At 34.5% G+C, this 72,089-nt stretch overlaps 3 protein-coding genes and 1 non-coding gene across 4 annotated transcripts; 2 read left to right on the top strand and 2 right to left on the bottom strand.

Moving 5' to 3' along the window:
• The first annotated feature begins 323 nt into the window (after positions 1 to 323).
• LOC129925063 (uncharacterized) lies at positions 324 to 20,697 on the top strand. Its single transcript, XM_056023402.1, has 4 exons — positions 324 to 749; positions 6,532 to 9,937; positions 19,921 to 19,989; positions 20,615 to 20,697. The coding sequence occupies exons 1-4, from the start codon at positions 324 to 326 to the stop codon at positions 20,695 to 20,697; spliced, it is 3,984 nt and encodes a 1,327-aa protein (XP_055879377.1).
• A 6,586-nt stretch (positions 20,698 to 27,283) lies between these two features.
• LOC129925062 (saccharopine dehydrogenase-like oxidoreductase) lies at positions 27,284 to 37,529 on the top strand. The gene is made up of 14 exons (XM_056023401.1): positions 27,284 to 27,419; positions 27,683 to 27,714; positions 28,037 to 28,217; positions 28,469 to 28,575; positions 29,496 to 29,576; positions 31,512 to 31,644; positions 31,962 to 32,011; positions 32,590 to 32,720; positions 32,870 to 32,990; positions 33,630 to 33,749; positions 34,906 to 34,962; positions 35,242 to 35,356; positions 35,569 to 35,650; positions 37,406 to 37,529. Exons 1-14 carry the CDS (start codon positions 27,284 to 27,286, stop codon positions 37,527 to 37,529), a joined length of 1,470 nt encoding a protein of 489 aa, XP_055879376.1.
• Positions 37,530 to 40,822: 3,293 nt separating this feature from the next.
• LOC129925061 (zinc transporter 6-like) lies at positions 40,823 to 50,246 on the bottom strand. Its single transcript, XM_056023400.1, is given in 13 exon segments — positions 40,823 to 43,666; positions 45,180 to 45,296; positions 45,601 to 45,703; positions 45,804 to 45,923; positions 46,758 to 46,901; positions 46,994 to 47,029; positions 47,830 to 47,910; positions 48,169 to 48,234; positions 48,400 to 48,442; positions 48,961 to 49,045; positions 49,224 to 49,313; positions 49,934 to 49,965; positions 50,213 to 50,246. Coding segments are annotated over 13 exon segments (1,233 nt in total). The 3' UTR covers positions 40,823 to 43,384.
• Positions 50,247 to 58,353: 8,107 nt separating this feature from the next.
• Positions 58,354 to 58,472, bottom strand: LOC129925467 (5S ribosomal RNA). The gene has a single exon (XR_008777233.1). It is a non-coding gene; the product is annotated as a 5S ribosomal RNA (ribosomal RNA).
• Between the last annotated feature and the right edge of the window lie 13,617 nt (positions 58,473 to 72,089).

Genomic DNA, 72,089 nt, shown 5'->3' with positions numbered 1-72,089 from the left:
CGCGGACTTATCCTGGCGTAAGGCAGAAACGCGTGTGGTCTCAGGAATTGAATAAGCTGGTCCTGAGACGTAAGCGAGCCCGGAGGCTTGCTGAACGAAAGGGTACCCCTGAAATCCGGCGGGAGTACAATCGGCTCTGTAGAGCCACGAGTGAACTGGCCCGACGCGTCCGGTCGGACCATTGGAAAGCTGCCTGCGCCGGGATGGATCTTCGAGACTCCTCAAAAGCCTAGCGTCTTCTGCGAAACCTAGAGGCCAAAGACACAGCGCGAACCGCTGTCCCTCTATTGTCACCCAGAGGGCCGGTCTCCACGGTAACCAAAATGGCCGGCTTGTTGAATCGACATTTTGCTAAAATCAGCAAGCCCGAAAAGAAGTCTGCCATGTCCAAAGCCCTCAACAAAGAGCGTAAAAGACTCGAGAGGGAGCCAGATGAGCCAGAAAGCCAAGCAACGTGCAACGCGCCCTTCTGTCGTGCTGAGCTGGACAGAGCGATAGCTAAGTGCAAAAACCGAAAAGCTCCGGGGCCAGACAAGGTTACCCCTGAGATGGTAATACACCTTGGGGGCATTGCAAGAGATAAACTCTTGGATTTTATGAATCGAACCTGGGCAGAGTCCAGACTGCCCAGGGCCTGGAAGAGTGCTGTCATTGTGCCAGTCCTTAAGAAGGGAAAAGACGTGACTAACGTGGAGTCCTACAGACCCATTTCACTGACCTCAACCCTCGGCAAAGTTGCTGAGCGTATGGTTAACGAGCGGCTAGTTTGGTGTATTGAGAGAGCCGGTATCCTGGCGCCAGAGCAGGCCGGCTTTAGGGCAGGCTTTAGCCCGATCGACCAGGTCACAACATTCGCACAGGAGGTGGCCGACGGGTTCCAGAGGTCCGAGATCACATATGCAGTGTTCATAGACCTAAAACAGGCATACGACCGTGTGTGGAAGCAAGGCCTCTATCTTAAGCTAAGATCCATGGGTGTGCGGGGCAAGATATACAATTGGATACAATCCTTTCTGTCTGGGAGGAGCACACGTACAAAATACCAGCACTCCCTTAGCAAGCCAAAACAACAACTCAATGGCCTGCCTCAGGGCTCCGCCTTGTCCTGTACACTTTTCATAGCCTTTCTTAATGATTTGCCCAGCTCACTACGGTCCGAAAAACTGCTATATGCTGATGATATTGTCCTCTGGTCAACCGGGAAGAAAGCCGACCAAATTCAGGCGGCACTTCAAGCAGACCTCCATACCATCTCCTCGTATTGCGACAAATGGCAGATTCAGATAAACGTTGCCAAAACGACCTGGTCCATGTTCAGCCTAGGGATCGACATTCTTAAGGCTCCATTCGAGCTTCAACTCGGTGGGCTGCGACTCCAGCGTGAAAATACGCCAAAATATCTAGGGGTGACCCTGGATAGAAAACTGTCAATGCTCCAGCACGTCCAGGATGTTGAACGAAAAGCCTCGGAGAAGTTAGCGTTATTAAGAAAGCTGGCCAGAACAAAGTGGTGTGCCAAAGCTGACATGCTACGCACATTGTACTTGGGGGCAGTAAGATCACAAATTGAGTACAGCTATACAGTTCAAGTATACGCTAGTAAAACTGCCCTAGAATCACTCGACCGAGTACAAGCACAGGCTCTACGGTTCATTTGTGGCACCTTTAGGACAAGCCCAACAAACGCTGCTGAAATCTTAACTAACGTGGCACCCTTACATCTTAGGAGGGAGAGGGCAGTACTAACGGTCTACGAGCGCAATAAAAGGAGCGACTCTAGGCTACCCAACTCAATCTTAGTGCGACAGTGGAGAGAGAGGAACCTCATCAAAATGCGATCGTTCCTACATATTGCGGTCAATTTGTCTAAATCAGCTGGGCTCTCCACTGACAGAATCCCCATTAGGAGAATAAGTACGTGCCCTCCGTGGAGGAGATAGCCGGCCCCACAAATAAACCTGTCCCTGATAGGGCAAGAGGGAGCCACCAAGAGGCGACTAACACCTGCCATTCTTCAAAACTTGGCATCCATAACCATAAAATCCTACCCATCAGATGCCATTTTCTGCTATACCGATGGGTCGGTAATGAGGGACCCCGATAGATCGGAGTATGGGGCCCTTATCGTCTATCCCGACCGGACTGAACCAGATAGGCTCTCTGGTCCATGCGGCTACGCCGCATGTTCCATGGATGCCGAACTCACAGGGATAACTAGGGCGTTCGAGGCCATTAGGGCCCGAATGCTCCAACGCGAGACTAGCGCCACCACGGTGGTGTTGGTCACCGACTCTCGCTCCAGTCTCCAAGTTATGGGTGGCGGCGGGGGAGGATCGCCCGTAATAGAAGAGGCAATCGGCGCCGCAGATAACATCCGCCGAGCTATTGGAGCTGTCGTTTTTATGCAGTGGGCGCCTTCACATTGCGGCGTGAGGGGCAATGAAACGGCAGACGCCCTCGCAAGAGAGGGTGCTATGTCAGCCACACACCTCGAAGCACCAAGCACGTACTTACAAGCAACGGCACAAATCCGAGCACTCATTCATGAGAAGTGGTTAAAGTCCTGGGAGGAATCCGACAGAGCACGTGGTGTCTGGCAGCGCATGCGTCACCCAGATCGCGACGATCTATGGTGGCGACTGAGGAGGTCAGAGCAGTCTATAGTTGCGCAGTGCAGGACGGAACACTGTCCTATTGGGACATACTTTGCCCGGTTCCGCACTAGCTTTGACTCCCGATGCCGTCACTGTGGAGAGAGCGTCGAAACAGTGTCGCCTGCCTTGTACGAGTGTCCCCAGCTCCGCGAGCTAAGGGGGGACTTGCCTGTGCAGTCACTCGACTTGTATGATAGCTATGAGGCACTACGCCGGACGGCTAAGTTTCTTGCCAGAGCACTACGGGAGGACTAGTCCTTCCTGCTCTGTTTTTTTTCAATAGGAGTTCATCTCAGGCCCGCGGGCTGTAGTTTAGACAAACTCGACCGGAAACCATTAAATCTTTGTTTCAAATTAAAGTCAAATCTAGAGCAGTTCAAACTCTTCGCAATTCTAAATGTCTTCCGTTGTCGAGAAGAGCTAATAGGAGCTTTTTTAGCGGTCCCCGTAAGGGGAAAAAGCCGCTATTAGGTTTGTGCAAAATGTCCGTCTGTCCGTCTGTCACACTCAGATCTCGAAAACTAAAAGAGATCAAAATATTATTTCATCATTAAATGCGGCTTGAAAAGTTTAGGTGCAACGGCTACTTTTGGTTTTCTAAAAGCAAACCGTTTAATTTATAAAATTAATTATGCACGCGATTTTTTCATAAAAATACACCAATTCTAAAACAATTACGTAAATGTAAGGGAGGCGATGTTACAATATGCTAACAAAGATGAATAGCATTTTGTGTATTTTCAGTATCACCAAGTCAAATATATTTATAAAATGTACAGAAAATGTTTACAACAAATATAAATAATACTTAAAGATGTTTTTTTCTGGTCAACTAGCTGCTAAAATTAAAAGAAAACATTTCTGTTTGTTTTTAAAGGCTAATAATGCACTTTGTATGTAAATATCATGCACATTTTTTTAAAATGGACTTTCTATGCAGCGACTTTCGTGAAGTAGCGTAACGTCACAACATGCTATGATGCTACACCAATTCCTTAAACTTTTTAAAAAAATCAGATTTTATGTATTTTTTGTTTAGTGCCCCTCATCCAAATAAAAGAAGCTTATTTTTGTGCGTTTTGTCTGTTGGTCGGTCTGTCCGTCACGATTAGATAAGCAAATAACACTAGAGGCTATTGTAAATCTGATTTAACCTTTAATTTTTTCATTCAGGAATATTGCAATAGTTTTAAGTATCTTTAATAGATTATTCTGGATGTTTTGTGAAAAACAAATCAATGCCAGCGAATAATTTTTTGCTCTTCTAACTTATATCAGATTTTATTTCCATGCTTAAACGTTGCAATAAACACATGATCTTTAATACATTGTTCCGGTTTTTTAATATAAATAGCATATAAATGCTAAATAAAAATATCTATACTGATTTATATTTCATTAACTATAAAGTTGTTCCGGATATGTTTTATAAAAAATAAATTATCTCAAATGATTGTTTGAAATCGCATAATTGACTAATACTACACTATAGTTTATTTATCAATATCAATTGTTCCGAATTTTTCATTTAAAACAAATTTATGTCAAATAATTTATTTATTTTTTCAAAAATATCGACAATAGGTTATTCAGGATTTTAAAATAAGAAAGTAATTTACTAGAAACCATTATTGAAAATCAATTTTTAGACTTATTTTACAGTTAATTTTCTTGCCGAAACATAATAAAAGTTGTTTAATCGATAAATAATGTTCCGGATTTTGTTTCGAAAAAGAAATCGACCTCAGTACCTTAATTTTCATACAAATCGTCGTCAAAAATGATCCGAATTTTATATAAAAAATCTAATAGCGCTAATAAATGTTTGAAATCCTTCTTCTAATAAATAAAACAAATAATTTTCTCATTCGCGAAAATTGGTTGTTCCGGATTTTTTATGAAAAAAAGTTTAACTCTATTTATGTAAAATCGCAATTCTCTCTTACACTACATTTAACTTTCTATCTAAAACGTCAGAAAATCTAATTATCGTTAATATTATGCTCCGATTTTTAAGGAAAACCACTTCCTAACACCAAAGTATGGTTTTAAAAAATCTCCATAAGGCTATGGTACATCTAATTTTCATAACAGACCATCCCAGAAATTTAATTAACGGCATTTGATTAATCTGGAATTCTTATTTTCTCTCACTATAAATATATAAACATCCGGAATAATCTATAATAGAAACTTAAAACTAATGCGATGTTTCGGAAGGGAAATTAAATTTTAATCAGATTTTCAATAGCTTTTAGACTTTTTTTTTCTTGCTATTAACATAACGGACAGACAAACTGACAGACAAAACAACAAAAAAAAAAAAACGCCTTTATCCTTTTATGTATATACATATTTTAAGTCTAACTAGCCCATCAAATGAAATGCTAAAAGAACAAACTCGGTGCAACAATGCCTATGATCTCTCGACAAGCTGCTCGTATAGATGACATTTTTTAGTCTAACTAGGACCCGTGACGTAAAGGATTTTTTTCCTTTCACGTCATATGGAGTTATTATTTAAATGCAATGCTAAAAGAAATCACTCGGTGCACCAATGTTTATGAACCCTCAACAAGCTGCTCGTATAGATGACATTTTTTAGTCTAACTAGGCCGGATTTTTTTTCCTTTGACGTCATATGGAATACATTCTTTAAATGCTAAAACAACTCGGTATAGTAATGTTTATTAAACCTCGTAATGTGACTCGCATTTTAAAAAGACGTAATAGTTAGATTTAGATCTAATCTACATTTTGTACACTAGATCTAGATTTTTTTTTACACTAGATCTACATTTTGTTTCTTACACTAGAGCTAGATTTTTAAAACTAGATTTAGATTTAAGTTCTAATTAAAATCATTATAGAATCTAGATCTAGAATTTCTTGGTCTAGTTTAGAATGTTTGTTGTTTTACATGTCTCGGATGTTCCTTCGGAGTTGTAGTCCAAACCTCCCGTAGGACGACGGGGGATGTGAACGGGCAGGGTTTGAACCTGGGACCATCGATGAATCCAAACGACAGTTCAACGCGCAAACCGCACTACCAGATTGCCATGATTTAGACTACATCAAGATCTATTTAATTTCTAGGCTTAAAGTGTAGATTTTTTTCTAATGTCTAGATTGTCAATATGTCAATATTGCAATGTTATAATATACTAAAACTAATCTACTATTTAAATATTTCATTTTGCAATTAGTCTATTAATTGATTATGTAGTGTTTTTTTTTTATATAAATCTTATCTAAATTACATCTACATTATCCCAAATATATATTTTAGATCTAGATCTAGTAGATATAGATATTGAGAGTGCTAAATTAGTAGTTTAAATTAGGTAGATCTATCCTCATTCTAGTTCCATTTAAATGAAAATGCTCAATACCAAAAGATTATCTAAAATCGGTGTAGTGTAACTGAGTTGATTTTCTGCGTGCGTCCAGCGTGTCTGAAGGTCATGGCCATTGTGTGTGTTTCATGTCCAGTGTGTGTGTGTGTATAGACTGCATCAGTGGTATGCTAGACGTGCTGGTTTCATTCACTGTTTACTGTAGTCTAATTTTGTCGAATAAAGCCATGTTATTGGTATTCTAGTCGTTATCATTTCATTACAATTTATTCGACAAAATTATGTATCTGGATTAGTGTTGGATTCCTTAATCTACAATGGATAAATTACTCAGACCGAAAGAGTTGGACATTGATCCTAATGCTCCTCTGGCCTCAGAAAAATGGACTCACTGGTATGACACATTTCAAAATTTTCTTTCGTCCATCAAGGATATAAACGAAGACTTTAAACTAAAGTTGTTGAAGAATCACGTATCTGCTACGGTTTATATGCTCATCAGTGATGTATCGTCCTATTAGATGGCCATAGACACACTCAAGACTACTTATATTAAGGTAAAGAATGACATTTTTGCTAGACATTTGGTTGCTACATGTAAACAGCAGCCGGGCCAAACGGTAGAGTCCTTTATGCTAAAGTTGCGAAGCCTGGCCCGGGACTGTGACTTTAAAGAAGTAACTGCTGAACAGCACAGAGACATTTGCATTAGAGACGCATTCATAACTGGTCTGGCATCCAACACTATTAGACAGCGGTTACTGGAAAAGACATCTCTTACTCTACAAAGCGCTTTTGACGAAGCTAGAGTGTTAGAAACAGCCACAACGCATGCTCAGGCTTACAATTCAACGAACGAAATCTCCTGTGGGGCAATGAAAACACCAACTAGCTCCCATCTAGAAACATACATTTCTAACGAAGACCAGGAATTAAATGCCATTAAGTCGCTATGCTACTTTTGTGGTAGGAGGAGACACTCTAGGACTGAATGCCCTGCTCGAAATGCATTATGTCATCAGTGCGGTAAAAAGGGACACTTCCAAACTGTTTGTAAATCAAGTAAAACAACAGCCAACAAAGCTGACAGCAAAATATCACTGACCAGTGTGATAACTCCATGTACCTTGTCATCAACGCATTTCTCTGGGCTTTCACAGTCTACGGCCCAAGTGAACGTCAACGGGTTGCTGTTGCAAGCTCTCATAGACACTGGCAGCTGTGAAAGTTACATATCAGAAGCCATCGTCAAGAGAAATAAATGGCCAGTACGTCCGTCTACAAACAGAATATTCATGGCCACTACACATCTTTCTGAAAAGACATTGGGACATACATTAGCCGATGTCCAGTACAAGGGAGAACACTACAAAAAGGTCAAACTTTCTCTACTTGCTGGATTGTGCTCGGATGTAATCCTTGGTGTAGACTTTATAAGTCTTCATAAGAAATTGACCATACCGTACGGAGGAAAACGCAATCCTCTACACATCTGTGGTCTTAAAGCAGCACGAGTCGAAACACCGAGCCTATTCAGTAATCTAACTTCTGACTGCAGACCGGTGGCTACTAAGTCCCGAAAGCACTCAATAGGTGATAACAAATTTATTGAGTCCGAAGTTAGAAAACTCCTCTCGGACAAAATCATTGAACCTTCAAAGTCTCCCTGGAGAGCACAGGTGCTTGTGACAACAAACGAGAGACATAAAAGAAGGATGGTCATTGATTACAGTCAAACAATAAATCGCTTCACCTTACTGGATGCATACCCAATGCCTCGAGTCGATGAACTGGTAGAACGGATATCCAACTATTCCGTTTTTAGTACTCTAGACCTCAAAAGTGCCTACCATCAAATACCAATCAAGACCGAGGAAAGGCCGTTTACTGCATTTGAGGCATGTGGCAAACTCTACCAGTTCTGTCGCATCCCTTTCGGTGTTACCAACGGAGTTGCATGCTTTCAGAGAACAATAAATCAAATTATTGAGAATGAAAAGTTGCAGGACACCTTTGCATACGTGGACAATGTAACGGTATGTGGTCATGATCAAGAGTCGCACGATGAGAATATGCAAAGATTTCTAGATGCTTCTAGAAAGTATGGGATCACATTTAATGAAGACAAAAGTACGATAGCCACTGACAAAGTTTGCCTATTGGGATACGAAATTTCTAAAGGCCTTCTCAAGCCAGACCCTGAAAGATTCCAGGCTTTAAGAAACCTTTCTCCCCCTCATGATATGCGCTCACAAAAACGGATCGTGGGCATGTTGGCGTACTACTCACAGTGGATCCCAAATTTTTCTAACAAAATAAATGTTTTGGCAAATAACACGTCGTTCCCTCTTTCAGAAACAGTAAAGACAGCCCTTAACGAATTAAAACAGGAGCTGGAGAAAGCTGCCATCTTCACCATCGACTATACTCGACCTCTGACGGTTGAAACAGACGCTTCGGATGTTGCAATAGCTGCCACCCCCAACCAGGATGGCCGCCCCGTGGCGTTCTTTTCAAGAACACTCTCTAAAAGTGAAAGGCGGCACTCAGCTATAGAAAAAGAAGCTTATGCCATTGTAGAATCTTTAAGGAAATGGCACCACTACTTAGTAGGAAATCGCTTTACCCTTGTCACGGATCAACGCTCTGTGGCCTTCATGTATGACAAACAGAGCAAAGGGAAAATAAAGAATGAGAAAATTCAAAGGTGGAGACTGGAACTGAGCTGTTTCCACTACGATGTCTTGTATAGACCAGGCAAACACAATGTAGCGGCTGATACGTTTTCTAGAAACGGGTGTGTGTCAGCTATGAGTCGAAATGAATTGAAACTGCTCCATGACTCTCTGTGTCATCCGGGAGTAACAAGACTATGGCATTTAGTGCGAGCGAAAAACTTACCTTTCTCTTGTGAAGATGTTAGGCTGGTTGTCAACCAGTGCAGAATCTGTGCCGAAGTGAAACCAAGATATTTCAGTAATTCTAATGGAACTTTAATTAAGGCGATGCAGCCTTTCCAGAGACTAAGTATGGACTTCAAAGGACCGCTCCCTTCTACATCTCGGAACACATACCTTCTAACCATAGTTGACGAATTTTCAAGATTCCCGTTTGCCTACGCCTGTTCTGATATGTCAGCTTCAACAGTAATCAGATGTCTAGAGAATTTATTTGGACTATTCGGAATGCCTGACTATGTACACTCTGATAGAGGTATCTCATTCATGTCAAGAGAGATGCAGGAATTTTTACACGAGAGAGGGGTGGCCACAAGCAGGACGACCCCTTATAATCCCAGAGTGAACTCTCAAGTAGAAAGGCTAAACGGGTCATTATGGAAAGCTATAACTCTGGCCTTAAAAACTCAAGGACTCCCGGTTTCCAAATGGGAGCAGGCGTTAAACCAAGCCCTGCACTCTCTTCGTTCTCTGCTGTGTACCGCTACAAACGAGACATCTCACGAGAGAATATTCAAGTTCTATCGCAGGTCCACCTTCGGCAAATCACTCCCGACATGGTTAGCTCAACCAGGAAAAGTGTTGTTAAAAAAGGGAGTCCGTGCATCAAAATATGACGATGGTACAATAGCTGTGGACTTAATTACATGCAACCCACAGTATGCCATTGTAAGACTTCCTGATGGAAGAGAAGAAACAGTGTCATTGCGACATTTGGCCCCAGCTCCAAGAGAGGGACAATCAGTGGTGTATCAAAATATGGAAAATGAAGACTTTGAGCAGGAGACAAACCCTATAACACAGATGCAGGTGCCTACTGACCATGTGACTATAGAACCAATGGCTGCTCCTAACACACATGTACAACAAGGGGAAAATGGACATCAAGAAGAAGTAAATACAGGGACTGAGTCTTCAGTTAGAGAGCCGCCGATGTCACCAACTCCAAGCGACGGTAGTATTGGTCCTGGTAGATATAACCTAAGACCAAGAACAAGCAGACCTAATTATAAGGTCTAACATTTATTTAATTATTTTTCCATATCACAAGTTCTAACTCAGTATCTGTAGGTTTAATATGACACACTTTGAACTGATCATTTTATAGTGTATAGCTTTTCTAGTTAGACTTTTGTATTGTATTACTTATTACATTATTATTCAAGACAACTGGTCTTAATATTTGTATGCATAATATGACACTTAGGGACTGATAATTTATAGTGTATAACGTGTTTGTTTATAGTTATACAATGCTTTTCAATAGAGTAACTCTGTAAGTATTCTGTAGGGATACTAAGGCCTCTTATATCGCTGTCCTTCACTATTATTTACATGTTTATGTTCTCATGGGCGTAGCCAGGGGGGGGTTCTTGGGGTTCAAACCCCCCCCCCCGAAATGAAATCCCCCCCCCCCGCAGGGGGGGGGCGGAATTAAGTGACTGATTTTTGCTTTCATTTTGTTTATTTTAGGTGAGATTTTAATACTAAATCATCACTTACCACAGCACAGCCGAGGCAGTTTTGAGTTAAAAACCCTCTACCAGGGGGTTTTGAGATTTTAAAAACCCCTATCAGGGGGTTTTGAGATTTTAAAAACCCCTATCAGGGGGTTTTGAGATACAAATCCCTCTACCAGGGGACTTTGAGTTTAAAACCCCCTACAGGGGGTTTTGAATTTTAAACCCCCTACCAGAGGTTTTTGCAGTTTAATCCCCTTCTTCTATAAAACAAAACAAAAAAAAAATGCAAACAACAATCCCAAATTCCAACAGCACAGTTGAGGAAGATTTTGATTTTAAAACCCCATCCAAAATTTACGATAACCCCATCTTCAATATCAAAAAAGCAAATTACACACTCAAAATTCTATGAGCGTAGCCAAAGGGGTTTTGAGTTTAACCCCCCCTCCCCCTTCCAGTTGGGGTTTGAAGCTAAAAAGTACCTCTTCAATAGAAAAAAAAAAGCAAATTACACACTATAAAATCTATGAGCGTAGCCAAAGGGGTTTTGAGTTTAAATCCCCCTCCTCCAGATGGCTTTTTCTTTAAAGTTTAAAACTCCTCCAGATGGTTTTGAGTTTAAAATTCCCCTACAGAGCGTTTAGAGTTGAAAACCTCTCTCTTCAATATTATTTTAAAGCAAACTACAGTCACCAAATTCTATGATCGTAGCTAAATGGGGTTTTGAATTAAAAACAAAACAAAAAAAAAAAAAACAGAGATTTTTTAGTTTAAAACCCCTCAACAGATGATTTGACGAAAAAACTTTCCTTTTCGAAATAAAATCTAAAGCGAAATACAGGCATGTAATTCCAAGAGCGTAGTCAAGAAAGGTTACAAATTTCTACCAGTGGCTTGGGCTCCATTAATTATGTGTGAATAGTCTTCTGCCGAAATTGAAAAACACTAAATGTGGCTCAACAAAGATGGCAAAGACAGATTTTAGGAGTCAGTCATAGAGATCGGGTCTTAATCAAAGAAAAATTATGCCGAACTGGGAGTGGAATCCTTAGTAAGGTTGTGACAGAGCGTCGCATGAGGTTTTGCGGGACATGTTTTCCGACAATATGAATTACGCAAAATAAGAGTTGCGGAAACAGCTTGCCGGAAAATGCGCCGAACGGCGCGAGAGGGTCAAAGTCAGTAAGAATAGCACATTAGGTTTTTGAAATAAAACTTTTTAATAGCAAGATAATGCACTGTAGATACCTCAGAATATGCATTTTGTTGGCTTTCAATACCAGAAATAGTGCTCGGCGGTGGGGCTTCGCCCCGCGCTGGGGGAGCGCAGCGAACTCCCCCAGACCCCCTTGCTAGCAAGGGCGGGGAGTCTACAATAAACAATAAACGTCTTCCGAAAGGGTCAGAATGTAATAAAGATTAATTATGTACACACACACACACACATATATGTATATATATATATAACATTTTTTTTCGCGGGGGGGGGGGGGGGGTCGGGGGGGGGGGGAATCCCCCCCCCAAAACCCTCCCCGAAAAAAAATCCTGGCTACGCCCATGTATGTTCTTATAACTTTTAGGCGGGGTGATTGTAGTGTAACTGAGTTGATTTTCTGCGTGCGTCCAGCGTGTCTGAAGGTCATGGCCATTGTGTGTGTTTCATGTCCAGTGTGTGTGTGTGTATAGACTGCATCAGTGGTATGCTAGACGTGCTGGTTTCATTCACTGTTTACTGTAGTCTAATTTTGTCGAATAAAGCCATGTTATTGGTATTCTAGTCGTTATCATTTCATTACAATCGCTCTGTGACATATTGTACATATCCGGTAGTTGTCATTCCGTAATGTGTAGGTATATTATCAATAGTAAGCTATTAGTTTGTAACCAGTTTGTCATTAGATTAAGAGCAATGCCTGGTCGTGCGATTAGCGCGCAGGACTGATTATCTCTACGTTCTCGGTTTCATACCCTGCTCGATGCCATCCTCAGTCGACCAGCGAATATGCGGATCCGACAAGGATCCGCCTACCACGGGGGCCACCTCTCTTTGTAATCTTGTTTTGAATTGTTTTGCTACGTTACAAAGTCCGGTGACATCTATTGGTCATTCTTTGTCATGAGGCCTCTTTGGTTGAAACGGACGGTGTGTTGGCCCGTAAAACGTTCTTTGTCTGTATAGTTTCTCGTATTCAGTAGGATTTTTGGGACCCCTGTTTAGGATGAGTTATTGGTTTGTGATATCTATTATTGTATGTTGTATGAGGTTGTCATTATTTCTATTTTTAGTGTAGAAGTTGAGAGTATTGTGTTTATTTCGTTTATATGGTGCCAGTACCGTGCCAGTGTTGGAGTTGTGGGCGTCGCTTAATGCCGTCTCAATATATTACAGTTTTTCAGTGTCATTGTCGAATTGGCGATCATCTGTTGTCTAACTTTACTATTACCGAGGTTGGAAGTTTTGTGACGCCAGTCGGACAGAGTCTGGTGGACTATGAGACCAGGGTGACAAGTTGATAGCTGTAGCAAAGGTGCTTCAATTAATTATTGAATAATATCTTTATATATACCTATAATATATATATTTTTACATATCTAATATATAGGCCTATATATTGTCTATTTATCATCCTCATTGTACATACACATATATCAGTTTCATACAATTAAATTCATTTATTCTTGTTGTTATTTAAACTATTCACCTAGTTGGTTATTGTATGTACGGCTGTGTGTGAGTGATGTTCTTCTTGGGTTAAAGCCCGGGACCTTAATAGTATACGGATATAGTTAACAACCCAAATAAATCCTAAACCTGGCAGTTTAGGCTCAGTTTTAAGTTTAAGCCCCCCTTCAGCGGGATTTGAAGGTAAAAAAATACCTCTTTAAAAATAAAACAAATTATTGAGTATTGAGTTCAATTCCCCCCCCCCCCCCCGTAAAAAATCTTGGCTACGCCCATGCCAGATGTCATTGATAATAATAAACGAATCTTCTTCTTATATAATACAGACGTTACTTCAAAAAAGTAGATGATTACGTCCTACGCGTCATGCATTTAGTCATGCATATTAACCAATGACTTAAATTCTGCCAAGTCACTGGTTTTCCTGGCTAGCTCAGGCAACCCATTCCATGCTCTAATAGCACTAGGGAAGAAGGAGTATTTGTACAAATTTGTCCTAGCATATGGGACGAGGAATGTGCCTTTATCTTTGTGTCTTTCAGAGTATTTTATTAAATTTTGTTTTTGTATTTGAAGATTATGGTTCAGTGTTTTATGTATGATTGCTACTTTACTTTTGAGCCTTCTGTCCTGAAGGCTTTCTAAATTTAGTGATTTTACTAAAGGTGTTACTCTAGTCAAATGTGAATATTCGTTTGTTATGAATCGCACTGCTCTATTTTGTGTCTGTTCTAGTTCCTTAATGTTTTCTGATGTTGAGGGGTCCCAAACAGAGGATGAATATTCTATTATTGGCCTAACCAAGGTTAAATAACATTTTAGTTTTATGTTCTTATTTGATTTATTGAAATTTCTTTTAATAAATCCTAATGCTTTGTTTGATTTTTTTTGTAGTTTCATCAATATGTGGATTCCATGACAGTTTTTCATTTATTATAACACCTAGGTATTTTGCGTTTTTTGTCTGTGTTACTGGTTTGCCACGAATAAGATAAGTGGAATTAATTTGTTTTAGTTTTTTTGTTACTCTTAACAACTGACATTTTTCTGGATGGAAAGACATGCTCCAATTTGATTCCCATTTCTGTAATTCATCTAATTCTCTTTGTAAAATATCTGTGTCTTGTGTTGTTTTTATTGTTCTATATATTATGCAATCGTCTGCAAATAATCTGACTTTTGTTCCTGAATTAATGCAATTTGGTAAATCATTTATGTAAATTAAAAATGGTAGTGGACCCAAGACTGTTCCTTGAGGTACACCTGAGTTTACTGTTATCGGTGTTGATTTAGAGCCATTTATTATTACAGTTTGTTCTCTCCCTATCAGAAAGTCTTTAGTCCACTGATGCAGTGGACCATTAATGCCGAAATATTTTAATTTTTTAAGCAAACTATGGTGGTGAACTTTGTCAAAAGCCTTAGAAAAATCTAGTAAGATAGCATCTATTTGTTCACTATTATCTAAACCTTTTGAAAAATCATCAATTAGTCCTATTAGTTGTGTTTCACATGATCTATATTTCCTAAAGCCATGTTGGTATGGTGTGAGGACATTATGTTTGTCTAAGTGGTTTATGATGTTGCTACATATTATGTGTTCTAGGATTTTACATGTAATGCTGGTAAGTGATACTGGTCTGTAGTTTCCTGGGTCAGATTTTTCTCCTTTTTTAAATAGGGGGGTGACATTAGCTTCTTTCCAGTCCTTTGGTACTCTGCCCTGGTTAAGTGAAGCCTGAAAGAGTATTTTGAACACTGGGGCTAGCTCATTACTTAGTTCTTTGAGTAATCTAGCTGGAATACCATCAGGTCCAGAAGCTTTATTTGGTTTGGTGTTGGCTAATAGTTTTTGAATTCCATTTTCTTGTACTACTATATCTTCTATGTTGTCTACTTGGTTCAAATTCAGTAATATGTCTTTGTCTCCTGGGGCTGAGAATGCTGATGCAAAGTATTTGTTTAGAATGTTTGCTTTAGTTTCATTATCATTATGTATTATGTTATGTTCATCTTTTAATGGCGCTACGCCTGTTGTTTCCATTTTCTTAGACTTAATGTATGACCATAGGTTTTTGTTGTTGTCTTTAGATATTACATTGTTTATGTATTCACTCTGCAGCTGTCTGCTTACTTTTTGGGTTAAGTGTTTAATTTTTATATACTTTTTGTAAACTCTTTCTGCATTAGTTTCTTTAAATTTTCTATATAGGTTTTCCTTCTGTTTACAAAGCTTCTTTAGTCTATTATTAAACCAGCATTTATTTATTTTGTAACACGGGTAAATCTCGCGCGTTCGAGGCGTAAAATTCTTTTTTGTTTCTGCAAGGATGCGCAGACAGGATGCGCAATGGCCTGAGCGTAAACACCATGATGATGATGGATAGTAATCCTCCTTACGGTCACCGTGATGGTGAGCACGTTTGAAGTGCATGCAATGCATGACTTTTACTGTCTTTAGACTATCATCTACATTCTAAATATGTCATCTAGATCTAGATCCAAGGTCTAGATATCTAGAATTTCTATCTAGACTCTTGATAGATATCTAGTTCTTGATAGATAACTAGATCTAGTTCGATATCCGCGTATAAACACCGGAAGTAGTATTCCATTTTTTCTTTCAAAATCTGCATAGACTAGAGTAACTTACGTTTATCGTACAAATTAAGCTCATTCGCCGAAATTTTTTATGTTTGAATTTGTGTACCTCCGTAAAAATTAGACCTAGAAAAATAACTGATTGTATCTGTTAACTCCTCATCCATTTTTCTTAAAAAGTAGACATGTTTTATTCTATTACTAGTATTACTACTCATAGTTAACTCATTAGCTACTAAGACTAAGCCATTCCTAAGCAGCATCTCTCTAAATACTAAGCAAAGGGAGGTAACTCCCAAACATCAATAGACTGACTTTACAAAATATATTTAAAAAAACATAAAACAACATCTATTAATAACAAAAAATACTTCTAAAAAAAGAGAAATGGATGACCTTTAAAATGATGTATAACTTGAATAGGTTTTAACAGATTAAAACAATAAAAACAACAGGTAAAGACGAAAATTTGTTTGAGTGCCTGATTTTTTGAAGAATGGTGGACCCCCCCCCCCCCCCCCTCCAATCAGATGTGTAATTTTTGGTAATATTTAAATTTTACCCAAAGACCAGTAATGTTTTTAAGTAGGAATTTAGTAGGCCTATACAATAAACATTATACTTTTATATAAAATCTTTATATGTCTTGAGTATTTACTGACTTTCACTGGGTACGCGTGAGGCCCTTAGTTGCCTGAACATGGCATCATGCTGATGTGTGATGTGGTTCTGCATGTGTCTCAGATTTCATGATTTCTAGCATAACAAAGTAAAAGTAATCAAACCATTGTCCAAACCAACGTTGTGAACACCCCCAACTAGATTTTACTAGATCTATTTCATCTAAAGTTTTCATGTGGTAAATAAAAACTGTTCAAAATATCAGTCAAAGATGTTGAAGATTCATTGACGCTAGATCCAGAATAGTCTAGATCTAGGCTAGATGATCGATCTAATGTTTCCTTCACTCTATCTCTGAATCGGACTAGATCTAAGTCTAAATGTAGCGCTAAATTCTAATGATCAATGTCTTGATCAATATCAAGTTCATTATTAGCTGTATTTAGTGTATTATTTGCGATAACGGGTCTAAAAATTGAAAGGTCATTGAGAAAATGGCCTGTGCAGCTAAGAAAAATCGAAAAAAAAAATCAACAAACTTCGAAGGCCCATAGAAACTGAAGCGAAAGACGTAAAAACATCCTTTTTTTTTTAACGAAACGATCTATATTTATTTCTACTTTTTCAAAAACCCAGCCAGCTCAAAATAACATCACGCGTCGCGCAGGAAAATGAGAGCTACGCAAGTCACGCTGTATGTGTGCTGTGGCGGGCGCATTTGGCTTTTTTATCTTATCTTATCGAACGTATTAAGAACTTATCGAACACACGAAAAGTATGGTGTTTTAAAGGTGTTATAATCTTAAAATTTTGTGAAAAGTATGATGGTGTTTTAAAAGTGTTATAATCTATATTTTTTTTATTTATATCATTTTCTTTTTACGCCATGTCAAGACAGACAGATTTTAGTCATTTTCACATGGTCCACATCGAAGGAATCTTCTCTGCTTAGAAACTGACGGTGCTAAGCCCAGTAACGCATTACCGTAGTACTTATTTAGGTCTAAGCTATTTTGAGAGATAAGGCCATTAATAAATTAAATCCAGATATCATTTATTTGAGGGAGAGCCTAATAAGCTTTGGTAGCCAATAGATAATCCCGCCCTCCCCAAGTCATTGCAGGACACAACAGTTTACTTGGTTGACCTAAAAACAAAACATACGGTACGCGGCCCTACGTAACTAGCCATCGATCTAGCACACTCAGTGTATGTAACAGCCCAAAAGTCAGTTTGTCAGTGCTAGATATTTTTCGATCTGGGCGGGGAAGGGGGGGGGATGCTGAAAAGCTATGGTAGCTTGTGAGATGTGTTGCCTAGTATAGATGTAGATAGATCCGCCCTCCCTAAACCACCTGGTTGACCAAAAAAAAATGCAAACGTATTTTAGAGCAAGCTTAGTATTTGTCACACACACACACAAACAACATATCTACATATCTATCATGCCTAGTGTTTGTGACCTAATTAGCGGCTTGACCGTAGGTACTCAACTGATGGCTCCTCCCCCTTTCCCCTCAACATTGTTCTTACTACAACTTGAACAATGTTTTGGGGCTGTGTTGGTGGCCTGGTTTACACCTGTGTGTTGGGCTATCACTGACCATTTTTTTTTTTGTTGTGTGTTAGTCTGGTGGCTGCGTTTGGATTGAGTCTTGAAATTTACATTGTTACTTTGCACTGAAAAAGTGAATGTTGGAGAGTGGAATTGCGTAAGAAGAAAGTGCGGGTAATGGGGTGTAGGCAGAATAAGAGAGTGGTTAAATGTGTTATTGTTATTATTTTGAGTTTTTGTGATGTTTCAAAGGAGTGTCTTTGTAGCGCATTATGAGCTCTATCATACTTTATGGTAATATATATGTATATATATATATATGTATATATATATATGTGTATATATATAATTTTATAGACCCTGCGCCACAAGACACATCTAGATGAGAAGCACAACTGACTATGTATTTGAGGCTGACGTCACATTTTAATGGTCGATCAATTATTGATGATCTCTTGATACAGTGTCTTGACTGTTTCTCCCCCCCCCCCCCCTTTTTTTTTTTTACCTACTAAAGACATTTTTATTTCAAAATACCATATCTACATTCTATACCTCCCCCTTAGCCCTTTCATTTTATTAATAACACATAATTCAGAAGTTAATAGAATGGGGCATCTGAAAACAAAACAACACAACTGGATATATTCTAAATTCATTGTTCCTGTGTTATATTATTCTCTATTCATTGAACATGTGTTACCACATCAATGATAATAGCATCAAACTATATGTGTCATAAAATCAAGCTTTTAAAAAGGGTACAATTAGTGCATATCAATGTAAATCTATTTACTTAGAAAAATATAGTACATTTATGGTAAACCACAAAAAGCTGATACAAATTGTAACACATGGGTAATTTATATCTGTACTTTGCATTACATTATTTAAAAAAAACAATTAAAAAATATATAATTTAAATATTTTGTCTTCTTTGGGTTATATCCCTTTGATGTTTATTTTTAACATTAAAATGGTGTTCGATATCTTACGAAGCTGAGATTGCTTATATTAAAACAGCTATTATCGAACACCCCCTTTTTAAACCTCAATTTTCATGTTTAGGTAGCAAAGGATACTTTACAAAAAAATAGTTGCAAATATTTCTCAGCCTAATTAGAAGCGTATTATATAGGTTTTGTTGAGCTGAAGCGTCATTGGCATTAAAAAATACCCTTAACCCGAGACTCACTTCACTCTTCCTAAGAGGTCAAAAAAAGTTAAATTTTTATACCAATATTACCAATGCACTTTGAATATAAGTAAAAAAAATGATCCTTGGGTGAAAATGAAACTAAATATACCTTGACTATAAACAAATTGACGATGCACAATAGGAATGGACTAGTTTTGTCATAATCATCGAAATAAAGGAGAATTTTTAAAAATACAATGGGGTGTTCGATAAGTACCTTAAAACGAAGGTGTTCAATAGATGTAAGTTACTCTAGGTCCAAAACGTTGGTATTTTGAATAAAAACTGTACACATTTTAACATTTTAAAAGATTCTTATTAGTAGAAAATAAGAAGTCTTTATCTTACACTATTTTTACTTTTTAAACATTGATAATGACATTTCAATGAGTTAATATTCAAAATTTGATTGATATCTACGACAAAGAGACAACTTTTTTAATTATACTTACCTGTGTAAAATAATTCGAATTGCTTCACCCTATCCCCATCATCCAGGGCATCCCGTCCTCATGAGAGAATGTTGGCCCCCTTCTCAAGGGGTGCCCCCCCCCCCCCCCCACCACATCTTGATAAAAGCTGCAGTAGTTCATACGAGTTTGTAATGGGCTTGTCCTAAGATCATCCTCATCTTTAGAAAGGCATCTTGCAGCGGGCCTGCTCTCTAGAAGCTAAAAACATAAACCCTAACCTCACCCCCTAGTGACGCCACTGGTTTTATTATGTATTAGTAAAGAATTGCTACTCATTGTTAAAATCAGGCAGTGGCGTAGCTAGGGTATTTCTTCTTCATGCAGATTGTTCTCTAAATAAAATCCATGTGTAATTTCAGATAGTACAATACAAGATGATGAATTTAGGAAAATTGGTATCATGGCGTTGGAAATTCATCCTAAAGATGGTTTTTACTTTGTAAACAAAAGTTTGAACAATGAAGAAAAGATAATTAAATTAGTAATTGGAGTGTCTAAGCAAAAGAAAAAGGAATTACAGAATGTTAAGTTTTCTGTTTTTTTGGAAGAACTAGGGGAGGTAGGCCAATCATGTTGTTTGTTTGTTTTTCAACCTTTAACCTGTGTTTCCCAAACTGTGTTTAGTGGAACCCTTGTGTTCAGCAAGCTCCGTATAAGTGTTCCACAAACAACTGGAATACTTAACCAGAAGGCTACCAAATTTATCTCTCTAAGTAATGAAAAAAAGTATTCAGCTCAGAATTTGCAAAGTGCTCAGTTAAGGAAAAAGTTATGGAAACAACTGCTTTATACAATTAAGTATTGTATGGTACTATACCTAACAAAATATAATTAACCAATCAGTCTTTTAGATAATTGTACACTTTTTTTTCCACATCCATTCTCTGATCAAGTTAAATCTTGAGAGATAAATCAATAAAAAATAAACCCATTAGTTTATTAATGCTTGGAAACGAATAATTTTGGTTAATATAAAAACAAGGGAAATAAATTCTACATTATTTTTAAAAGGTTTTTCTAGTTTAGGCTTTTTTTTTATCTCTTCTATTTTAGAGTCATGGCAAAACTTCAGAAGTTATATTGACCCAAAGAAAACAGCTTCTGACAAAAAATGGTGTAACATCTCTCCAGTATGAAGCTAGTTACTTAATGAGGCCAATATCAAAACTTAAGTATAGTAACATTTTAACTTCCTTTAATTTTTAACATTTTTAAAACTGTTTCTCTGTAATTATTTTCATTGTTCTGACGTAATTATTCATTTTAGTCATTTATATTCCACTACCCTGTTTATTATCAGAAAGTGTTATATTTGGTATACAATTAAAGGAAAATGCACAGCCTTTATAGATAATTTAAATTGATATTTATAAAACGAAAATAAAAATTTATTTGGATAGTGAAACTTCGAAGTTAAATAATTGTCTTGGTCACTACCCGATGTCACACCCCCTATACATATTAACATAGAAAAAAAGAGCCTTTTTTAGCAGGGCCGGTCTTAAGCCACTGCAACCTATGCAGCCACAGTGGGCCCCGTGCTTTCATATGCCCCGCGCTAAGTATATCTCTAATTGCATAATGATGCAAAATATACAAAAAAGTCGTGGAAATTATTTTAAAAATCTCCTGAAAATTAAACAAAATTGTTATATGGAAACACAAATCTTACGCAAATAAAAAAGCATTGTCAGCTTTCATATTTAAATAAAAATATAATAATAGTGCGAATTTTAATCGAAACGAAAGTTCCAATAGAACTAGAATACGTTTTTTTTTAAATGATCAAAACCCGAAAATGAGAACATAATTACTTCTAGTGAGACAGCTGAAACAGATTCTATGAAGAATGCAAAAACTGCAGTGGTGAGTGGTGAGAAGAAGAAAATGATGCAATAACTGATCATGTTATAGATGAGCTAAATGTCGTCGATTCCTTGAGAAATCTGGATTATCCTGCCATGTGTCTAGAAAAAATGGAAAGATCTTGTATTAACTATTTATTACAAAAAGATGCACCTGAGATTTATTTAAAGAAGTTTCTGAAAAATAAGGTTGGTAGACATTTCCCTTAAATGCATTGCAAACCAACTGAGTGAAAGTGTTTTGTGTCGTTGGATGATATATTCTGTGTCAGCAGACAAGATCTATTGTTTCTACTGTTGTCTATTGGAAAAACAAAAAAGTTCCTTTTTAAATGAAGGATTTGACCAGTGGCAAAAGGCTAGCAGAGCATGAAAAATCGCAAAGGCATTTAGACCCCATGACCAGCTGCTGTGAAGCTCGAGCAAGACTTGTAAAAAAAAAAAAAACAGGCATTGACAAAGTTCACCAGGAGATGCTTTATTTTGAAACTAAACTTTGGACTAGTTGCAATTGTACGATTTCTAGTGAAGCGCAATTTAACTTTCAGAGGGACCATTGAAAGACTTAAAGAGCCAAGTAATGGGAATTTCCTGGTCTAGTAGAATTACTCGCAAAGTTTGATCCAGTAATAAGGGAACAAATTCGACTTGTTACGAATGCAGAAATTCATTATCTTTACCAGGGAAAGAAGATTCAAAACGAACTTATTACTAAAGTAGCTGATGCTGTTGTGAATTCTATCCTTCGAGACATCAAGAATGCAGTGATATTGGATTGTACGTCAGACATAAGTCACAACGAGCAGATGTAATCGGTATCTCTCAGATAAGGGTTAATGTGAAAGAGCTTGTGGTTGTGTATGAAAGTTTTAAATTTCATCCTGTTGTTTCTTCTTGTGACAGCGAAAATAGTTGGCTGGAAACATGGATGTTGTTGCAATCTTTCCAGCCAAAAGTCAAGGAAAGGCAGTATGATAAGTAAAGTAAATTTTGTACTTAGTTAAGAATTTATAAAATGCAAAGACGAATTTATTTTTTAATACAAATCTTAATTTTCACTTATTATCCTTATCCATACCCAGAATAGGCCCACGCAACCTGAATCGCATAGGGCCCTGCAATTGCTAGGACCGGCGCTGTTTTTTAGCCCCCACTCTTTAAAATCATTGTTATTTTTAATCAAAATCACCATCAAATAGAAAAAAAAAGTTTTTTTTTTCCAAAGGGAAACTACTCACTTACAATTTTTGTTCACAGAGTGACATTTCAATTGATCTTCAAAGACACGTTTGTCTATCAGTTGGTAAGTTTGTGACCTGGGATTAAACCAGAGATCAATGAAAAGGTTGAATCAAAAGGTGGTTAAGATGAAGGATTTGGGAGTTATATAATGTCTTAAAGAACATGTCAAGTCTCCTGAAAATTTGCTATGGAAATATTGACAAATAAAAACGTTGTGCATGAATTAAGTCAAATTTCGACAAAATTTGTTGGTCATATCACGCTTTAAAGAACATGCTTAGTGTCTCCTGAAAACATGAATATCTTTCTTATTATTAAATATTTTTGGTTAGAGTTTTCAGGAGAGCAATAATCTTTTGAAAACAAAATCTCATTACCTTGTTTATATTTATTTCAATCAGGGGTAGACTGGCTATATGGGCAACAAGGGAAATGCCTAGTGGGCTGGTGCCTAAATAACTAGATGGGGGGGGGGGGGTGCCAAATCGTGACCTCCGTGACCCCAGGCCGTAAGGCTGGTTTGTGACGTAGTAGGTCAGCGACCATTGTTTCTGATCGTAACCAGAGCCTGGCTGTGTGTAAGCGCTTAGGCGAAGTGTTGTAAACTGTAACACAGCCAGCGTGTAGTTGTCCTGATGACCATACACAGACGTATTATTAAACTAGACTAATCACTGGATCTAGACTTTATGTATTTACTTAATATACACACTAAGTGATTGTGTTAGCATTAGCGCTTAGGCGAAGTGTTGTAAAATGTAACACAACCAACATGTAGTTGTTGTCCTCATAACTATAAACAGACGTATTATTAAACTAGACAAATTACTAGGTCTAGACTTAGATGCTCATAACTATAAACAGACGTATTATTAAACTAGACAAATTACTAGATCTAGACTTAGATTCTCATTACTATAAACAGGCGTACTATTAAACTAGACAAATTACTATGTCTAGACTTAGATTCTCATAACTATAAACAGACATATTATTAAACTAGACAAATTACTAGGTCTAGAATTAGATACTCATAACTATAAACAGACGTATTAAAGTAGATTAAGTACTAGATCAGACTTAGATCCTCATAACTATAAACAGACGTATTATTAAAGTAGACTAATTACTAGGTCTAGAGTTTATGTATTTACTTAATATACACACTAAGTGATTGAAGACTGCTTTGTGTGTGTTGTAAACTGTAGTGTGTTGTAAACTGAACTGTAGCACACCTGGCTGAATGTTTGCATTAGTGCTTAGGCTAATGATATAGTCTGTAACTCATTAACGTGTAGTCATGTATGTTATGACTTTTCTATAAACAGTATTACATCTACATATGTTATTAGAATATAAAATTGATCAGTTGCTTTACAACTTAATGTACACACTAATGATAGCAAGCATCACAACAGAAATAACACAACATGAAAACAAATGTGTGGTGTTGTATAGCAATTTTATTTGCAGACAAAGGATACCACTTTAATGAGTTAAGTTTTTATTGCAATTGCTTAATGAACATATGGAAAAAAAAATTTCAATAATTTACAATACACATTTTAAAAATACAATGATTACATATAATGTTAATGTGATTTAAATATATGGATGGCTGCCTGTTCAAGCGGTTTGCTCATATAATGTTAATGTTATTTAAATTATATATTATATATCTATGGATGGCTGCCTGGTGGAGCGGCTTGCGCTCCGGACTGTCGCTTAGATTTATTGATGGTCCCAAGTTCAAACCCTGGCCGCTCCCATCCCCAGTCATGCAGTCATTAAATTTCTTTAGAACCACATGAACACAATAACCAGCAACATATCTTATCTTATAGATTACACAAGTTACTTCAAAAAACAAGATAATTACCCATAATATAACATCTAACAGTTAGACTTACAGAGAACCTTTATGATGTTTTGATGAATCATTAAAATTGGGAAAGATAAAAGAAATATTTTCATCTTTTTGATTTATCCCACTGTATCTTAAACCTTTAAATATATGTAGTGTACATGGTCAATAACTTATATAAGCAGGAATCTGCAGGATGTGGGTAGACAATACTTAATTTAGATAGTCCATAAAAAGTGACATGGTCTTCTTATTTAGTCCTGTTTGGTTTAAGTCAATTTAATATATTTATTTCATTGTCATTTTTTGTATTTGTGTACTTAGTGTTTTCTTTAATAGCATTTAAAAACTGTTAGTATTGTTGGTAAAATTTTTTGTAGAATATTGTTCTATGAGTTCTAACAAATTAGTAATTTCATAAATGTAGGATACAGTTTTAAGAAGTAGCTTATCACCTTTACCAAATACTTCTGTTTGTTTAAAAAAAAAACATCAAAGAGATGTACCAAGAACAATAGAATATATATATACTACCTTAACTGGACCAGAACCTTTACAATGTACATAAATCATACACTCCTCTTGACAAAGAACATCCAAAACGAAGACACATTTATATTTCTTACACTATCTTGAAATTCACTGAAATCACTGATATGTTTTTTTTACTATTATATCCTTATATGTTTGACATGTTTCGGATGTTCCTTCAGAGTTGACAACAGGGGATGGGAGCGGGCAGGGTTTGAACCAGAGACATTGATAAATCCAAATGACAGTCCAGCGCGCAAACCACAAGACCAGGCAGCCATCCTGCAACTTCCTGAGACTTAACACTTTTTTTAATGCACTCTCTACTCTATCATGTGTAGTAGCTCGTCCACAATACTTCATCGTCTTCAAAATGTTAACGGCAGATCTGAAAGTTAAATAAAGTTTACTATTAATATTTTTTAGATGAAATGCAAACTGTAAATAAATACTGTATATAATATAATAATATCAAACATTTACTAGAATATTTATTGATAGAATCGTTATTAAATTAATAGATGTACATAGTTCTAGCCTAAAGTAGTATTACTTCCTAGCAATAGCCTCTTTTTATAGTCTTGTTGATCATCAAAAGCATAAAAAATTTAAATTATTTATAATACTAATATTATATGCTAGATGCTAGTAATAATTATTACTTACTTTAGAGTATTCCTTTATAGTATGTAATCTTTCAATACTGTCCATGATACTTCGTCTTGAAAATGTTAATGACAGATCTGAAAGTTTACAATTAATTTTTTTGAAATGAAATGTAAACTGTATAAAATATAAAATAAAATGTATATATTAGGCCTATATATAACATCTAACATTTACTAGAATAATTTGGTATATATACCGAGGTATAAAATATGACAGATCTAATAGTAACTGTCTAACAGTCTAATAGAATGAGTCTATGTAACTATAGAATACTAGTAATAGACTACAATAGATTATAGATCTGTACTTCTACTGGTTATATATATATATATAATATATATATAATATATATATCTATATAAAATATATATATGTATCTCTATCTATTATAAATCTATAAGTTACTACCTGTCTATTTGTACTTCTATATAATATACGGACTATACTATGCTATTGGTATATAAACTAGATCTAGACTCTATAATTATTGACAGAATCGTTATTAAATGAATAGATTTACAATTAGATCTACATCGTCCTAGCCTAGATCAAGTATTCAAAATTCAATGCCTAGGCTAGGCCTAGATTTCTAGATCTACCCACTTTGACTTTATATAATCATAATATAATGATTATCATGTTAATCATCAAAAGCATAAAAGTCAATTAATTATGTATAATGTTAATATGCTGGATCTAGAAATATTTACTTACTTTAGAGTACTCCTTTAATGGTACGTAGATCTAATCCTTATACTAAGCCAAAGGTATTACCGCTGGCCATTTTTTCTTTCTAAGCCACCATTCGTCATATTTTGGTAATCGGAAAGCATATCTGCTAGTTACTAGTAGTGCTAGATCTAGATCCTTTACAAAACGAGACATTTGTTCACCATTGTAGATCTAGAGTTTTAATCCATGATGAATATTTTGAAAAGTCTAAATCATATTTAGATGAAGATTCTATTTGTTTCAAAAGAAATCTTTCTGTCTATGTAAACTACACAGCAACACAGTGGACTGAGTGGTTACGTACACACGCATCAATCAGTGACGCATAACCTTGGCCTCTGACCAGTGATGACGTAGGCCGCGACCTGGTCAGAGCTAAGGCTTTCTATGTCGAAGGCGCCGGCCAAATGGGCCACATTAAAAGACAGTATGTCCCATAATTATGATTGGCCTCATCTTATCTTTTATGTAAGACTAATAAGATCTTTACATATATAACTGTGTAATTTTAGTCACATATTCTGAAATAAAATACATGTGTTATAATAAATGAAAAACTATCATAAAATACCTATATTGATAAAACTATTAAAAAATCACAAAGCATTAGGATTTATATTACGAAAATTCCTACAAATAAAAAAAGAACATAAAACTAAAATGTTAAACATTAGTGGCATGGTGTCTAGACCAAACATTTGATAATAAAATCTATTATTCTATTATTATTTTGTACTATTGCCTCAGCAATTTGTTGTTTTTTTTTGTTTGGTCAATTATATAAACTAGATAGCCGCCCATGAGGATTATAATTGGATCATGATAAGAGATTTCAATGAAACTACACTAGATGAAGTATCCAGTGGGGCACATGAAGAGAGGATGTCAGTGGCTGGTGCAGGAATGCGAATCGAAAAGTTGCAAAAAGTCTTAGATGAAGCATCTGAACAAACTGGTAAATAAAGAGACAATGGCTGTACCATTTATCTTATATTTATATTTCAAAGATATTGTTTTTAAAAGGTATAAATTATGTTTTGTATGTCATACTAATTAAACATATTTTTTTTGTATATTAAACAGTATCATGATAAAGAAAAAAAAATATGCATAAAAATTGTACAAGAAAATTTCATAATCATTGACTGACTATTAAATTGTTAGCTCTGTCACACACTGAGAAAAGCTAATAAACATGTTTTCTTTTGACACAAAAAGGCAAAACCTTGGAAGAGACTCAAGCTGTTAATGTGAGTATTCCAGTCATTAGCTGAGATGGCCAAACAAACTAAGGTTGCTTTGAACTGTATAGTAATTTCTGACACAAATATTGTAAAAATCAAACAAAGCATTATTTATGATTTATTAAAAGAAATTTCTACAAATCAAATTAGAACATAAAACTAAAATGTTATTCCTATAGTAACTAAGTATACGTGGCACGGTGTCTAGACCAAACATTTATCTAATTTTTACCCTTCAATTACCTGATAATAAAATCTATTATTCTATTATTATTTTGTACTAATTGCCTCAGTAATATTTTTTTATTTGGTCAATTATTTAAACTAGTCAATAAATGCAGAAGGACGTAGATTTGACCTGGTTGTTTTTGGTGCAACTGGCTTCACTGGCCAATATACAGTAGATGAAGTATCCAGAGTGGCAGAAGAAGAGAGGTTATCATGGGCTGTTGCAGGAAGGAGTATGGAAAAGTTGCAAAAAGTCTTAAGTGAAGCATCTGAGCGAACTGGTAAATAAGAGATAATGGCTGTACCTTATATATATTTCAAAGATATTGTTTTTAAAAGGTATAAATTATGTTTTGTATGCCATACTAATTAAACATATTTTTTGTATATTAAACAGAATCATGATAAAGAAAAAAAATATGCTTAAAAAATTGTACAAGAACATTTCATAATCATTGACTGACTATTAATTTGTTAGCTCTGTCAGACACTGAGAAAAGCTAATAAACATGTTTTCTTTGGACACAAAAAGGCAAAACATTGGAGGAGATTCCAGTCATTATTGCTGATGTGAGTAGCCCCCAGTCATTAGCTGAGATGGCCAAACAAACTAAGGTTGTTCTGAATTGTGTTGGCCCAGTAAGTTTACAGCAGTTGATATTAGGTTAGACAAAAGATAGTGAATACAAATTTCTATCTAATTTAGAATGAGAAAATATAATAATTTCTGAAACAAATATTGTGTCAAACTTATGAAGTTCAATTGAATAATAATAATAAGGCTTGTCTTCGAGTCTGAACATTAATTAGGCATGCAGTATTTCCCATGGCTATGCAGTCCCAGCTGTGACCTACATATTTTGCCAAATTCAGCGCCTGCATAACCATTGTCCGCTGGTGGTCGATTTAAATGGGATATCATAGTTTTTCAGCTTTTTTATTTTTGCTGTCATGTGTTTTTAAGTTAATGTTATTATTATAAGAAAATAAAAAGGTTTTATGAAACACTCCATTTTCAGCTTCAAAGCAAAGATTGTGTGAAGAAAACATTCATTCTTATAATATATAACAAGATAATGTACAGTTTTACATTATAATAATATATATAAGATAATGCACAGCTTTACATTAAAAGGGAATTAATACTTAAGGAAACCAGCAAGCAGTATTGTTTTTGAGGCTTTTCTATAGAGTCATCAGGGTTCAAGAAATAGAAAATTCATAAACACTTGGCATAAAAAAATTTTTTTTTAGGAGTTAGGAAAAAGAAATAGGTAGCAAAGAATCATAAAGGAGGCATGAATTGTTAAAGGCTTTTTGACTTTACTGGGGATTAACTAATTTAAACGAATTATAAGAATTTCTTTAAATAAGATTAAATGGACGTGCCCAGAGTCTCAGATAAATAACTTCTTTTTCTTTCATATTTATTCAAATTTCTTATTTAAGTACTTGAACTTTCATAACTTTGTCATTAAAGAGTAACAAAGGTTCAACTGTTTTATTAGTTAATTGTTGTTAAGTAAAGTTATTAAAATATTTTCTGCATTTCTGTCTAGTATCGCTTTTATGGTGAGCCAGTTGTGCAGGCCTGCATTGAGAATGGAACACATCATCTTGACATAAGTGGAGAGCCACAGGTTGGTTTAAGAAGGAAGTGTATGACTTATTAAGGTCTCTGTCCTTAATCAGAACAATGCATGCTAATAATTTTTTTAGAAGTCCATCCTTTTCTACATTTCTTATAATTATTCTAATCACATAAAGTAATTCATATTTTTTATTTGAATTTTAAAAAATCAATAATTTTTTAATAATTATTAATTATCCATACAGTTGACATTTAACTGATTTAATCTATTTCATTGGTGACTAGTATGGTACAGAATAAAAATAAAATAAAATTGTAGGTTTTGTTATTTCAAGTAACAAAAGTTATGGCCTCCTTCAGTCGCTAAATGACTATGAATCATCTCGTGGAAATGAGATGAATGCCTGGGCATTAGTTATGGTCTGGATGATGTTGCCCCCATATCAGTTTCCCCCTTTCCACGCAGCTGATCTATCCAAAGGCTTGTGTTGGTACAGTTTGGGATCAGGAGCATCACATGCTCTGCCAGGGTGTAGCAAAGTGTGCGTCAAACTACCTAAGGGTTGTCAGCTCCTGATTTTTTTCTTAGGGTTGACTTCTTAAGCTTTTCCCATGTTTTGGTATAGCTGCAAGGCTGCAGAGAGTTGAGTTTTTTTCTCCTAGGTTCCGACAATGACAACCTTACTTTCATAACAAAGAAAAGTTTCCCTTGGTATACATATAAAGCAGCAGGGCCCCGCACTTTCATAGGCCCCGCGCGATGCAAATTCTGGGTGTAAATTATTAAATGAAACCATTTTAATTTATTATTAAAGGGTTCCTGTAATTCTCCTGAAATTATAAAATGTAAGAAAAAGTCATGAAAATTTCCTGAAATTATTAAAATCTTTTGAAAACTGATGCAAATCTCCCTGAAACAGACAAAATTATCATTTCGGTGTGTCATTCTTATTTGATACAGACGTTACTTCAAAAAAGAAGATAATACATTCAATATGGAAAACGCCAATCTTACTCGCGATTTAAAAAGAATACAAAACGAAACGGCTTTGTCAGCTTTCATTTAATAAAAATGTAATAATAAACAAGAAGTTCAAATACTTAATTTACTTTTAATAGTACTGGCATACAAATATAGGTCTAAATCTATCTCGACCTCTTCGAAAAAAAAAGCGATATTTTGCTAGTCGATAGTAAATCTAAAAGGCAGATCTGAATGTTTATTGGCATTTTATTTGAAAACTACTATCTTATGTAGATAGCTCGTAAAGTTAATTTGTCAGTGATTTTGTACTTAGTAAACTATAAATAAAATAAAAGACGAATTTATTTTATAATACTAAATCTTAAAATTTTCACTTATTATCCTTATTACAACGCAAATTAGGCCCGCAGAATCCGTTTCGCATAGGGCCCCGCAACCTGTAGGACCGGCCCTGTAAAGCAGAGATAGTAAAGTATGTGAAGTTCCCCTTTCAGACCTTGTGATGTATTGGGCAGACGATGTAAAGGTCAACTATTTTTGTGGCCCACGGTTAAAAAGGATGTCATCATGCCAGCACAACGACTAACCAGCCTTTACTTTTCCCCAACTCAAGTCAGGTGAACATTAGAGCTTGGTGGACTCAGGGTGGACTCAGAGGTACCCTAAAATCCTAAAAGTAAAAATCCCGGTCTTCACAGAGATTCAAACTCGGGACCTCTGGTTCAGAAGCCAAGCGTTACCACTCAGCCACTGCACCCCCAAAGCAGATACATATAGTAGAATTCATCAAGTTCTGTGGCCAAAGGTTTATAATAGATTCACTATGAGCTACAGAAATGACTTTTCCCTATATATTGTTGACTGTCCAGAATACAAATAGTGGTCTCCACCAGCTTTAAAACTAGTTTAACTGTACCACCTAAAGATGTAGGATACTGTTATAGTACAAACTATCACAGTATCTATATGTATAATGTTGTAACTTAATTCTGTTGCCAGTTTTTAGAAAAGATGCAGCTGTTATACAACAAAAAAGCTGCTGAAAATAATGTTTTTGTCATTGGATCAGTTGGCTTTGATAGCATTCCAGCAGAAATTGGACTTGAATACACCAGACAGCAGTTTAAAGAAGGTAAATCACAGCTGCGTTAATTCTTGACTTATTTCAGTTCAAGAATAAAAAAAATTGTATTTATGTTAATATGAAAATTCTAGATGTCAGTTAATGCAAACTTTATGCTTATAAAATGATCCAAACCAAATCTTTTTTTTTTTTTTTAAATGATAGAAAAATGTACAATTAGTTCTTTAACTGCGAGAAATTACAGCATTTTTTTTTTTGTTCAAATTTTAAAGTTTATGTCACAATAATTTTTACTGTTTTTTTGTTGTTCAAAAAAATATTTATTAAGAACTTACAAGCTATTCAATATGTTCATCACCTTGCAGGTGAACTTAGTAACGTTGAGAGTTTCATAGAAACTAAAGTGGGACCTGAGGTAGGTGACAAGAGGACTTTTTATTTGTACAAGTGTTTTTTTTTTAAATACTAGTAATCAGCTAAACCAGTTTTCCTTTTCAGAATGAATATAGAAAATAAGTCAAGCATTTTAGATCATTACCATTCTGCACATATTTAGATAGAATAAAAGTGTATTAACATTTCACTTAGAATAAAAGTGTATTAACATTTCACTTGTTATAGGTAATAGGCCATGATGAGCAACTTGGTTTGAGGGGAAATAACTAAACCAATACTGGAAATTTAAATACAGATAATAGAAGTGTGGACTGTGTTATAAAAAAAACTAGAATAAAGAACAAAAAATACAATAAAGCATTTAAACCTAGCAACTGCTATAGGCGCTTAGAAGATACTCATACAATATGTTGTACATAATCCATCATCATTTTTGTGGGTGAATATATGTCATAAGAAAGCTTCTCTGTCTCAGATTTCTGCTAAAAACTGACTTATTCCAGCATGTTCAGATGGTTAACTTTCCACAATGTATTCATATAAACATTACATTGTATATAATCATTTCTAACAAGGCATTTTTACAATGATCATCAGGGAGCAGTCATTAACACTGGAACATTCGAATCAGCTGTTTATGGTGTTGCATACAGAAATGAATTGGGCTCCTTAAGAAAAGCTTTGTATCCTGACCCAATGCCCAAATTGGACTATAGACTTCCCAAACGGTAATACTGACAAAGAAAATGTTAGATTTAAATATGTCCAATTGATTTTATGGAAATATGAAAGTTTTCTTTATGACAATTGAGCAGATATTCTGTTAAGTTTTGTTAACTTTCTAAACTGATGAAAAGTAATTTGTTTGTTTGTTTAGCTCCTTCCTGTTCTTCAATGATGACCTGAAGAAATGGTGCTTACCTTTTCTTGGCAGTGATAAATCTGTTGTCTACAGAACTATCAGAGATGGGCTGAACAGTCAGAGACTTAAGAAACCTGTAAAAAAAATTAGTTTTTACTTACATTTCTAGGCCCTCCTGAATATTTAAAAAAAAAAATATATATTTCATTGTTTAATTATTAATTTATCAACTAATATCCTGATCAGTTAAAACAATGTGTCTGCGACATGTCCAACTGTTGTAAAGACTAAAATTTTTTTTTATCTATTTAATAGATTTTTTTTTATAGGTAAAATACATAAAAACAACAAATAACAGTGATAATAATTAACTAGTCACTTTATTTAATTTTTTCTTCTTGCTACTAAACAATGTTTGATATTACTCTACCATCTCAAAGCATCCAGCATAAAATAAACCAAAGAATTATTTTATAAGGAACTGTGCTTACATGTACAATGCAGATTTTACATCAAATATTTACATTTTGTAACAATTTATCTTCTCTGCTTCTTCTATTGAGTATGTGCTGAAAAACTATTTTTAGGAAAAATTGGAATTGTTAACATATTGATTAATGTTGTGACCGAATTTTTTTTTTTTTTTAACTAAATAATTGTTATGTTTGTATTTGTTTGCTTAGATTGAAATAATTGTTATGTTTGTATTTGTACTTGTTATTTACATAGATTGAAATAATTGTTTTGTTTGTATTTTTACTTCTTGTTGCAACAGATTGAATTTATTCCGTACACTTGTTGTTCAAGTCTTTTCTCAGCAATGAGAATCATCTTGTTTGGACTGGTTTTCTTCTTCCTGTCAAGTTTTTCATGGGGGCGATCTTTTTTGTTGAAGGTTAGTAATGAAAGACTCAATAGAACTGTCATTTAGAGGACACATTTATTCTAAGATTTGTTTTTTCTCTTATGAGCAAAGCAACTGAACCTCAAGAGGTATGCTTCATTCTTTATAATTAACTATCACTACTATAACAGGTCACCGATGACATATTAATCAATCAAAAATGAATAGCGCTTTTGAAATCTGTTTCCACCCTCATGTTTGTCAAGCTACAAAATATGAAAACCAGTACTTTGATCTGCATTGCTTACAAAACAAGTGACCCACATAAACTTTTGTTATTTTGTTTCAATTTTGAGATGATGTCTTAACACCATGAAATGATTCTCTTTGTCTTCCAGTATCCTCACATTGTTATATCTTATCACCATGAAATGATTCTCTTTCTCTTCCAGTATCCTCACATTGTTATATCTTATCACCATGAAATGATTTTCTTTGTTTTCCAGTATCCTCACATTGTTATATCTTATCACCATGAAATGATTCTCTTTCTCTTCCAGTATCCTCACATTGTTATATCTTATCACCATGAAATGATTCTCTTTCTCTTCCAGTATCCTCACATTGTTGTATCTTATCACCATGAAATGATTCTCTTTCTCTTCCAGTATCCTCACATTGTTGTATCTTATCACCATGAAATGATTCTCTTCTCTTCCAGTATCCTCACATTGTTATATCTTATCACCATGAAATGATTTTCTTTGTCTTCCAGTATCCTCACATTGTTATATCTTATCACCATGAAATGATTTTCTTTCTCTTCCAGTATCCTCACATTGTTATATCTTAACACCATGAAATGATTTTCTTTGTCTTCCAGTATCCTCACATTGTTATATCTTATCACCATGAAATGATTCTCTTTCTCTTCCAGTATCCTCACATTGTTATATCTTATCACCATGAAATGATTTTCTTTGTCTTCCAGTATCCTCACATTGTTATATCTTATCACCATGAAATGATTTTCTTTGTCTTCCAGTATACTCACATTGTTATATCTTATCACCATGAAATGATTTTCTTTCTCTTCCAGTATCCTCACATTGTTATATCTTATCACCATGAAATGATTTTCTTTGTCTTCCAGTATCCTCACATTGTTATATCTTATCACCATGAAATGATTTTCTTTGTCTTCCAGTATCCTCACATTGTATCTTTGGGATTTTTCAAGAAAGGTGGCCCAACCAGAAAACAGGTGAGTCATTTGGCCAGGTTAAAACATGTGTGTGTTCTGGTACCAATTAAAATTGTAATCTAAGTAACCTGCTATTTCTTGTTTTAGCACGAATTTATAGGAATTGAATTTTCGTATTATTTTAGCATTAAAAAAATAATTTCTTATGCTTGTGTAGGAACAGATTATTCGTATTACTCCATGTTTTAGTTTAATTGTGACTTCTAAGATAAAATAAAAACTAGATCTATGTACCATTTATTGAGTCCTTAAACCTGGTACATAATTGATGGTTTACAGATTGAGAGCACATCTTTTTCCATGACATTTTTTGGGTATGGCTACACTAAAGATGTTACTGACAGAACTGGTCAAAAGCCAAACAAAAAAATTGTTACCAAACTAATGGGACCAGGTTAGTTTAGTAAAGTAAAGCTGAAAAATGTCTAGCTGTTCTAATAACCATTGGTTAGAGCTTCCTTAAATATTTGTTTGTCTCACATTATAACAATGAGCAAGCATTGTGAATACATTTATAATTCAACATATGGCACTAGACAATTTTTAAAGTAACAAATTATTGTAAACTTTAAACATCAAATCTATGATATAAACATGTTTTCTCAGAACCAGGTTACGTGACCACTGCTATTTGTATGGTTCAGTCAGCTGTCAGTTTGTTGAAGGAAAAATCTAATATCTTCCATAAGTAAGTTCTACTCTTGACAACAACTTATTTATTAGTAAGACAAATTTTGCAAGAGCTTGTTTGTAAGCCAGACCTGCCTACCGTTACGCAAAAGGCGTATTCGTTACGCAAAATCTCCCAAAAATGACCGTCAGTACGTAAATACGCATTTAACCCGCTGCGTTACGTATTTCGTATCCTTTTTTCCCCTCCTCTCTTGACTAGCTTACGAGCAGTCACGGAGGTCACGCTAAGCCGTCCTGTTGGGGGGGGGGGGGGGGTAGAACACATTGTGTCCAGATCTATACATTGATTGGTTCTTAAAAGCAATTAGATTTAGTCTAGAAATCAAGAACGCGAGAGTGAGGGAGTGGCGGGTTGGTACCGTCAGTTAGCTGATACACCAACGTGACTTTTTTTTTTTGTAAGTTCATTAGTAGAAATTAATTATGTTGAATCCTTGATTCCCTATTCATTTGTATAGAAAAAAAATATCGAAGTGCTATCGATTCAAAACACATTGAGTGACGTTGTAGATATCTAATCTAGATCTGAATTCTAGATCTAGAATCTAGATAACTTGTTATACAGGAATAGATCTAGCTAGTGACTTCTAGTCATTCATTACGTTATGTCATGATTCTCTACATTTACATTACTAGATCCAATTTAGTTGTAGTATGATTTAGATTGTCTAGATCTAGATCGATAACATCTGCTACCATCTAGTCTAGATCTAGACTAGATTCTTAGTCTTAGTATAGAATAGATCAAGGATGAAGGTAGGCCTACGAAAGTTTGGAGTAGACCTACGTTTGTAGCGGATCCACGGCATCGGTAACACTTGAGCCCAGATCTAGAGTAGATTATATTCATTATATAGACATAGATCTAGTCTAGATATCATCTCTATTGTTGTATTGATTTAGATTGTAGATTTAATCTGACATCTAGATCTAATATTATATATATATAATATATATCTATATTATAAAGTAGAATGTAAGGTGTGTGTATGTATGTGACTTATAGACATCAAAACCACTTGACCAATCTTGATAAAACTTGGCAGGAATGTTTCTTGGGTACCAACTTAGACCGTAGTGTATGTATTGTAGCCCTAAAACAAATTTAAGACCCTAAAAAAAAAAAATAAAGTTGTCCGACCCTATTAAAGCTATAGTATTTATGGATCTATTCTAGGCCATGGTTAACAATGTTGACATGAGAAAAGATCGAAAGGATTTAGACCTAGATCTAATTTTAAGAAATACACTTTGCGCAGATAGTTTTTTACTTTGACACATGAAAATACAAAAGAAGATCCATTGATTTCATTATATAATAAAAATAACCTTCAATTTTGTGTTTCAAAAGCATTTTTTACATAAATTAGTTCCTGATATCTGTGACTACAGATTTCCTGACGAACATTTTTTCATTAGACAATACCGTAATGAATCGCGTACTAAAAATTAGTTCGTTTAATTGTTTACTTTATAATCCCATCTTTAGATCTAAAACTCTTAATTCAACTCTAAGATGATACAACTTCTCTTCGCACAGATAGTTTTATACTTTAACACATGAACATACTAATTATAGTCCATTCATTTCATATTTTGATCAAATAAATTCAATTTTTTTTTCTAAAGGAAGGTAATAAGATTGCTTGACTTGGTCTTAGCAGTGCTTTGATAAAGATTTGTAAGTTCATACAATCAGTATTTTTGTTTTGGTAACATTTGTAATTCTTTGTAATTGTGCCTATTTCAGAGGAGGAGTCCTGACCCCTGGAGCAGCTTTCTCTGGCACTAACTTAATGGAGCGACTTCAGAAACATAACATAACATTAATGACTATCTCCCCTAACAACAGTCGGGACAAAAAGGCAGATTAGTTATTTTGAAGGACAGACCTTTTATTTTTAATTATTTAATTAAAAGCATTGCTTTTTATTTTGTGCAATAAGTTCTCCTATACTGCAATTGACTTATGATTCAAAACAGTCAGTGAAGTAGAAATTGGAGTCTTTTAAACATCTTCTACTTTAGTGAATTGGTATAGATAATTACTTAAATCAATTTCTGTTATGTTTTATTTTAACTAATAATTACAAAAGTTGATTTGATATTTGATTATTCCCATTTTGTTTGTTAAAAGCTGCTAAGTTGTCGCAAGTAATAACTCTAATTCCAATGGATACATTTATCTGTTGCCTAGCCTACTTTATATTGATTAAAGTTTTTTTTATTGCTTTGTCTTTATGTGTCATATATCAAAGCCTGTAAGACTTCACTGATATTTTCATTATTCCATGAAGAATTTCTGGTTTACTATGAGGATTCCCCCTATCCAAAAAAAAAAAAAAAGTATTCCATTGAAGTTTATGATACAATATTGACTCAGCCACAAACATAAAGCAGTGTTCCAGAAAAGTAGTTTCAATCTTAGTATTGATATTTAACACTAATGTTTTCAACAATTACTTTTTGTTTTGTTTGTTGACTTTTCATCTTTATGGTGATCCTATTTATGCCATGGTGCTTTTGATGTTTGAATACTATTGCCATTTCTCTTACATTGATAAATCTTATTAATGATGCTAATGGTGATTGTCTTTCTATTGTTTATTGCAATGTTGATCTTGTTCTTATCTTTGCATTATTAATAAAAGCTTCAACAGTTCTTCACTGGTTTTGTTCTTTTTTGGATTCATATTTTGTAAGGCTTTGTTAAAAAAAAAACACTAGTTAATCTCTGTGTCTCACAAGAATTGTAATATATTGGCTTTATTTCTCTCCAATGACAAAGTTCATGTTATTTTAACTGTTGAACAGCCTACAGTGTAATATGACTAAATGCTGTCTCAACTCATATTCCAGCAAGCCTTAAGGATGTAACATCTTTGTTTTAGCTACTCCATCACTTTCCCTATTTCAAATCTTGTCTTGATGTATTAAATACCTTTGCTTTGTTGACTCATTCAATGTCACAGATATTCTCTTTCACAATTTAGACCCAAAGGGCTAACAATGCCAATAAGCTTTAATATTAATATTTTTCTTAATCGACCCTTTTGGCTGTCATCTATATATATATATATATAATTCTCTTCTTCCCTCAACAGTTTGGACGAGCAAGAAGTAAAGGAAAGATCACTCTCTTATTTCTGCGGATATTCACCCCACAAAAAACAAGATGGGGGTGGGGGGTGTAAGAACAAGTATTCACAGAATAGCAGGGCCTGACCGTTGTAACCAAGAAAGATCACTCTTTTTGTAATTTCTACCTCACGTAAAAAGAGGGGGGTGGGGAGAACAAGTAATCTACTCTGTAGGAACTATTGAGGCGACAGAGAGCAGGACTCGAGAGAAAAAAAAGGGGGGGAACAAGTATTTTTTCACCCTTCGCTACGGATGGCTGCCTGGTCGTGCGGTTTGCGCGCTGGACTGTCCCATCCCCCTTCGTCCTGCAGGAGGTTTGGACTAGGAAGTAAACTATCATCAACTCTGAAGGAACATCCGGAACATGTACAAACATTTTACAAACACTAAATAGCAGCGCCGCACTTAACCATTGTGACCAAGAAGTCATGGAAAGAGAACAAGTAATCTACTATGTATATTTACAGGTCACTAAATAGCAGGGCCAGACTTAACAATTGTGGGGCCCTATGCGAAACGGATTTCGTGGGGCCACGTTTGGTTAGGGAAGAGGATAATAAGTGAAATTTAAGAGTTTGTATTAGAAAATAAATTCATCTATACATTTTATTCATTCTTTACTATGTACAGAATTACTTTACGAGCCTTGCATGTGGCAAAGTCATACAGTATATCATAAGAATTCTGTTTCGTACATAGATCACGCTCAATAGCAAGAATTACCAAATTTTTCAATCTATCTTTGAGAATTGTTGACCTCAAGTAATTCTTCATTAGTTTGAAATCTGTTTTAAGTTATATGGTTTAATTTAATAATTTATACACCTAGAATTAGCGCGGGTCCTATGAAAGTGCAGGGCCTAATGCCGGCCCTCCAAAATAGCGGTGTATGCTATGCTGCCGGTCGACTAGTATTGATTAAAAACTAAAGTGCCTTTAAGTGGGAAAATTGTGATTGCAAAAGAGTTAATCAAAGCTTTTAATTCAATCATAGTGCTCCCAATTATTTTACATTTTCATGTCTTTAGCAAGACTTAAATATCACCATCAGACTTGACTATCTAATTTATAATGCCCTGCCATTCAAGTTTCAAGCAAAGTGTTATAATTTTTTCATGAAGGCACTTAGGTGTTTAAATTCCATGCAACCACTGTGAGCGTCACACTTAGACTTAGATCCTGCCACGATGTTTGGCGCATTGGGCGGCAAACTGTCTCCATAAAGATCTGTCACTGGAAATGTCTGAACCTTCCTCCCACCTTTTGACCACTGTTTGAAGGTCCTCCTTGAAAGTGTCATTATACGAGGATGTCCTTGTTTGCGCATTTGTCATATTGGCCTCCATATCATTGCAACTCTTGGTATGTGCAATTTATTCTGTCAAAGGATAAGTCCCACAAACCTCATGCGACGCTTAGTCATGACAACCTCATTAAGTGGTCGAGCCCCAGTTCAGCATAGGATTTCATTGTTTGAGACCTGATCTCTGTAACTGACTTCTAAAATCTGTCTCAGCCATTCTTGTTGAGCCACATTTATTCTTTTCTCAATTTTGGCAGATGACTTCCATGTCTCGCATGCATACTTTGCTGTTGGGATGGCCATTGAGTTAATTAGGTAGATTTTTGTCTCATTGTTTAAAGTTTTGATGAAATACTTGGTTAAAAAAATTCATTTAGGATCATGTTAGTTCTTGTTGTTTTTTGTTTAAATAGTACTAGCAAGCTGAAATAGTATAAATATATATTCACACTGTATTATTTTGATGAGGTTGTAGTGTATGCAAAAATAACTTTTTTCTCCAAGTTTGTCTGTCCTAGAAAAAAACGTGTTCTCAGTGTCCAAGCAAAAAGATTCTTGAAAAACACTTAGAAAAAAAATAAAGTTAGGCAGGACAATAATTAAAAAAAAAATGCATGATTACAGCTGTCTAAAGTGGTTTTCAGAATTCTGTTGTGTTATTTCTGCATTTCAAAGTTTAAAAAAGAAATGATAGTAATGATAAGAAATAAGCTAACAATGAAAAAGGATGAAACAAAAATGTATTTAGGTTTTCCAAAAACAAATATATAACATTCTTACAAAATATATTTATTTGTCGATAAATGTCATTGATTTTAACAGTTTACTTTGGGACCGGGGTCGGCAACCTGCGGCTCACGAGCCACATGCGGCTCTTTGGATGTGAAGCTGCGGCTCTTTCTTTCCATACGCAAATATTATTTATTTTATCGAAATTTTTTTTTCAAAAAGTTTTGAATCGTTTAACGAGGATTAGGTACTGATTCTATCTTCAGCCACATGTACTCGCTTTTTACCATACCCCTCCCCCATTACACACGTCGTCACTGTAATCAGTCCGTCGGAAGCTCTTGAATGACGCCGTCGTCTGATGCTTCTATGTACGCTTTAATTCGCTTTTGGCTGTGACTTATAGTTTATTGTTTCAGGTAAATGAGTTAGAAGCGAATTATCTTCTCAAAGTTAGAAGCAATCTATAAGTAATGCTGATCTGGCAAACGTTGGGTACCAGTACGTACCACTAAAAATTGCACAAAAAGGCAAACCATTTACATATGGTATGTCAAAGATTGCTTTATACATGCATCTGGAAAACATTTTCATGATTTCGAAAAAAAGAACTTGAAAAAAAATCAAAGCTAAAACAGTATAAGATGGAATCGCTAAAATGTCTTTAAATGTAATATATTAGCAGGTATAAGATATTCAATATTTTTCTGTCTTGTCACTTGCTATAGTTGAATTGGCAACATAAAAGACAGGATAAGTTGACCCTTTTGTCATGTATGTCTTCCCAAGTTCCAAAAGAAGAACTTGGATTGCTACCTCTCTGGAGACAAACTAGAGGGGATGATAGAGTGTATGCCGAGCAAAAATACCTTGAAGACATTAAAATCGTTTAAATAACAACTGATTGAGCCAGACAGGAAAAAATAAAGGAGCAACTACGATTCTTCAAAGCAAAATAAATTGCGAAAATTCTTACGTTTCACTGAATACACCAAGAAGCGCTTTTTGACCAAACGATTCAGGCCAAAATAGTTGAGGTCATAAGTTCGGTAATCAAGATTGTTAACAGCATCTTGTCAAAAGCACTTAACCATCGTCAATTTAAAGAATTCTTAAGCGAAATGGAAACTCCGTATTACGATCTCCTTCACAATAAAGTGTGAGATGGCTTTCCAAAGGTAAGGTGTTGAAACGTTTTGGTTTGTGCTTGAAGGAATTAAATACATTCCTAAATAAACAAGATATTTATCACCCTGAATTAGAGAAAGGTTGCAAAAATGTTAACTTTACATAACAGCGAAATTAAATGAGCTGAATGTTAAACCACAAAGAAATGGAAACCCAGCCGATGTTTGGGTAGAAGATTAGGCTTCTTTTGAAAAAAAATATTATTGCAGAATAGCGGTAATTTACTTTTTTATTAAATGTCTAAAGAAATATCGCGATAATATCGGTGCAACTGTTGACACGAATTACTTCAGCACAGTTACAAAAAAAAATAATAATTCAAAGATGAATTTGTTGACAGTTTTCTATGACAGTTATGAAGAATTACAAACTAACAAAATCATTCTAGCATTACTAGTAAATCAGCACAAATAGTAACGAAATCCACATTGATCCATTTGAAATTGATACTATATTTCTAGAAATGTCATTGATTGAAAGTAAAACTTTGTGGAGTTGAAAATTTAAAGAGTTGAAAAGCAAGTTGGAAGAGTTGAAAGTCCAGAAATGCATGTACGTAACGCAACAAGTGGACATCTTTAAAAAAAATGTCGCGAGTTGATTCGGCGCAAGGAATAATCTTCCAGTTTGCAACATTGAGGTGAAGATGTTGGCATTTTGAGTGCTATATTTGGATCTACATATTCGTCCGAGCAAGCGTTCTCTTGCATGATATTATTAAAAGTAAGAGGTCAACAAACAAATGAAAATTTAGAGTCATGTTTGAAACTAAAAAACAAGTTATGAGCCAAATGTATACAAAATTTCTAAAACCAAAGCCATCGCTTCCATTGAATTTGTTTGCTTAATTGCTTGTTATTGAAGTACAAGTTAGTGTTGCTAATAAATGTTTAACTGCTTTATTAGCTACCAACATAAACAAAGCAATTATCTAATAATGCCATATATATATATATATTATCTACTTTTGCTGTTAAAACAATACTTAGGCCTATATATGAATAAATAAATATTTTGTCTTATGAAAAGATACGTATTGTTGGCAAGAAAAAAAAACGTTGTGGTTCTTTAAAATTTAAAAGTTTTGTAAATTGTAATTTTTGGCTCTTCTGACTCAAAAGGTTGCCGACCCCTGCTTTAGGAGGAAGCCATGCATTAAACAGCTAAAATTTTGTGATGTCTTTTATTGCCTCTTTATTCAAAAATGTTGTCTTAATCGTAGAAAAAAGGTTTTCTGTTCTAATTACTTCTAAAATACATTTATTAAGATTATAAAGTTCGAAGGCAAAGGCAAGGCTGTATATTGTTAAACTGGACTAAGATTAAGCTGTGTGTAGTTAAACTGGACTAAGGCTAGGTTGTGTGTTGTTAAACTGGGTTAATATAAATAGGCTGTCTGTTGCTCTGAGGGACTGGTGGAAGTGAGTGTGGCAAGTTACTACTATATGGTGTAGGATATGTGACATGGGGTTGAGAATAGTGTCCAGCAGATTGTCCAGTAAATGATGGATATGCTGAAGACCGAGTCCAGTCATCTTTGAAAATCTGTATTGTGAGTTGATGTACAAGATTGTTGAGTCTGCTGTAAACATGAGCCAGCACTAACTGCTCATCTGCATTTCTTCGAACTCTGACTTGAACTGAACCTGCCTGTAAATTTATTTATTGCTAGTCAATACTTAAAACTAGAAACAATAGAAAAAGTGAGATAAATGTACAAGATACACAATGAACAGTTAAAAAATGTGATCTTAATTTTAAACATAAAGTTCATTAGAGCTTAAATTTATTCAATCAAATACATTTAAAAATAAGTGTCAGTTATTTTATTTTTTTTCCAATCCCAGATAAGCAGTTTGTTAGTAAATGTAGAACAACATTTAGAACATAAAATGTTCATTTCTCTTTTGTTTTTATCAAATTCATTTATTTCAAATATTCATTTTTTTTTCAATTTTGAATATTAGGCCCATGATCTAATTTGTTTAACTGTATCAATTGTTTCCAACATATCTGAGACTTAGGCTTCTGATTGGCATCTATATACATCAGACCAGTGTTTCTCAAACTATTATAATGAAATAAAAAATGTGTTTGAATTGATCTTGTTGCACATGCCTCTTTTGAAAACAGTATAACTGTGTATTAATTTTAAACCTCGTTACTTTGTATACAAGTTTAATACTCAAATCTGGATTTACAAGTACACTGCAAATAGAACAGTTGGGTGTGACCAATTGGGTGTGAGAAATTTGCAAAAACAAAATTAAATTATTTTGATGCAAGGAAGAAAAAACAAACTCTAAATGTACCAGCACTATAGAAGCTGAGTGTTCAATGATGCTAAACAATAGTGTTCAAGAAGTGCTTAAGGCAATAGATAATATTTAAAAAAAAAATCTACTTAGAATGATATTTTGAAAGCAAAATGCTACTCAAGTGAAAAGAGCATCACAAAAAGGCTACAACATATGACCTACATGTTGTTATCTCAAATATCTTATATATTTAACAAACTGCACTAGTTCCATGAAGTTTAATGAAACAAGATTTGACTGTATCAAATCAAATCCACCATGGAACATGAACATTTCATTGAACAGTCTGTATCTGCAGATTTCATTCTGAATAGAACAACTTTGTGAAATTTGCTACTGCTTTACCAAATTATCTACAGATGTTCATTATTCCTTCTTAATGTAAATGTTTTACCTTACACACATTGATTAATATTAATTAGAAAAGTATCAAGTTGTATCACATTGGTTCTTAGCTAGTAAAAGTTATCTAAATCAAATGTATAACTTAATGCATGATATTGTCTCAAGCATTGTGTCATTTTCTGATGCTTTAATTAAGCCAGCCTTTAGAGTATAAAAGCACATTTTTGAAATCTTTAAAGTTTTCACATTTATTTTTTTAGATTAAGTTAACAACTATTGATAATGTTAGATATGAAAAGCAAGCTAAATGTCAAAGAAAAACAAAAATCTTAAACAATTTAATGCCAGCTGTCTAGAGGGTTGTCTGCCCATGCAGTTATAAAACAACTAAAAGAACACAATGTCTAGGACTTTTTGAAGGTGTGTCTGTCATTGATATAAGACAAACAAAGACATTAACATATTCATTGTTAAAAGTTTTAAATAATACAAAAAAATACCAGAGTTCCAAATGAAAGTGTCCAGAAGTGTTCATGTCTAAACTCCAGGACTCCTTTTAGGGTTGAGGCTTCTCTCAAAACTTTGTCCAGTTGACCCAGTATATGAGAGGGAGTAGTCTGTGTCAATAAGTAAAAAGAAGCAAACACATTACATACTGACAACTAATGGTTCTAAAAGATACAGAAATTCTGTGAAATAATCATACAATGACTTCACAGAATGAGACAATTGAAATATATTTTGGGCCTTGTTTACTCTAAAAAACATTAACTCATTCTTCAAGCCACATCAACTTGTTACTTTATTTTGATTTTATCTTCTAGCTACATCAACTTGTTATTTTAATTTCATTGAATTTTTAAGCTACATCAACTTGTTACTTTGTTTTCACACAATCTACTAGACACAACAGAAACTTACCTGCAATAATATTTTCCCAGTATATGAACTCATAGGAAACATAGTGCCAAAGGTCATGATTGCAATGGCTATGGCAGCCCAAGGGTCAACAATGTAGAACTGACTACAAGAAATGAAGAGAAGAACATAACAATGTGTGATTATAATTAGTGGAATGTGAGAGTAGTATGTGCTGTCTATTAGGGTTACCTAACTGTACTTACTGTTTATCAATAAGAAAATAAGTTATAAGTAAAGCAATACTGCAACCAAAGCCTATCAAAGAGAATGGGTTTATTCTGGGCAATAGTAACTTGCTGAGTCCTGGTAAAAATGTACACAAACTGTGAAATAAAAAAGCAATATAAAAAAAAGCTATTCATATATATATATATGTGTGTTCTTAATCCTCATAAGATCTTCCTCATATTTAACTAGCTTCATTGTACTGAACTTGTTTTATTCATGCATAAGAAGTCAACAGAAAGATGGTTCACATATGAGACTTTTCTGATGTGAGAACGATGGGTAGAATTGTATTAGTAGAAAAGAATTTCGGTTTTATATTTGAATGAACTTTTTTGAGTCAATAACGTTAAAAAAGGATGTGTGGCCGAAAGGCCAAGTATGCTTAGGCTTGTTTGGCTACCTGTCAAGGGGGGCTCGAAGTTCGACGCCTGACTTGAGTAAAGTTGTGTTTACTGAGCGCCTAAAGGCAGCTTGGAAAACCTTCTCCCAGATACCCCCTCCCCCCACTGGTCCACTAATGAGAGGTTTCTGAGCATGCTATAAATGCAACTAAAAGCATGAAAAATGGCTAGATAAAAGCAATTAAAAAAAAATAAAGGGAGAAATAATTTCATCTTTTTTTGAAACTAAGGATTACATTTCACTTGATCAATATTCACATAGGGATTTATAACTACATGCCAATACAATACAATTGTTTGACCCTTGAAAAATATTGACCGCCTTTGTGACTCCCTTGTCAGCACATCTTCAAGGGTGCGCATCACAGTTTGAGAAAATTTGCTTTAAGGGTAAAAAAATCTTGAGTGCTCTTTGAGCAAGCTCCATTATATGAAGAGAACAGCATAATAAGTAGTTAAACTCTAAACCTAGTGATACACTTCTCTATGATCTGTTGTTTGAGAGCTATAGAGAGGTTCAAGGCTTACCTTTCACTCATATCAGTAACATGTTCCTGTAACCAACTAGAGCTAGAAGCATCTATCACATGATTAAAGGCTCTGTTCTTCACAGCATAAATAACAGAAAGATGAACAAACAGCCCATACATTGTTCCCACCAGTAGTCTGCCTCTGTTCAAACAATAAAAAAAGTCAAGTTTTTTTTTTTTTTTTAGAATTGGCTTAAATTGTCTAAATATTAAAAGAAACAAAAAAGAACTTACGTGTGCACATCAGGTGGAAACAGCAAACATTCAATGCTAGAACAGAGAGGGAAAATAGTATAATATTTATATACAAATAATTAAGTCTTTTTTTTTACTTGAAATAATTGTAAAATCAAAAAATAGATTTTAAAAAAAAAGAGGCAAAAATTGTAAAAGCTTTTTTGTAAAGGGCACACACTTCCATAATAGAATATATGGATCACTTTCTAGTCAATCCACTTATGTTGTAAAAGAAAACTGATTCTTCCTAAGATAAGAAAAAAAGGAACAAGACTTTACAATCAAGTTGCATAGACAGCAGCAACTTGTTATAACCTGTTACAAAATGTTTAAACTGACCAAAATGGAACAAATGATAACAAAAAATGAAAGAACATTTATCAGAAAAATCCATTAAATCTAAGAGACTTTAATATAAACTTTAACATATTACAATAAAATAGCAGAAATTTAGATTCAACATATCTCTTGAGATACTATCAAATTCTTTCACTGCAATATTATATAGTGGGACAAGTGTTTAAGCTTTTAAGCATTCATCTAATAATACAAAAGTCTGGGGTTCAAATTCTGGTGGAGATTGGGTTAGTAAGACTGGACTACAGTTAACACGAGTACCTGACTACAGGTGGAGGGAATAAAGGTGGCTGGTAATTGTGTTGCCTTGTTGTTGGCCATATAATACCAATGTAAACCATGTGAGTTTAGCTTTACGAAATGTGTAAAATGGTTCACAAAAAAATTCAATTCAAAAGTCATTAAACTTCTGCCCAAAGCAAACTCTACTGTACTGTAGAGTTCACAAAGATACAAACTAAAAACATGTACAATACCTTTCTTTTAAAATAAAAAAGGCTCCAAGTTGAGCAAGCATGGTACAAGAGAAAACAGCAAGAACTTCAAACCTTTCATAGCTGATTAGAATGAGAAAAAAACAACAACAGTTAAGATCTTCAAAGTCTAGATGTCAGTATGTAGAGCTCAAGTGCTACAAGTAACTATATAGAACTCAGCTATTTAAATATTTACTTATGATACAAGCCATAATGCCTTTTATTATTAGAAAGGGAAACTATATGCTACAATCATACAGTCAGACACACAACCACAAAGTCATACGCTGCAATCATACAGTCAGACACACAACTACAAAGTTAAACAATTACACATACCCAAAAGAATAAGCACTAGATGGCTGCTGAGATTGAACCTAAACACTTAACAAGCATGTGAGAAGGCTGAAATTATAGAATGATACAAATATTTCTTTTAAATTTCTAAATTATCCAACAAGCCTATGATGAAGTAGGATTAATTTAGCAGTACAATAACAAGGAATATATTTTTAACTAAAATATTTTTACTTATTCAATGAAAGTATTAGCTATTAGCTTATTAAATACCTGAGTACATCAAATATTAAAAGAAAGCTGAATGCTGTCAGTGCTAGAGAGAAATAGATAAATAATATGCTTAAGTGACTTTTTTTCTGTATCAGATTATTTGGAAAACACACACAAAAAATCTTTAAAAATTTATTTTGTATCACGTCTCCAATTTCTTCAGAATTGAAGATTATTACACCCTAGCCCAAACCTACAGCAAGACGGTGGAGAATAGCAGCTAGCAGAGTCCGAACCTGCAACCACTGAAAGGACAATCAAGAGTGTATACCACACAACCAGGCATCTATTCTAATTTTGGATTGAATTTTAATTATAAACTAAATAACAAAAATACATTATTTAACTAACAAGATGCTTTCAATGCAATTCATTGCGAACCTGAATTTTAAAAAATGAAGTTAACACATTTTATTTGATACACTTTTATACAGTGAAACACAAATACTTAGTTTCAGTTAATTGCTACCTAAACACACAGATAAACACTAAAAAAAAAAGAACATTTTAAAATTCAAATACTTGTGTAGCCCTTTAAGTTTATTTTATAAACAAACATACCCATGCTGTTGGTAGAATGACACCAGTAGAGTAAAAGGATGCTTGAAATCAGACAAAACCCAAGAAAACAGCAAATTTGTTTGGCCTGTAACAAAAAATAAGATCTAGTAAATAAATTAACCTTTCAATAAAAAAAAGGCTGCATTGGTAACAAATAATGAATCTTTTCTTTTTTTTTTACAGATGCAGTTTTATTTTTTTCACCATCATCTTTTAGTGCATAACCCCCCCCCTCTCCAAATAGCCCTGTAAATGCTAATTACCTCTTGAGAATATATCAGCTTGGCAAGTTCTCTGATAAAAATTCCTAAAGTAGTTGGTTGGTGAAGAGATGAGAAAGGATAAATTGTTCCCTGCAAAAAGAAAAAAAAAACATTCTCATGACTTCAGGGCAGCGTTTTTCAATCTTTTGCTTGTGATGTCCCCCCCCCCCCCCCCCCCCCCCCCCCGGAAAAAAGTTAAATCTGAGACCCTATGAGCTTTTTGCAAAAACATTTTAAAAAATAATTTAATATTCTAAACATTGGTTTGCACCGATGCACCCCTCCTGTCAGCACATCAGGTTTTCACCCTCCTCAGTTTCTCACAACAAGATAAGGAACTTTCATAAAAGAATAAGATAACACTAACAAAATAAATACCGGTATTTTAAAACTTAAATTTAAAAACAAAATTCAGAAAAAAAAAAGTTACTTATTCAAAAGAATGGAAAGTAGGTGTCATATTATGTCTAAACATTCTTGTTTAGTTTCATTGTTGTTAACAAGTTGTAAATACTACAGAACATTTTAAAGTTTAAAACAGTTAAATTTTTTTAACTAGACAATTGTCCTTAATTTAAAACTTAAGAACAACACAAAACAAAGACTTGAGGAATGTGAACAGAAGAGTAGCAAAGTTTTTGTTACCTGACAATGTCTAGTCCTACAGAACATCAAATAGATCAGTAGTCAGTGAATGAGATCAAACTTACATGTGTATTGAGTCCATGAATCCTATCATCCTCTAGAAAAGATTGATAAGAGAAATTGAAATAAATATTTTAACACGACCATAACAGAAAATGAATATCTATTATAATTTTTTTAAACTATGTGAGTTAATGTTTTTATAAATTTTGGCACAAGTTTTATTTATAAGGAAAAATTTGCATCATCATTAAATAAAAATCCATGGAACACATCTCCCACACTTGCATTACTAAATGTAACCACTTCATTAATCTGGATATATGATCCTTCAACCCACATACTTTGATATGAGTGGGATGTAGTGAGACCATTCATTACAGAAGGCCTCAACACTGGCCTGCAAGGTCACAGCTTTCTAAATGGGCTATGATCCTATCACTTGTCTGGACCTGTTGGGAAAGGGAGGGGGGTAGAAATAAAGGGTTATCTGGGTGACTTATCATGATCATTTTTTAAATGAATTTTATATTTTTAAAAATTGTACAATTCGAACTTGAGGGCTTGAGCCAGCGAAGGGCTTAGGAAAATAGGTTTTATAGTGATCTAGTGTAAGTTTTAAACTTTTAAGTGATGGCCTAATTCCTAATAGAGTAGACTTTGTTTATTAAAATGAGATATATCTATATTCTACGTAGATCAACTTATACCACCACATCTGTCAAGTACAATTTCTTTCCCTTGTTCAATATCAAACAAAATAATTAATTACCAATTGTTGATTAACTAATGGTTAATTTTTTTTACTCTTGTTTTGCCTGATGCAAGAAATGATTGTGCAAAACTGATTGGAGATTGGGTGTTGGAAAAATAACGTTTACAAACTTTTTACCAGACAGACAGACAGCGTGAATTGATATAAGCTTTGTAAAAAATGTTTCAATATAGGTTGTGGAGAAACAAGAAAATTATAAAATCAATATTATTTTATTAACTACAAAATTAAAAAATTGTGTACTGCAATTTAGTAATACTAGCCTTCAATGTTGACACTACTGCTAATGAGATCAGGCATCCTGTTATATGTTGCCATAATGTGGTGCTGCTTAACTTTATGTCACAGAAGGGTCCACAGATCTCAAGACTATGGTGTGACTCTGAGGCAATCCAATGAGATCTATTTTCTGATATTGTGTTTGTCCTTACCCATAGTCTTTCTCTAAGGCTTCATTTGAAATATATCCTTTTGATAAAGTTAAAAGGCTCATGAATTAACAGTGAATCCTGATATGCTAGGAATATATTGTGCAAATGAAAAAAAATCTTATTTATTATTATTATTAATTATAGTTAAGCAGACTCTTGTCTCGTATGCCTTGCCTAAAGCTAAATATTAACATGATATTAATAGATGTAGAGGCGTGTTGGTCAAATGGTTAAGGGCTTGGCTTCTGAACCTGAGGTCCTGGGTTCGAATCCTGGTGTAGACTGGGATTTTGAATTTTGGAATTTTTAGGGCGCTCCTGTCCATCCAACCCTAATGGGTACCTGACTTTAGTTGGGGAAAGTAAAGGCGGTTGGTCGTTGTGCTGGCCACATAACACCCTGCTCGTTAACCGTTGGCCAAAGAAACAGATGACCTTAACATCATCTGTTCCATAGATCGCAAGGGGAAACTTTACTTTTTTTTTTTACTTTTATATCTATATGAAACTCAATAAGAGTAGACTTTGTTTATTGAAATGAGATATATCTATATTCTAAGTAGTTCTAAGATTAACTAAATCTACTTTTAAATTAGGCAGCAATGTTAGCACTGGGCCTATTGACCTGACCCTCTTCAACATCATATTGACATATTTTATTGTAACTATGCGTAACGTAGCAAAACAGTATAGATATCTATTTTTATTATTGACAAATGGATGACTAGTGTTTGCAGTTTTGTCCTAGGACTAACCATTGCCATAATTGAGCTATTAAAATTCAAACGTAAACATTGCAGTGTCAGCACTTAGCTTGTTCGGAAGAGGGAAATTACCATGTATATATCTAATCTAGACGAAAGACTAATTATAGTAATAATTACAGATCTAGAATCTAGATAGATTCTTTGGCTTTGGATTCTAGCCTAGAGATAAGAATATTATCAATATAAGATCTAGATCTAAATCTTAATCTAGATTATTCTAGATCTGGATTAGATCTATTCTAGACAAGACATTTAGTTTTATTTATATAACATAGCAGGGATAGCATCCATAGCCATAGTCATATTGATATAATATATAACAACACTGCAGTAACTACAAAGACGACTAAAGTCACTAAGTAAGTACTACTTAGAGTACTTAGACTCAGTCTAACTTAGAGGACTTATGACGTCTTCGACTTCTTAGACTTAGTAAAAACTTAGTTATTAGTTACTTAACTTAGTTTAATTAGCATGCAAGTATAATAAGTATTGTTACCGTTGTAAGATATTAATCTAAGTTATTAATATAATTATTGTAAGTAATGTAAGCATATCTTTAATTCATTATCAGAATTGTCTGTCTTACTGTATCAGACCTTATCAGTATCTTTAATATCTTAGTTAGAGTCAGTTAGAGTCTAGTGACTAGTAGTAAATAGTAGTTAGTAATTTTAAATTTAGTATCTAGAATCAGAATCTAGATTAGTTCGACTTTGATTAAATTACATCTAGATCTATATCCTATATCCTACATTTTTCATAATATGATTAAAAAACAAGATTACAAAGAGAGTTTGTGTTACACAAACTCAGAGGCGGCCCCCGTCGAAGTCGGATCCCTGTCGGATCTGCATATTCGCAAATAATATTCAAGAGGTGATTTAATTTTGATGTAAAATGTTTTACACGTTTCGGATGTTCCTTCAGAGTTGAAGATAATTACTTCCTAGTCCAAACCTCCCGCGGGACGACGGGGGATGGGAGCGGGCAGGGTTTGAACCCTGGGCCATCCATAAATCTGAACGACAATCCAGCGCGCAAACCGCTCGACCAGGCAGCCATCCGATGGTCAAAAGTAATAATGTTTCAAAGATTCATTTGCCGTAAATTTAAATTTAATAAAAAAATAGTAGATTAGTTTTAGTATATTAAAACATTACAATATTGATCAAAACGTTTGGAAATGAAAATTTTTTTTTACACTTTAAGTTTAGAAATTGAAATTCTACATCTTAATCTAGTCTATTTTAGTCTAAACTAGATCTAGAAATTCTAGATCTAGACTCTAAAATAATTTTAATTAGAATATAAATCCAGATCTAGATATACTGTAATAAAAATCTAGATCTAGTTTAAAAAATCTAGATTAGATCTAAATCAAGATATCATTCCTTTTTTAAACGCGAGTCACATAACGAGGCTTAATAAACATTACTATACCGAGTTCTTTTTTCATTTCATTTGAAGAATTAATTCCATATAACGTCAGAGGGAAAAAAAACACTACGTCACACGGCCTAGCTAGACTAAAAATCGCCTTCATCATTACGAGCCATTTATCCGAGTGTTTATTGACTTTGGTGCACCGAGTGCGTTCTTTTAGCATTTCATTTAAAGAATTCATTCCATATGACGTCAAAGGAAAAAAAAACACTACGTCACAAGGCCTAGCTAGACTAAAAATCACCTTTATCAACACGAGCCATTTCTCGAGTGTTCATAGACATTGGTGCACCGAGTGCGTTCTTTTAGCATTTCATTTAAAGAATTCATTCCATGTGACGTCAAAGGAAAAAAAGACACTACGTCACACGGCTTAGTTAGACTAAAATATGTTTTCATTAATACAAGCAATTTTTTCGAGGGTTAATAGACATTGGTGCACCGAGTGCGTTCTTTTAACATTACATTTAAAGAGTCCATTCATATGACGTCAAAGAAAAAAAATTCCATTACCTCACAATAGGCTAGTACCGGTACCATAAAAAAAAATGTCTTTATTTACACGAGATATTTAACGATAGTTCATAGACATTGGTGCACTGAGTTCTAATAGATATTATTTTAAAAGGATCAAATCCACATTGTTTTTGCGTTTTGTCTGTCAGTCGGTCTGTCCGTTATCTTGATATAAAAAAAACAACTAAAAGTTATTAAAAATTGATTAACCTTTATTTTACGTTTCAAAACATCGCAATAATTTTTAGGTATGAACACAATTGAAAAGTTTATATAATAGATTGTTCCGGATGTTTGTATAAATAGTAAAAGAAAAAGAGAATTTCAGATAAATGTAATACCGTTAATTAAATTTTTTGGATGGTCTCGTATAAAAATTAAATGTACTACAGCCACGTGGAGAGATTTTCATACCTTACTTTGGTGTTTGGATTCTGTTTTCCTTAAAAATCGGAACATAATATTAACGATAATTAGATTTTTTAATGTTTTAGGTAGAAAGTTAAATGTACTGTAAGAGAGTAGTGAGTTAAAATATTTTTCATAAAAATCCGTAAAAACATTATTTCGTAAATGAGAAGATTATTTGTTTATTAATTAGAAGAGGGAGTTCAAACAATTATTTGGCGTTAGTAGATTTTTAAATAAATTCGGAAATTTCTGGCGACGATTTGTAAGAAACAAAATCCGGAACTTTCTTTATCGATTACAAAACTTCTATGTTATGTTTTACAAGAAAATTAAATGTCTTAAAAGTAATTTTCAGTAATCAATTCTAGTAAATTACTTTTTTTTAAAAGCCTTATGCGATTTCAAACAATCATTAGGCATAATTCATGTTTTATAAAACAATATCCGGAACATTTTTACACTTAATGAAATATAAGTCAGTATAGAGATTATGATTTAGCATTAATATGCTATTTACATAAAAAACGGAACAACATATTATTGATAATGTGTTTTTGCAACGTTTAAGCATGGAAATTGAATGTAATATAAGTTAGAAGAGCAAACAAACATTTGTTGGCGTTGATTAGTTTTGCACAAAAAAATCCGGAACAATCAATTTTAGATACTTAAAACTATTGAGATGTTATGGGAGGAACATTAAAGGGTAAATCAGATTTTCAATAGCTTTTAGAGTTCTAGTTTTTTAAATCTAATCGTGACGGACAGACCGACCAACAGACAAAACGCACAAAAATAAGCTTCTTTTATTCGGATGGGGGCACTAAACAAAAAATAAATAAAATCTGATTTTTTAAAAAAGTTTAAGGAATTGGTTTAGCACCTGATCATGTTGCGACGTTACGCTACTGCACGAAAATCGCTGCATAAAAAGTCCATTTAAAAAAATGTGCGTGATATTTACATACAAAGTGCATTATTAGCCTTTATAAACAAACAGAAATGTTTTCTTTTAATTTTAGCAGCTAGTTGACCAGAAAAAACGTCTTTAACTATTATTTGTATTTGTTGTAAACATTTCCTGTACATTTTAAAAATATATTTGACTTAGTGATACTGAAAATACACAAAAATTGTCCATCTTTGTTAGCATATTGTAACATTGCCTCCCTTACATTTACGTAATTGTTTTAGAATTGGTGTCTTTTTATGAAAAAATCGCTTGCATAATTAATTTTATAAATTAAACGGTTTGCTTTTAGAAAACCAAAAGTAGCCGTTGCACCTAAACTTTTCAAGCCGGATTTAATGATGAAATAATATTTTTCATATCTCTTCTAGTTTTCGAGATCTGAGTGTGACAGACGGACAGACGGACATTTTGCACAAACCTAATAGCGGCTTTTTCCCCTTACGGGGGCCGCTAAAAATGACGTGTAGTCGTCACCGTCTTAGTACTGTTAACAAAATAGACAAAATTGAAACTTTGCTGTCAGCGTTCAACTTCGTATTTCATATTATCTTCATTTCTGATTTTTTAATGTTGATAAACAAGTTCTTGTTACTTCCCCCCCTCCCCTTTTTTTTTTATCGGCTCCCGAAAGGGGAAAAGACGCTATTACTACTATTAGTTTTGTGTGGAATGCCTGTCCGTTCGTCCCGTTTACAACTCGTAAACTAGAAAAGCTAGTGAATATTCAAATATAACAAGGTGATTACCGTAAAAATGAAAACACTTTACACTTTTTCTTATAGTAATACTAACACCAAGAAGGGAAAAAAAAGATGTGGGTGAATGGGGTCTAACTTTTCTTTGATCCTAGTCTAATTAAATTAGACTTATTAGTGAGGAAAATTAAATATGTTCTCATTCAGATACAAAAATATAGTAAATAAAGATAATACACGTAATTATTATTATTTTTTTTTTTTTACAAAAATATAATGGTATATATCATGGGCGTAGCCCAGGATTTTTTCGGGGTGGGGTGGGGGGTGGGATTTTTGTATATGTATTTATGTGTGTACATAATCTTCATTGCATTCTGACCCTTCATTCTTTCGGAAGACGTTTATTGTGCCCTAGAATAGGTTCTTCCATGAGTTAGTGGAAAAATTGTAGATTCCCCGCCAATACTAGCCAGGGGGTCTGCGCGGGGCGAAGCCCTGCCGCCAAGCACTATTTCTGATATTGAAAGCCAACAAAATGCATATTCTGGGGTATCTACAGTGCATTTTCCTGCTATTAAAAAGTTTTATTTCAAAAACCTAATGTGCTATTCTTACTGACTTAGACCCTCCCGCGCCGTTTGGTGCATTTGCCGTCAAGCTGTTTCCATAAAATTGTAGATTCCCTGCCATTACTAGCAAGGGGGTCTGGGGGAGCGCTAGGAGCTCCCCAGCGCGGGCCGAAGCCCCGCCGCCAAGCACTATTTCTGGTAATGAAAGCCAACAAAATGCATATTCTGAGGTATCTACAGTGCATTTTCCTGCTATTAAAAAGTTTTATTTCAAAAACCTAATGTGCTATTCTTACTGACTTAGACCCTACCGCGCCTTTCGGAGCATTTGACGTCAAGCTGTTTCCATGAAAATTTGTCACTGGTAATGTCTGAAGCCTCTTCCCACCTGCCATCAGGACCTCAATGAATGAGTGGCGTCAAGTTGTACTAGGATATCATTGCAACTCTTCTTATGTGTAATTCATTTTGTCGGAGAACATGTCCCGCTAACCTCATGCATCGCTCTCTCACAATCTTACTAAAGGGTCGACTCCCAGTTCGGCATAGGATTTCCTTGTTTTAAACCCGATCTCTATAACTGACTCCTAAAATCTGTATTAGCCATCTTTGTTGAGCCACATTTAGTGTTTTTCAATTTCGGCAGATGACTATTCACTGCAGTTTATTAAGGGAGCCCTGCCACTGGTAAAAATGTGTAACCACTCTTAAATACGCTCGCTCTTGGAATTAAGTGACTGTAGTTTGCTTTAGATTTTATATCGAAAAGAGAAGTTTTATCGTCAAAATCATCTGTTGGGGGTTTTCCACCTCAAAATGCTCTGTAGGGGGATCTTAAACTGGAGGGGTTTTAAACTTTAAACAAACGCCATCTTTAGAAGAGGGGTTTAAACTCAAAACCCGCGATTGGATTGGCTACAATCAAATAATTTTAGTGTGTAATTTGCTTTTTTTTTTATATTGAAGAGGCATTTTTAGCATTAAACCCCCCTGAATGGGGGTTTAAACTCAAAACCTCTTTTGGCAACGCTCATAGCATTTTGAGTGCGTAATTTGCTTTTTTTCTTACACTGAAGATGTATTTTTTAGACTCAAACCCCCCTGGTGGTGGGTTTAAACTCAAAACCCCTTTGGTTGCGTTCATAGATTTTAGTGTGAGTAATTTGCTTTTATTTATATTGAAGAGGTACTTTTTAGCTTCAAACTCCACTGGAGGGGAGTTTAAACTCAAAACCCCTTTGACTACACTCAAAACATTTTGAGTGTATAATTTGCTTTTTTTTTATTATTAAAGAGGTATTTTTTACCTTCAAACCTCGCTAAAGTTGGGTTTATACTAAAAACTAAGTCAAAACCCATTTAGCCATGCTCATAACATTTTGAGTGGGTAACTTTTTTTATATTGAAGAGGGGGTTTATCGTAAATTTTGGAGGGGGTTTTAAAATCAAAATCTCCCTTAACTGTGCTCTTGGAATTAGGGGATTTTTGTTTGCATTTTTTTTTTTGTTTTGTAGAAGAGGGGGGGGGGTTAACTGCAAAAACCCCAATTAGGGGGTTTAAGCTCAAAACCCCCTGGTAAGGGGTTTTAAACTCAAAACCCCATTGGTTGTGCTGGGGCAATTGATGGTTTAGTATTAAAATCTCACCTAAACTAAACAAAATCAAAGCAAAAAATCATTCACTAAGTTCCGATCCTCTCCCCTCAGGGGGGGATTTCATTTCAGGGGAAGGGGGGGGGTTTGAACCCCAAAACCCCTTCCTGGCTACGCCCATGGTATATATAAATAATATATGTTAAACCAAATTATCTCTCACGCACTACTCTCAAATAAAAGAATGGGAGAAAAAAATAATAAGCTAAAGGGGTGGGTGGGGGTAAGAAAAAAAAAAAAAAAAAAGTGTCTACAACACGTGGTGTTTCCAAGCGGTCACCCATCTAAGTACTAACCACGCCCGACGTTGCTTGACTTCGGTGATCGGACGAGAACCGGTATTTTCAACGTGGTATGGCCGTAGACATTAACAATATTGAGGGACATGTATATATAGCTACATAGTCCCGTCAATTTCATCATTTACAAGTATTCCTTGCTTTGTTAATAGAGCAGAATGATCCAAAATAAACTATCTGTGACTGTGACTATGCAGTTTGTCCCCCGGCTTTGCTAGAGGCACATTCTTTAGCCTATAATTTGTGTTTGCTTTCTGATTGGTCCATGCTCCTCGTACTCTGCCTCCCACCTCTTAACAAAGACTTCACCATTTTTGCTCCGTTTGTCAAGCGAAATTAATATTTGACGAGTGTCCGTAACATAAAATACCTGTCTTTAACTTACTAATATTAAATTGTATAATGCAATAGTATATAGATCTATGTTTGAGAAAACAATGAAGCAGGCCTTGTGTGTGTTCCATAAGACTATTATTATCTTTATATATAGAATATAACGGTTATCTTGATGAGAAGAAAAAAAAAAATATCCCCCATAAAAATAAACACGTGTTGTAGAGTCTCGATTGGATAGTGAATTACCCAAGTCTAATCGTAAACAAAGTGGAGGCCCTAAAAAGGGCAGTTGTGTTGGGTGAAAAGGGTGTTTTATTCATTTATTTGCTGGTGGCGTACTTGGTGACGGCCTTGGTACCTTCACTGATAACAGCTTTAAAAAGAAGGATGTGCTAATATATTTATATTGCGTCATTGTTTGTTGTGAATGTTTTGTGAGAAAGTAGCTGTGACAACAGAACACAAGCTGTTTCTATCATGCAGAGGATGACCGAATGGAAAATTATTTGAAAATAAAAAAGGGTGGAGGCATTTAAATATGTTTTCATACAGATACAGTGGGGACTATTTCTATTCTAATTGCTTGTAGACCCTAGGCTACATTGTCAGATCTAGTCTTCTAGAACTGCATCATTATTTTTGATCATATATTATAGATATAATATATTAATATACTAGCATCCCCTCCTTCCTGATCAAAGATGAGCACATTACTCATCTCATATGGACTCAAAGATCACTGCATATAGGGTAATACCCAAGAGGTAGACTAGATTTGACTAGATTAGATCTATCATTTAATCTACCTAATGTAATCTAGAGTCTAGACTCTAGAGCACAGAGGGGGCTAGACTAGAGTCTAGATCTATTATTATTATTTATAAATTCTATAGGTTTTGCACTGGAGTAGCATCCCTTGAAGGAAACATTTCAAAAGAAAAGCACATCTACTCTTAACTTTTAATTTCCAATCTAAAAGAATTCAGATGAGTATCATCTCTTTATAGACTAGACCAGTGGTCTTCAACCTTTTTTGGCATACCGCCCCCTTTTCGAATTTTTTCTTTTAAAAAATCCGCCAGCGCCCCTCTCTAAGAAAAACAATTATAAAGAATCGTGAGAAGGCAAATTTGAACAAAATATCATCTATCTATTAATTTTTATGCTGTCAATAACACTTATCCCGCTTGGGAGACGAACGCATGCCAAAGGCGATTGTTGTGAACTCCTTGGCCTATGACTGACGAGCTTTGAGGTGCCCCTCTCCCCCGTGAGAGCTATAAAGATTTATTCAGGCGCCATTTCGCTCTCACTGGCATAGAGGAAAGTACGTGGCAGCATTCTCTGGCAGCAGATAGCCTCTGAGAGAAACAGTTCGAGAGCTCTTACAAAAACTGCAGGACAAACATTTGATACTCAAAGAAAAGCCAGCATACAACAGCTTTGTCTGCATAAAATTCTGGAAAATATGTAGGTCGCAGTTGGGTTTGCGTAGTTTTGTGAAACACTGGACTCAGCTGTAATCTTCGGAATTAAAGGCAAAAACAGCCAATATTATCATTATGCAAAACTTATGTCAAATAATTTGCAGTGATTACACACAAAAATTAATTGTAAAGACTTTCTTTCAAATCCTAAGAATAGTCTCCGTTTGAAGTTTTGAATATTAGGGCCTACTGTTTTTAGGTTTAATTGTAAATTTAGTTTTAATTTTGAATATAAATATTATTATTGCTGAATTCACTACAAAATGAAATTAAGCTAATTGTAACCTTGTGCCTAGTGTAGTCGGACAATATTAAAAATTTCAAGCTTTAAGTTAGCCAAGGCAAGGCGAAGGTCTCCTCTATTTGCTACATCCAGTCTATTTCTTTGCTTATTCATTAACTTTGTTACACACTAAATCTAGGCTAACCATGTATGTTGATGGAATTGCTAAAACATACTTCCATTTACGACCAAAGTTTGGAATTTTACTGAAACATTTAAATGCAGCCACATCTCTGTTCTGGCTCTAGGGGCGTAGCTAGGAATTTCCATCGTTTGGGGCCAGGGGGCTTGACATCTTAGGAGGCTGATGCATTTTGCGTAATATTTAATTAATTAAAAAAGCAATAATTTGGTCCCCCCCTTTAAATGGGGGCCTGGAGGATTTTCAAATCCCCCCCACCCCACCCTAGCTACGCCACTGTGTGCCTCCTATGTTTACATTCTTTTTACTGAAGACATGATTTTGGACATTTATTTTTTCATGCAACTCAATTTGAACGTCAGTAACAGATGTTTAATAATTGTCATTTATATATAGCCTATATTTTTTTTTTATTTTAGAAGCGAATCTTAATTTCTTCATAGAGCATTGTTATGTGAATTGCATAGATATCGGTGTCCTTGGGCAGTAATTCATTTGTCAACAAACAAGTTATGTGAGATTGTAAAACTCTTTAAAATAGATTTAATATCTCGATAAAAGAGAAAATGATATAATCAATGAAAGGTTCGTTTCATTCATTTGTGTTAGATGCCTACCATGTAAAACAATTTTTTTTAGCCAGCTTTATTAAGTCATCGCCAATTGTTGAATCTTACCGTTTCTCAAAAAAAAAAATAATTAAAAATTATTTAAAAGCTTAAAAAAATGCCATAAACCATTAACAAACCCCTTTCAAAATCAAGCGAACTTCAATTTACAACAAGAGTCTAACAACTTTTTCATCATTTGTTTCATAAAACTGTTGAAAGATGCGCTTATTTTCGGCATGTTTGTATTTTATTTAGTTTTATAATTACATCTGGATTCAAGTAGAAATGAAATAGGGTTTGTTGGACTAGTCCGTTTTGTTTCTTTGATTTAAAAGTATTGGGCCGGAAGTCGCTTTTTTCCCTATATATCTTTGTATTTTTCAGTTCTCTCTTTAAAATTAAACTGACATTATTATGCTATAATTTTAAGTGTACCTGATAGAGAAAAAAATTCTGCACAAAAATACGGGTAGTTGGGATATAACCCGATAGAGGCTATAAAAAGAAAAGACCTGAAACTAGGGCGTGAAACTACACATTTACAGTACTTTATTTGATGAGTATTTTACCCAAGATCTGTGTTGTTTTTTAGGACTAGCTTATTTCATGTACCCGGCATTTTCCGATACACCATTTCATACACAAAATAATTGTTGAAAAAAATTGTAGTGATTTTAAACTTTAAATGATTACTTGAAAAGGTGTTACTTTAATCAATTTTGATTATTACCTTACCTAACTCAAAAAATGTAGAATCAACATTTTGTAAAATTAATACCACCTCAACATCCCTAATAATAGGCAGCATTTACAGACCACCAAATTCTAGTTTAGAATACATGCAGGAACTATGTAATCAGATTACTACACTTAAAGAGACAAATAAAAATGCAGTTTTTTGGATTATGGGTGATTTCAACCTACCTGATATAAATTGGAAAACACTAACCATAGATAAACACCAAAACCTTAAGGACATAAATGAGCTTTTCATAGAAACTTTACACAACCTAAGTTTAGATCAAATCATTAAAAAGCCAACTAGATTAAACAACACATTAGATCTCTTCTTAACCAACAGACCTGGATTAGTAGTTGATTATGAAATTATCCCTGGTCTATCAGACCATGAGATCATAAAAATACACAGTCAGATAAAAGCAGTAGCCAATACAAAACCCAAAAGAAAAATCTTACTCTGGAATAAATGTAACCTGACACAACTACACCAAGCTGCACTAAACTTTCAACAAACATTCTTATTAGAAAAAGACATTAACCAACCAGTCGATGACCTCTGGAATTTCATTAAAAACCATCTTAAAAGCATTATAGAAAATCATATACCAACTAAATACACATCAAACAAAATAAATAAATGCTGGTTTAATAATAGACGAAAGAAGCTTTGTAAACAGAAGGAAAACCTCTATAGAAAATTTAAAGAAACTAATGCAGAAAGAGTTTACAAAAAGTATATAAAAATTAAACACTTAACCCAAAAAGTAAGCAGACAGCTGCAGAGTGAATACATAAACAATGCAATATCTAAAGATAACAACAAAAACCTATGGTCATACATTAAGTCTAAGAAAATGGAAACAACAGGCATAGCGCCATTAAAAGATGAACATAACATAACACATAATGATAATGAAACTAAAGCAAGCATCCTAAACAAATACTTTGCATCAGCATTCTCAGCCCCAGGAGACAAAGACATATTACTGAATTTGAACCAAGTAAACAACATAGAAGATATAGTAGTACAAGAAAATGGAATTCAAAAACTATTAGCCAACACCAAACCAAATAAAGCTTCTGGACCTGATGGTATTCCAGCTAGATTACTCAAAGAACTAAGCAATGGGCTAGCCCCAGTGTTCAAAATACTCTTTCAGGCTTCACTTAACCAGGGCAGAGTACCAAAGGACTGGAAAGAAGCTAATGTCACCCCCCTATTTAAAAAAGGAGAAAAATCTGACCCAGGAAACTACAGACCAGTATCACTTACCAGCATCACATGTAAAATCCTAGAACACATAATATGTAGCAACATCATAAACCACTTAAACAAACATAATGTCCTCACACCATACCAACATGGCTTTAGGAAATATAGATCATGTGAAACACAACTAATAGGACTAATTGATGATTTTTCAAAAGGTTTAGATAATAGTGAACAAATAGATGCTATCTTACTAGATTTTTCTAAGGCTTTTGACAAAGTTCACCACCATAGTTTTCTTAAAAAATTAAAATATTTCGGCATTAATGGTCCACTGCATCAGTGGATTAAAGACTTTCTGATAGGGAGAGAACAAACTGTAATAATAAATGGCTCTAAATCAACACCGATAACAGTAAACTCAGGTGTACCTCAAGGTACAGTCTTGGGTCCACTACTATTTTTAATTTACATAAATGATTTACCAAATTGCATTAGTTCAGGAACAAAAGTCAGATTATTTGCAGACGATTGCATAATATATAGAACAATAAAAACAACACAAGACACAGATATTTTACAAAGAGAATTAGATGAATTACAGAAATGGGAATCAAATTGGAGCATGTCTTTCCACCCAGAAAAATGTCAGTTGTTAAGAGTAACAAAAAAACTAAAACAAATTAATTCCACTTATCTTATTCATGGCAAACCAGTATCACAGACTAAAAACGCAAAATACCTAGGTGTTATAATAAATGAAAAACTATCATGGAATCCACATATTGATGAAACTACAAAAAAATCAAACAAAGCATTAGGATTTATTAAAAGAAATTTCTATAAATCAAATAAGAACATAAAACTAAAATGTTACTTAACCTTGGTTAGGCCAATAATAGAATATGCATCCTCCGTTTGGGACCCCTCAACTCAAGAAAACATTAAGAAACTGGAACAGACACAAAATAGAGCAGTGAGATTCATAACAAACGAATATTCACATTTGACTAGAGTAACACCTTTAGTAAAATCACTAAATGTAGAAAGCCTTCAGGTCAGAAGGCTCAAAAGTAAAGTAGCAATCATACATAAAACACTGAACCATAATCTTCAAATACAAAAACAAAATTTAATAAAATACTCTGAAAGACACAAAGATAAAGGCACATTCCTCGTCCCATATGCTAGGACAAATTTGTACAAATACTCCTTCTTCCCTAGTGCTATTAGAGCATGGAATGGGTTGCCTGAGCTAGCCAGGAAAACCAGTGACTTGGCAGAATTTAAGTCATTGGTTAATATGCATGACTAAATGCATGACGCGTAGCACGTAATCATCTTCTTTTTTGAAGTAACGTCTGTATTATATAAGAAGATAAGAAGTGCTAGATCATAGAAGTGAGCCCTGCCCCTAGCTAGAATCATCTACTTTTTTAAAAATAAGTTTTTTTATTATTAAATCTAGAATCTAAATTTAATTAGATCTAGAATCTAGACTTTACTAGATCTAGTAGAATATTATATATTATATCTGATAATCCTATTATAGATTATAATTATAGATCTAATTACTAATACTAATCTACTTTTGATCTAAATCTATGCTGCTTCTGCCAAGGGACTAGACCTAGTCAGGCTAGTGGTAGATTGTAAGATTCTAACTAATTATTCCAATTATCTAGATCTAATAGTTAATATGGCACCTAATAAGAGAGTATGTCACTTTGTCCTCTGACTTAGCTGGTTTTCCTGTTGAGGTCGCAACTGGCTGTGTCCTAGCTTGAGGTTCTGCAGCTGGAGGTGGCACTCTAGCGGGTAGAGGGACGCCAGTGATATAGTTCTTGTGGAGTCTCAATCCCAAGTTCTGATATCTGTAGTGGGCACAATAGGGCGGGTGGCCGGCTACCGTGGGCACAAGGTTACTGCGGGCAGAGCTGATCTGCCGTGGGCAGCGTAGTTGACAGGATAAGTCCAGTGAGTTGCAGAGGGCTTGGCGTAGCTATGACGTCTCACACAGATCTAGTCTATAGGGACGTCGCACCTAATAAGTTGACAGGTGGGCTGTCGAATAGGCGGGCAAGGCCGATAGCGCCAGGTAGTAGAGTTGAGTAGTGTCGAGAAGACAATGAACAGCAAATAGCAAATAGTTGAGTAGTGTCGAGTGGACACTAAGCGGCAAATAGGCAGGTCTCAGTAGGAAAGTGCGATGCTGGATAGCACTCAGCACATAAATAGTAGTTGATTCTCGATAGCGAATAAATAGGCAGGTCTCAGTAGGAAAGTGCAATGCTGAATAGCACTTAGCACATAAATAGGCAGGTAAATAGATCGTTGATCCAATAAATAGGCAGACACCTGAGGGAGGCTGCGGAGAAATAAAGACAAGTTAGGACATGTCTCTCATGCATCTTATCGATGCCCTCGACTGAGGTGCATTCATCAGATTGGTGGAATTGCTTTAGAGCACAATGAGGAGATGATGACAAATGGGATTTGGAAAATAGATGGCTGATAGTAGCAATATAAAAAGGTACATAAAAGGGAAAGTAATAATATACAAATGTACATAGAAGGGGAAATAATAATCTCAAATAAATAACACAGGTGGATAGAGAAAGTAGGGGGGGGGGAATGGGCGGTGGTTAGCGACCCAGGCGGTTTGTTTACATATGACCGTGGGTCGAGAACAATGGAGCGTGCTTGAATGGAGAGGGTGTCCCTTCAAGCGGCGCAACTCTCATTAGAGTAAAATGAGTACAGGGGAGACAATTCACTACAGGGGAGATAACTCGTATCTCTTTTCTAGACGCAGTATTAGTGCGCTAGAAAAATTATCAAGGCGGCCAACCGAGATGAAGGAAATAAAATAAGATGTACAAATATATACATGGTTGCATCAACGATCAATTGAGCAACGTAGCATTAATAGATTAATGCAATTCATAAATACATACATAGGACATGTCTATGTTCTCTACTTATGCCAGTGAGAAATACACAATGCACTAATTAAATATAAGTGAAATAATAAAATACACATGATAATATCCAATGGAAATAGCACAAAAGTAATTAAGATGGAACTTGTGATTAAGTTCGGCTTACCACCAGGTAAAAGTGAGAATAAATGATATAGTCCAATAGCTCAGCTCGAATGAGAAAGAGAGAGTCTGACTTGCTTTAATTTACCATATATACAGGCCTGGAAAATGTGGGCGGAAACAGGAAACGTCCTAGGCCTAGAATTATCTTACACAAGGGTGAAGTCCAACAAGAGATGGGATTCGCACATTGGGAGGTCAATGGGCGTGTTTGTCCTCGTGGTCTCCTAGATCAAAGAGAGACATAGGAGAAAAGGGGGGGGGGGGGAGGAGTGACTTGCATTCCACACAAGGTGGTGTCCACTGCGGCTGTCAGACATCCTGCCGATAAGATCAAAGAGTCTGTGTGTATCTTTGCCCCGGTCAAGGGAAGATAAATGAAAGGACGCGCCTTAACTATCTCCAATGTGGTCAACTAAGTCTAGCCTGGAGCGGAAAAGGTGTGGCGGGTGAATAATTTAGGGGTAGGATGGGGAAATAATTAAAATAAAATAAATAAATAATGAAAAATAATAATTAATGCTGTGATAAATTTGAGTGACTCTGACAGCGAGTTTTTGACTTGTCACATACGCCGCCGCCAAGATGGATCTATCGCAGAAGATCCATAAAGTGCGAGCAGACTGATGTCACTCTAACTTCAAGATCAGTTGTTATCACAGCATTAGGAAAAAAAAATCTGGAAAAATAAAGGATTGCCATGTCAGGAGGAGAGTCTGCCCGTGGTCTACTTTCCGTCCCGGATTATGTAGTCACCTGGGTGAAACATTTGGGGTTGCTTGGGAGAGTAGATTGGGCGACCGGGTGAGTGATAATTCCTTCCTGGGGTGGACTGGGGAGCGTGATTAGGGCTCAGGCGTGGTGCCCAGGGCACGTGTGCACGTTTGGGCTTACCTCCGAAGCCGCTATGAGGCGCTTCTTCACGAGAGTAAGTAGTCAGCTTACCTCGTCTACTGAGATGATCTAGACTCTAGACTATACCACTGACTAGACTAGTGCACTAGCTGTGACTAGCTAGCCTGACTAGGTCTAGTCCTTGGGCCTGGATATAATAATTAAATCTAGATTCTAGATCTAATAATAAAAAAACTTTTTTTAAAAAAGGCAAGACTATAATTGACTAGATCTAGATTATATTATAAGTTTATAACTATTGTTACTATCATTATTCATACGCCTCATACGGCGACGATACGGTACGGTAATTTCACATTTTCAGGTAAATAAGTAAATACGTTCAACTTCTAAAAACATTTTAATAGGTACTTCGATAAACTGACCTAGATCCATTTTTTTTTCTCCCCAAAAAATGGCTGAAAAGTGTGTCAGCACATTTTACCCTTTTTTTAGGGGTGGTCATTTCCATCAAAGTTTTAGCATATTGTATTTGATTTGAGGACTAATTATTATAACTTTTTGTAAACATAAGATATCAGAGATCATTTTTATTTGCTTTTGAAGCCAATCTGTTAAATTTTTCTTAACAAAAGTTTATGTGAAAGTTGACATTTTTACAACTTTTTTCCTATAAAAGTTACAACAATGCTGTTTGCTACAATAATTTATCATATTATGAAATGTGTATATTTCAAATTTCATTAAATTCTCTTGGCGCACTTTAAAGATATTTGATATTAAAATTAACAAAGACAAAGAAGGGTAAAATTTTCTTTTTTAAATAAAATAAAAGTGTTTATGGTTACAACAATCTCACTAATTCTATTGAATTTAGCATGTTAATATATATATATATGTGTGCTAATCTTATCTTCTTATATAATACAGACGTTACTTCAAAAAAGAAGATGATTACGTCCTACGCGTCATGCATTTAGTCATGCATATTAACCAATGAATTAAATTCTGCCAAGTCACTGGTTTTCCTGGCTAGCTCAGGCAACCCATTCCATGCTCTAATAGCACTAGGGAAGAAGGAGTATTTGTACAAATTTGTCCTAGCATATGGGACGAGGAATGTGCCTTTATCTTTGTGTCTTTCAGAGTATTTTATTAAATTTTGTTTTTGTATTTGAAGATTATGGTTCAGTGTTTTATGTATGATTGCTACTTTACTTTTAAGCCTTCTGTCCTGAAGGCTTTCTAAATTTAGTGATTTTACTAAAGGTGTTACTCTAGTCAAATGTGAATATTCGTTTGTTATGAATCTCACTGCTCTATTTTGTGTCTGTTCCAGTTTCTTAATGTTTTCTTGAGTTGAGGGGTCCCAAACGGAGGATGCATATTCTATTATTGGCCTAACCAAGGTTAAATAACATTTTAGTTTTATGTTCTTATTTGATTTATAGAAATTTCTTTTAATAAATCCTTATGCTTTGTTTGATTTTTTTGTAGTTCCATCAATATGTGGATTCCATGATAGTTTTTCATTTATTATAACACCTAGGTATTTTGCGTTTTTAGTCTGTGTTACTGGTTTGCCATGAATAAGATAAGTGGAATTAATTTGTTTTAGTTTTTTTGTTACTCTTAACAACTGACATTTTTCTGGGTGGAAAGACATGCTCCAATTTGATTCCCATTTCTGTAATTCATCTAATTCTCTTTGTAAAATATCTGTGTCTTGTGTTGTTTTTATTGTTCTATATATTATGCAATCGTCTGCAAATAATCTGACTTTTGTTCCTGAACTAATGCAATTTGGTAAATCATTTATGTAAATTAAAAATAGTAGTGGACCCAAGACTGTTCCTTGAGGTACACCTGAGTTTACTGTTATCGGTGTTGATTTAGAGCCATTTATTATTACAGTTTGTTCTCTCCCTATCAGAAAATCTTTAATCCACTGATGCAGTGGACAATTAATGACGAAATATTTTAATTTTTTAAGCAAACTATGGTGGTGAACTTTGTCAAAAGCCTTAGAAAAATCTAGTAAGATAGCATCTATTTGTTCACTATTATCTAAACCTTTTGAAAAATCATCAATTAGTCCTATTAGTTGTGTTTCACATGATCTATATTTCCTAAAGCCATGTTGGTATGGTGTGAGGACATTATGTTTGTCTAAGTGGTTTATGATGTTGCTACATATTATGTGTTCTAGGATTTTACATGTGATGCTGGTAAGTGATACTGGTCTGTAGTTTCCTGGGTCAGATTTTTCTCCTTTTTTAAATAGGGGGGTGACATTAGCTTCTTTCCAGTCCTTTGGTACTCTGCCCTGGTTAAGTGAAGCCTGAAAGAGTATTTTGAACACTGGGGCTAGCCCATTGCTTAGTTCTTTGAGTAATCTAGCTGGAATACCATCAGGTCCAGAAGCTTTATTTGGTTTGGTGTTGGCTAATAGTTTTTGAATTCCATTTTCTTGTACTACTATATCTTCTATGTTGTTTACTTGGTTCAAATTCAGTAATATGTCTTTGTCTCCTGGGGCTGAGAATGCTGATGCAAAGTATTTGTTTAGGATGCTTGCTTTAGTTTCATTATCATTATGTGTTATGTTATGTTCATCTTTTAATGGCGCTATGCCTGTTGTTTCCATTTTCTTAGACTTAATGTATGACCATAGGTTTTTGTTGTTATCTTTAGATATTGCATTGTTTATGTATTCACTCTGCAGCTGTCTGCTTACTTTTTGGGTTAAGTGTTTAATTTTTATATACTTTTTGTAAACTCTTTCTGCATTAGTTTCTTTAAATTTTTTATATAGGTTTACCTTCTGTTTACAAAGCTTCTTTAGTTTAAACTTTGTAGCTTGGCGAACTCTTTAGATATTAATTTTCAAAGTTGATGGTTAAAATCTATTTTTAGTAACAACCAACACTGTGATTTACTGGAAATGGTCAATTTCTGTCTATCACAAGCTATTTTTAGAAGCACACATAGGAATTTTTCATTTAGATTATTTTTTATAGTGTTTGAATGCTAGATTATGGAGAGGGAATGTGTCTTTATTATAATGACTTTGTAATCTGCAAATTTTAAAGTAAAAGTTTAATTACTTTAAAAAATAATATTAAATATTACAATTTTATTTTCATATTTTTAGCTCAGCGAACTAATAATTTTTTTTCTGTGTGTTTTTTTTTTCTATTAATATACATGTAAATTAATAGAACTTTTAATAAATGAGTACATTATATTTTTAAAATGATGAGCTATTATTGCACAAAAATTCAAGTAAAAAATCTTTTAATAACTTCTAAAAAAATCGCAAGGTTTCTTTTTTATTTTATTGTCCGAAGCAAGAAATTTTTCATTTACAATCAAATTTTTAAATTAAGGCATTTTAAAAAGATTAATTGCCAGTGCTCTACAAAAAGGTTAAAACTGTTTTTTTATGAAGTTTATGAAACTTATAGTCATTAAATTTTAGGAAATATTTTTCTGCGTAGTGCTATTTTCATTTATAATTTATAAGAATTATCTATCTGATGCATATAAATAGCTATTTAAATACAGTAGAATTATAATTAAACAAAATAAAACACAATACAGATCTCTGATTTGTTTTATTTGGGATTTTTGGGCTCATATGATGACAAAATCACATATATTTTTATTTTTTGTCGAAGGCTTTTTTTTATATATTAATTAACTTTTTTTTCAAAGATTTTATTGCTTGGTCTTATTTTTTAAATTTATTTTAACAGAATACTGGTTAATGTAAAAGAGTGTGAAGTTTCAACCCCATATCTTTAAGACTTTTTTTAATACAGTTAATTTAAGTTCAACTGTCAGTTGTTTCGGTCACAGTTTTTTTTTTATTTACAAAGGCTAAAGAAGGCTAATTTTTGGCCACTAAAAATGTAATAACTTCCCTCACAATTAACTCAGCAATATAAAATTGGTATCATTGGAAAGCATTTCTCAAGCTCTATCTAACTAAATAGGTCCCATTGCATTGTGATCATTTTGAAATTTTTATCGAAGTACCTAATTTTAAAATGTAGAAATAGATCTAGATCTCTAGACTAGATCTAGCCTCTAGGTCTGGTTTCAATTTTTATGCCGGCAAATCAAACTTATTAGAATTAGATCTATTTGCTAGATCTAACTTAGGCGTCTCAGGCCGGGGCCATACGGATTTGTTTCTAACTTTGTTTACGTTTTTGATACAAAGCGAAAGTTCGGAAATAGCGCATGCGCCGTAACTTAAGAATTGTGACTTCCTGTCTTTCTTTGAATTCGACTTATTAAGTTTTAGTTTGAAAGTACAAAACGTGAATGTGAAAAAAAAAAGTCTGATACTGAGCCGCAATCAGTAGGACTGGCGTTTGCCGGCAAGCTTTTTTTTTCAACTTCGATTTTGCCGGCATGCAGCTATAGCAGGCGATCTTGCATCCATGCATGTAGCACAGCAAAAACATAGGGTTTACTTGTTTGGAGAAATGTAGTGAAATAAACAGAAATAAACAACTAAAGAAAATCTTGGTATCAAATATCTCATCTGAAAAATGTGTTTAAAATTTTTTTCATTTTGTCCTACTCCCAATACCAAACTTAATTTGTTTGAGAAAATAATATAACCTAATAACTCAATATTATTTATTTTCCTGAAACACAGTTTTTTGGATTATGGGTGATTTCAACCTACCTGATATAAATTGGAAAACACTAACCATAGATAAACACCAAAACCTTAAGGACATAAATGAGCTTTTCATAGAAACTTTACACAACCTAAGTTTAGATCAAATCATTAAAAAGCCAACTAGATTAAACAACACATTAGATCTCTTCTAAAACAACAGACCTGGATTAGTAGATCTAGTTGATTAAGATATTATCCCTGGTCTATCAGACCATG

The sequence above is a fragment of the Biomphalaria glabrata genome, chromosome 3, assembly GCF_947242115.1.
Source record: "Biomphalaria glabrata chromosome 3, xgBioGlab47.1, whole genome shotgun sequence".
Classification (NCBI taxonomy): domain Eukaryota; kingdom Metazoa; phylum Mollusca; class Gastropoda; family Planorbidae; genus Biomphalaria; species Biomphalaria glabrata.
This window is presented reverse-complemented; position numbering and strand designations above follow the sequence as displayed.

Excerpts from the sequence above, each read along its gene's own strand:
- LOC129925063 (XM_056023402.1), top strand. The coding sequence starts at position 324 with ATGGCCGGCTTGTTGAATCGACATTTTGCTAAAATCAGCAAGCCCGAA. Across the intron at positions 750-6,531 it reads GCAAAGTTGCTGAGCGTATG|ATGGCCATAGACACACTCAA; the intron begins GTTAACGAGCGG and ends TCGTCCTATTAG. Across the intron at positions 19,990-20,614 it reads GGAAATTCATCCTAAAGATG|AGTCATGGCAAAACTTCAGA; the intron begins GTTTTTACTTTG and ends CTTCTATTTTAG.
- LOC129925062 (XM_056023401.1), top strand. The coding sequence starts at position 27,284 with ATGATAAGAGATTTCAATGAAACTACACTAGATGAAGTATCCAGTGGG. Across the intron at positions 28,218-28,468 it reads TGAAGCATCTGAGCGAACTG|GCAAAACATTGGAGGAGATT; the intron begins GTAAATAAGAGA and ends GGACACAAAAAG. Across the intron at positions 35,651-37,405 it reads AAATCTAATATCTTCCATAA|AGGAGGAGTCCTGACCCCTG; the intron begins GTAAGTTCTACT and ends TGCCTATTTCAG.